We start from the raw sequence: 62,443 nt of genomic DNA, 5'->3' as shown, positions 1-62,443 counted from the left end.
ACCTGCACTACAGGTTTCAATAACCTCTAATCTTGGGGGATAATTACTATAATGAACTGAATCAAGCTGGCTCAGGCCTCCTATGTACACCCAGCATAGTCAAGAGCTTTCCAGGAAAGCTGTGCTGGGAGGTCTACCTATAAACCTGGAGACAAATCCCTGGATAATTTTCACAGGTAGCTCTGGTTCTCCAGCCCTAAGGAGATCAGCAGGACTGGCAGAGGCTCCTGTGGGACCTGCTCCTGTTTTTGCTAAAGATACCATGAAGACAGCAAGCCTTGAGCTTTCTTCTCACTTGCTACAGCCAGCCTGGGGTGTATGCAGCAAAGAATTGATCCAACTGTGCCTGAGAAAAGGATAAGAAAGGGGAGAGGCAAGAGGTGGCAAGAGAAGGAAAAGGGAAAATTGCCAGGGAAGCCAGTATTTGAACAGGAAGATGCTTGTCACATGTGGGAAGTGAGAAGGTGGAGAACACCTGAGAACTGCTGGTGTCCTTAAACAGGCTTGGTGAGGTACCAAAACAATATCACTAAGAGACACTCATCAGCATCTACAAAGCCAAATGCCCTTTTCTTCTCCTAGAATATCAAATAGGGCTCAGGCTAAGAAAATGCACTAAGACAGTGAGCCTGGAAATTATCCAGTCACTGGCAACCAAGGCTGGAGTTGTATTCTGAGGAAGAATCACTGTTGATTTTCCTTGTTCTTACACTCACCCCTGGGCATCTTTGGCCACCAACCAGAGACAGGATGCTGCTCTGGGATGCCAGATGGGCATTTACTCTGAGCAATTATGGCTTTTATGATTTTCCTCTGTAAAGTACGACAAGCTGGCAGCTGCAAAAAGCAGAACATTTTAATTTATTGCTGACAAAAATGTCAATCCAATCTCCATTGTACCAATCCTTGACCTGTCTGATAAACACATTCGTTTTCTAATGAAAACAGCAATGCTAGTTAAATGCAAACATACTCCACACCATGCCTATTTACCTGCTCCTTGATTAGCTAGTTGCTTGTAATTTTTCTAGTTTTCTTCTACTTCTCACTGCATAAGCCTCAAACGATCTCTACCAACCTCTCTGCAAACAAGTCAGTGAGCAGCCTGGAACTGCTGCTCTCCTTGGACTGCACAGGCTGGTCAGGAACACAGCTTGTCTTCCTCTGAGAGCCCTGAGAGTGAGGGTGTCAAAACACAGATATGGTGTTTACTATTGCAATTAGGCACACAACCAGGTAAGGAAATAGCCTCATAGTATTCCTTCTAAACTGTCAAAACTGGTGTTCCTTTAATAAATAGGAGGTCTGCAGATAAATCTTGTGTGGCTTCAAGCAAGCTCATGATTTCTTTACTTTCTATCTAAAGTCATTATGTAGTATTGCTAAGCTCAATTAAAAAGATGTCCAGGGTGCAATTGATCTCTCTGTGCTACTTACTGATGTCATCTGGGTGCTTTTGGATTTAATTAATATTCCTAGAATGTATTTTAACTGTTGAGTTAAAAGCCTTATAGCACCCAAATGGAAGTGTTTTCTATGTTAACCTGACAGCAAAGTGATATGGGAATACTGATTTTAAAGAATAAGAAAGAGTAAATTACCTCAAGGAGCAGGCCAAGCAGGGAAATGATATAATGAAGCACAAAAAGGCAGCAGTGTGGCTTATGAATGATGAACTTGACATTAGTGAGTAGGTCAACAGGATTCTGTTGTCATTAACTAGGAAATAAAGGCCAATTTTTGTACACTAACAGTTTCAGCTGGGGCTGCAATCTATTGAATGTTAACAGTACAGCATTATTTTCCTAGAACAGGCCTGTATCATCAAAAGCTGCCAGCTGCAGATCGTTAGTTCTAGTCCCTATGGCCTCTTTTTCCAAAAGCTTCAGGGATTTTTAAGCTACTTTTTCTTTTTTTTTTAGCGATGTCAAAAAATTGTATCCTCACTTTTCATCTAAAAGAAAATACCTAACTGCAGGTACCTGATGTGGTACAGCTACTCAGCTACTCAAGTCCAGAAAGAATAGCCTGTTTGGAAGAGTGATGTTTCATAGCACACAGCAATGAAAGGTAAGTAGCAGGATGCCACATTAAGGGATAGTGAAGTTTTGCACTCCCGTCTTGAAGTACATTACTTTCATGTACAGGTCAGAAAACGTTATTATAAACTGAGGACTAAGAATTAAGAACAAATGGATATGTGTGAACACAAAGGCTGCTGAAGAGTGCATCACCAAACTCAAGATGATGACTGTGTCAGCAGGGCTGTACTGAGCTCACTGTGAAGACATGGAGGAAAAGTGAGGCTTGGAAGTTACAGGAGTGACTGAGGGTCAAAATCATGGAGCTGGATCCTAGCTCTGTCTCAAGAACCACTACTTCTGTCCTTTCAGCCAGAAGCTCACCTTGAACCACAGCTCCTGCAGTAAATAGTTCTATAGCTGCCTTGGCCTGAGATCAACTGGCAGAGAAACCCACACGTGAGCACAGAGAATAAACTTTTGCAGCTGTGTGCTGGGATTTACCTGCTTTGAGGAATAAATGCCACTTTGTAGCTGTTTATGGATATGGATGCTTTAGGCAGGACTGGTTGTAATTAAGGTGTCCCCTTATTTTTGACATCTTATAGCTTTGACACCCTTCATTGATATGGACTGATTCTTATGTTGGCTGAGTTTGAATTAATGTCGGACATTCCCCTAAACTGGAAAGAGAATAGAGAAAAGGCACATTATTTCGTCCAAATTAACAGGCTTTTCTTTTGATTCTAAGAAGCAGTTGCACATCCCTGTCACAGTGCTGTCATTTCATATGAAGAATGTAGCTGAAATACTTGATTCACTACAGTCAAAGCAAAATCATCATTAACTTCAAAGATAACAGCATGTCATTCTACGAGAAAAATGTACTGTCTTGTGGTACTGAAGTTTAGCTTCCATTAACAAATAGGTGGACACTAAATTACTGAAGATCAGCTCTGCTATTTTCACCTGAACACAGAGACTCCTCAAGCCTCAGTATTACTTAGCAGAGTTCATTGCTTTTTAAGTAAAAATAAAAACCTGAAGCTTTAGTGATTTTGTTGGTGCTTTGTTGTAGTTGTTGCCTTTGTAAAGATACTTTTGATAAAAACTTGTTTTCTGCTCCAAAATCAAAGATAGCAATGACCATTAAAAAATAAAAATCCATTTAGTCATGCTAAAAATGGTATTTTTTGCAAATACATTCAAGGTAATTTTAGATAAATAAGAAAATGTCACAAAACAGTTTAAATCTTGAAGCTGCTCTTTGCTTTAAAACCTGACCATCTTTTGAATTTGTCATATACATAAGAATCCCACACACAAACCTGTATCAATTTCCAGATCTACCTGGGATGATGACTAGAGCTTCCCTGTTGTTAGAAGGGTAAACCAACATAATCTTTTTTACATTGCTACTAACTAACCTAAAGCAATTCTGAAAACGTGTTATCCTAGTGAGGTAGTCCAACTAGGAACAGTTTTGGTTCACTCCAGTTACTGCTAGAGAGATGAAGAAAAAATAATTTTATCTTCTACAAGAGAATCACAAACCACTACATTTATTATTATTGTTACTCTTGGTTTTGGGGACTGAGCCAAATAACGTTTAAAAAGCAGATGGGTTTCAGCTTGGTCCTTCAAATGCAAGTTGGATGTACTATGTTGAGCAAACGCCTAATAACTCTGTGGGTGTTTGCTTAGAAATGGCATTTAGATTAAACAGTGCTTCAGTATCTGTACTTTAAAGGGTCCAGTGCTGTTGCTGGATTTGAAAGTGAACAAAATGTAAATGCTTGCGTTGGCCATTTAGAACAGGCAAAACTTAAATCTCCTTTTAGTGAACAGAAAGCTACAGCAACAAATAAAACTCAGGAGTGTGGCAACAACAGTATATCTTGTGCACTGATGTGCCCAAGGAGACAATGCCCAATCCGCACAGGGCTGCTCACGCTCCTGACCCGTGTTACATGAGATCTGTTAGTTCCTGAGATATTTCCAGGCTGGATGTACCATCAAGGTAAGGAGCGTTCAGTCCACTGTTGAAAAAACAAAACCAAATCAAACACCAGTACCCTCGAACTGTTACACAGTGAAGTTGACTTTGTGACACTAGATCAAACTAGAGATGGTCCCTAGATGGAAAGTTCATATTTAGATTCATCTTCTAGGCACACATGGTCACGAGCCTGAGCTCTGCTTCCATCTCTGACCTAATTTAGCATGACACTGGGCAAAAGCATTGAATTGTTTCAGAGCATTCAAATGCGAGAACCAAAACTCTGGCAATGATGCAGCCCTGCTGAGAGTCAGAAGTGGGTCAATATATGGAAATCTGCAGTAATTAGATCTTTGATTTTCTTACAGTGAACCTCCTTCTCACTGCCTAGGTATTTCTAGCCAAGCATGGATTCCTGGACTGGACATTATACACGCTGAACATGAACAAAAGGTCATTTTCCATCTTGATACTATTATCAGCTGCTAGTAAGTTTCCATACTCTCTTAAAACTGCCCTGCTGTACAATTCAGTTATGTTGCTGTAATTCCTTTTTACTCACGACAATGCTGTAGAAAACATTGTCCTTACCTTCTCAGTGCTGCCTGAGAAGTACAATAACCATGGGATGTTTTGACAGAATCTCCTTTGCAGTCTTTGGAAACAGAGTTTGCTGGGAATACCTTAAATAGCAAATCAGAAATCTGAGTTTATAAAAGAGATTCTTTCTCAGTTTATCTGTTCTATGTGTTTTGTAAATCTTATCTCTACTAATGAAACAGCAAGCAGGAAGGAAAGAGCTGGATTCTGTCCTGTCTCTGGCACCACCAGCAGAACTGTCAGCTCAGCGCTATTTGTAGATTTTCTCCTGCCTGGGTGATGTGAGAGACAGAACATGTTGCTCAGGAAGGGGATGAGTCTGTGGGTCAGATTCTCTGCTGTGATACAGACTCAGTGATTTCAAAGTGAGCATTATGGGACAGTCGTGCTCCAAAAGTCATCACGAGCTTCCATAATCCTTCTACTCAGTGTTTTTCAGGCTTAAAGACAAACATCAGGAATATGATGCCGAATGTTTTGCTAATGTAGCTAGAAGTAGCATCGAATCTATATAAAATTACTGGACATGAATCTCATCTTAAGGGACTTGCTGATTTTTTCCTATCTTATCTTTTCTTCTTAGGCTTCTTGCAGAGTAATTTGTAGCTAGCATTTGAAGCAGTGTTCCTACTTTCTGGAGGAAGGCTACCTGGTGTGGGGCTCTCAGCATCAGTCCCAGCAGCTTTCGGTTGGGGGATCAAACTGCCTGTTTTTTGAAAGTAGTTACTGGTTTTAATAGGTGATCCCGTATATTCCTATTAAGTCTACCTATACGCCTTCAGACTATTTGGACAAGTGGAGTTGGGTTTTACTGCCTTCCCAGTTCCTTTGACACCTCAGCTTTTTTCTACAGACCATCTCTACTAACACATTACATGATACCTCAAAGTCTTTTTTTCTGAAGTTTCATAGAATCACTAAGGTTGGAAAAGACCTCAAAGATCATCCAGTCCAACTGTTCACCTATCATCAGTCTTTCCCACTAACCCATGTCCCTCAGTACAACATCTAAACATTTCTTGAGCACCCCCAGTGTTGGTGACTCCACCACCTCCCTGGGCAGCTTGTTTCAGCACCTAACCACTTTCTTGGAGCGTGGCTCACATATATACATTCTTTCTCTCCTTTTCAGTACATTCATTTTTCTTAATTTCTCCTTTTACTACTTGATGGGCCAATCACTTCAGCTCTGTGCTTTCTGGCTCTTTCTGATTTAGAGCGCAGTAAGATGAGAGCAACTGAGCACAGGACAATTTAAAACTAGTATTGGAGCAGATATTGCAGTGCTTTATACTGTAAGGAAAATTATGGGAGCCATTACCTTTAGCTATTATGCAAACAAACATAATGTAGGAAAACATTACAGAGTCAATGGATCATTTGCAAGGAACAGTCTAAGTAAGAGGAGCTAATAACCAGTTCCCTTCCCATTTCAGCTTATCCTCAGTTACACCTAGAGTAAATGGCAGGTGCAGATGTGCAGTGCCTATGGAGCACTCTCCGCTGAGATAGATCAGATATGGGAGACAGTTGGACAGATCAATTCCTGTCACCTTTGCTGTACGTGGTGAAGAATTTTCTCTTATAATACCAAACATCTGAGAAGTGTCTCTTCCATGCATATTTTTGAATGAGAGAGGAGGGCTGATAAACTGCAGTTCTAAGTAAATGTCAACATACTGAATAGGAAATTTGTAGCATGAGTTTAGTCAAAGCGATCAGAACTAGATCTGGTTTAAATCTGGAAGAGAATTCAGAGTCTGTGTTTGCAGAGAAGCTGAGGCCCAGTCATACCAGCTGGTCTCACGCTACAGCTCTGACTTCAAGATCTAATTCTGATTTTCAAAACACTTTGCACATCATTATTCCGAATGGAATTACCAGCTGCCAAGACAAGGTGTTAAATAAAAATTAGAACCTTTCTCTTCTTTTTTTATGTGCTAGCATGGCATTAGAAGAAAAGGAAACTCATGCAAGTAAGGAAGAAATAATACTTCAATTCTGAATTCACTTTAATTCAGTATTGACCTGGCAGCTATGAAAAAGAGGCACTTCAGAAGCTACAGTTACACTGCTTTCACACCATCACCACCTCTAATGCTTTGTAATGGCTTTAGCACAATGCCTCTCCAGGTATAAAGAAGCTAATGGCAGAGTTCCAGGGAAAAGTGCACACTGATATTTTTCTAGTAGGAGGTATGAGTTAAAAATATTCTGCTTAAACTCATTTTCTTCCTTTCCTCCCCTCTTCTTTCTTCTCTCCTTTCCTACTACATTTGAGATGTATGTATTTTATATACAAAGATGCTATTTTACATAAAGGAGAAGCACAGCCCCTGCTAGACAACAAACTTAAGCCATATTTTAGTCTTCAAGGAAAGCAATAATATGGACAATTACTTAACGTGTGATTCAGTCTGTATTCATCCATCTTGGCATCACCAAGGTCACTGCTACAGCACATGTAGTTAACACACAGAAACACACACTTGGGTGCAACGTGTAGATTTTAGGTAGGCACCATATTGACTACTAAACTCACTTGACCTGAGAAATACACTGTGATCTTCTGATCCTTAGAATCCAAATAAGCAAGAGGTTTAAATGCAAAGGAAAGACTTGAGACCCAGGCATCAGAGTGGCTGGTACACCCCAGCTCAGCATCTGCCTCTGTTTCTGCAGGAATGGTCCTCCACTGCATTGCAATATAGCAATAGGATAGTGCAAAGGGGAAATCTCAGGGCTTACACTACCATCCTGCAAAGCACCAGTGAGTCAAGCAATGTTTTGGGCATCACATAAGGACACCAGGTGAGCTGTCTAGCTCTCAGATAATAGTGAAGAATATCTACCCGTGTTGAAAATGAGAAGGATACAAATAATTTCCAAGGCTGCAAACATTTATTTTCATCTGAAACCCCGCATCACTTTTTTTCTTAATGGCATTACATTAGCACTAGAATAACGTATTTGTTAATGATGGTTTTCTTGATACAATATGATATGGCTTGTGCCCTCACCAACTCTTCCTCCTCTCATTTCCCCTCTTTTCTGTACTTAGTCTTCTCTTCTTTGCCTGACAAAGGGGACTGCACACACCCAGCAAGCAGTGCTGTACCCATTGGGCCTGCTGTTGCTAAGAGACTAAATGAAAAGAAGGAGGGACCCTGCCCACACAACTTTCCCTCCTGCTCCCTGTATTCCTCCCATTGTTGCTGTCAGTTCTTGCAGTTGATGCAATCTTGGTATCACCAGATCCATATGGTTTTTAGGGTATGTTTCTTCCCACTGACCAGCACTAATGAGAAAGCTCTGAAATACAAAAGTCCTACGTAAGTGGCATGTGGTTAATCAGTTACCAATGCCAACAGACACAAACTAGTCTTTTTTTTGAGAAACCACTGGTGCCAGAACAGGTACTATCTTGGCACAGATTATGCTGACCAAAACTAAAATTCATAACATCCTTGGGAAACAAAACCAAAAGTGTGCTATTAGAGGTCCTAACAACTGGAAAAGTGCTGGATTTGGTACATTTCTGTTCTACTGCAGAAAGTCCTTCAAAACCTGACCAATTATGATTTTATTTCAGAGTTTAGATCACATATTCTTTTTCAGAAAGCAGGGGAGTTCACTTTGACAGTACTCATGACTACAGAAAGGATAGCAAGCTCCAAATGATAACAATCCTACTGACATATGACAGTTTTGGGGAGATTTTTGAAATATCATCATGTTGCTTGACAGACTTCTGTAGGATCAAAGCAGTTGGGACTGTGAAGCATGTTTGCTGCCTCCCTCTTTCAGGCACATAGCCTACCATTTGCTAGATATCTTGCTCTCCATTATTATGTGGTCAGTGCTGAATACATGTGGTCAGAGTTCAAGCATTCAGTATGTGAGCAGGTAATGTCATGATACCTTTGTATACACCCAGAAATACCCAGGTTGGGAAGCTTTCCTGCTAGCTTCATGAGCCATCTTGTTATGCCTTGGCAAACAAGACCAAAAAGTCTTCCATGTAGTCAGATCGCATCTCTGCATAAATACACACATAAAGAGATCAAACCTTCTGTTGACCTTCTCTTTGATTAGCTGGATAAATGAAGGCCTGTTTTCTACCCTCAAATCATTTGAAAGCAGTTTCAGGGACTTTTAGGATTAGATCCATCTGTCTTGGGAGGATTAAGGACTAAACCTATGGCAATATTACATGGCATCTTTAATCTGTATCTACTGCAAAGACTGTCACCACACAAGTATTCCCCTCTCACATGATAGAAGAAAATTCAGGATTAAAGTTCTGAGCAGGCTACCTGAGGTCAGAAAACATTTGTAACATGATGCAAATAAATCAGAGATGCATGGGAAGGAGGCAAGCAAAGCAGCAAACGGAGACTGACGGAACTATTGCACAAATGTTTTCTCTGATGAAGAACTGGAGGTAGCTGGAGAACTCGGCAGGTTTGAGGAAACAGCTCCTCAGAAGGGTAAATCATATAGAGAAGAAGCAGACGCTGATAAAAAAAAGTTTTCTGCTCAGTGTTTATAAGGAACAGGGAATGTGGAGAAGATGCCAAGCACAGCCATACATTTTCTAGGGAAGAAAGCAGAAATACTGTCAGAAGTTAAGATCACACCAAAAATAGTTATAAAGTTATTTAGAATGTCACAAGGCTGACAAAACATCAGGACCAGATGGGATCTGTCTCAGAAAAACCAAGCAATTAACTACAAAAATATAGCAGTATGTGAATCGAAGGAGCTGGGTCCATCCTGCTTCACCATGCCAGTTTCACATGGGCAATGGAGTGATATAAGCCCTGCCTGGCCTCAGAAAAAGGCCATGCAGAATGTGATAAAACTTAGGAAGATCCTGATTCTTGTGGGAAAAGCTTCACACTGTTGCAGCCATTTTAATGTTGTGTGTGGGGCAGTGCATACTTTTTGGGAACGTTACAGTTCACTTTCTATCGGTAGTTGAGTATGAGGGATGTTAACACCGCCTCTGGGACAAGAGCATTAAAAGACAGAGATACCACAGAAGAGGCTCTGGTGGGCTAGAGAGGTGTTAGTACATATGGAAGTTTGTGAGGGATCCAAGAGCCAGGAAGACCCGCAGCTTGATTTCCACAGTGAGGGGGAGGATGAGGAACAGAGGCACTAATTAAGGATACACAAGAACCGCTCAGGAAGTTATGACTTCACTAATGATAATGACTAGATGGAGAATCATACTTAACAAATCTGTTGAGCATGGATTTTCCAGTTTAATTGAATGTTAGAAATGCTCTTTTAAAAGCAGTAAAATCTGATATGGAAGTCTGCTCAACTAGAAAGCACACAGGGGCAAAGGTTCTCAAACAACGAGAGTAAGGGTTTCATGTTAGAGAAGAAGAGCTTAGAATGTGTATTTTTCTTACAGATAAAGCACTGAGATGCTTAGGGTGAGATCATGAGATTGAATGTCAATTCCAGTGACGTGCTGGGGCAGTTCTCTACAATTGCACAATAAACATTCCAGCTGGCCCAGCCAACATTCCTATAGAGCCCTGGAGAATTGTATGCTGGAATTAAATTTTTGCCAGCTATTTGTGACACAGATCCCAGTGCATGTTTCCCAGTTTCTTTACAGCAGAAAATCATTTTGGGACGGAAAGAGATACAAACATCTACAATCTTAAAAAATCCGTTTAGAAGAAATCAAACAGTTTTATTCAAGAGTGGGAAATCGAGCTGCTGTCCCTCCTCAAGCCTCCACTATGCTGTATTCTTTCCCAGAGCTCACCACAGTTGTATATCTAGAATCTATGTAGCCTGGGGAATCTATGTAGCCTCCAGTGTAAACACCCTTCCAGGGCTTAGGAAGTGTTTCCTGTCTAGTCAACATTGCACTTGACTCAATGGAGATCAGCAAATGCAATACTGATCATATTCTAGATTAAAAGGAACTTAAGTAGGCGTTTTTCTATTCCAAGAAATAATTTAAAATAATCTTTCAACTCCAGCAAAAAGGATAAGAAAGAAGTGGATAGATCTCAGGAATTAAAGTGTATCTTAGGGAGCTGTGGCTCAGGCTGATAGTACAAAAACTCTTTTTCAGTCCCTGGCATCCCTCCCCACATTCTTTCCTGAGACCTTTTAGAACACAGCATTCACTCCTTCTGCATACTACCAATATCAGCTCTCACTGTCTGAGAAACAGCTTCTGTCATTATTGCTTTCTCGGTTATGCTAATCTTCACTTTTACATTCTCAGTTTGTGCCAGCATTAGTTGGGTGCATCATACTTCAAGTGAAGCTTTGCAATTTCCTCTTTTGCTGAACAAGCTTAAAAATATCGTTTTTCTCCTATTTTAATTCCTAATAGCCATGCAACAGCGCTATGATTTATGGCTCTCTGAAGCATGTCATTGTGGTATTTACAAAAAGGGGCAAGTACAGTCCCAGAAAATTAAGTCCTTTACTTGCTCATAAGAGATATAGACTTGGCAGCATCTAAGAAAGTTAATACTGCAGTAACTACTTGACTGCACATAGATAAAACTCCAGAGCATAACAAAAGGCCTGCTGATGCATATGTAAATATCAAGTCAGTTTCTACTGAGAGGCACAAGAGGGCATACATTTTATATAGTTTTTTTCACACATACAAGAGGCTCCCCTGCAGCTTGCAGGATGCCAGCTCATTGAGTCTTATCTCTACTGGAAAGCTTGAAGTCCACTGGGTTATATCACAGAAAAAATACCCAATACCCCTCATTATGATTACATTTCACAGCCCATCAGTAAGCTCAAGAAAGCAACTTCAAGCAAAAGCCTTCATCCGTTCTCGGCACGTCTGGTTGGAACTGTTAAACTCATAGTGAGAATATCCATACCGTGCTGTTCCACAAAGAGCTGGACAAAAGCTTCCACCACAGACCAGGCATCCATGTGTGAGAGAATATAAAGCTCCTCATACTTCACTTACAAAATTCTCCATCCAGCTGGAAATCCTTGAGCTGACCAGCAGTTTCTTACTGCTTTTGTCTGTTTAGATGTGACCAGTATCACAGTTGCCACAGATTTCAGTTCAGCTGACAATACAAAGCTATGGAAAATTAAAGAATAGAGACAAAGACTGAATATGTCACACTTATTGAACTTAACTCATTTTAAAAACTGGTCCCTCCAGATGACTTGTGGAAGAGTATAAAAAAAGCTTGCATTTCCACTGCTCTTGTGTTGGTAAATAAAAGATTTCATTAAAAATTTAATGTTAAATAGATGGGTGCTTTTCAATAAGATCAAAATTTATACATGCCAGCAAGATCAGCACCATGGTTCAAGTGAATCTCAAGAAAGGGAAGCAGCATATGTTTTTCTACTTCACAGCTTTCCAAAAAGACTGTCTTACAAAACATAACATTTAATCCTGTCTGAACCAGTTTTTAATTGAGAAATAGAAAGTGTCATAAGTGGCGAGAAATTTGATCTGAGGAATAATTTCATTTAAGACAGAGCATGACAGCTCTGCATTAGTTTACTTGGTAGACTCTGATGTTGTTCTCAGGTTGCAGATTGTAATTTCATTCCTTCAGAAATAGTTTGAGAGAAACGGCCTGTGTATTAAAGCTCCCATCTCATCTCACACTCATATTAGAAAACATCCAAGAATAACAACCTTGAAGAGGTTAACTCAACCTTACAAAGAAGAGAATATGTTTCTACACAAGTGTTGCTCAAGTTGTAACTCGGATAACCTACACCCACAAAATCAGGCTGCCTAGGGAGGCTGTGGATATTCCTTCTCTGGAGATATTCAAAACCTGCCTGGACACCTACCTGTACTGCCTGCTGTAATGAGCTGCTTTGCAGGGGGGTTGGACTTGATGATCTCTAGAGGTCCCTTCCAAACTCTACAGTTCTGTGATCCTCACAGTAATCCAGTCCTGCTAACCTTTCAGGACTGTTTAGTATTTTAGCACCCAAACTGAGAGATGCTTGACTAAACAGACAGGATATTTCCTTGTTCTGTAATTTTAGACATTTGTAGCTGCTTATTAGTGCTCCTCTATGGAGACTGGTATCTCTCTCCTACCTGCAGTTCTGCTGTGGTTTATTTTAGGCTTCTGAGTATAAGTAGGGACTGTACACAGCTATGTTAGATTAAATTGATTGCTTTGGATGAAGCGCTGTACATTTTGCCAAGGTAGCACGTTAAGTATTATGGACCAGACTTGGGAGAGTTCTGAACTGCTAAAGACTGACCAGAATATGGCACAAGAGGAAAAAATAATTAGGCCTGTCTGTTCTGTGTCCTTCTGCTGCAAGCAATCACTCTGCAAGGGGACTAGAAGTCTTAAAGCCAAATGGAGAAGGAACAAGTTTTGTTGGTGGTGGACAGCAAGAACTTACAGCATCCATATGACACTAGGTCTGGAAGCTATTAGGCAAGGCAGAAAAGAAAAATGAAGAAGTGGAGATATTGGGACTGGTTGAGCAAAGGGACTGTGACCAGCGGGAATGAGGAAAAAGGTGACTTATGAGGAATAGGATTGGGTCTGGAAAAACAAACAAAAAAACCCTCAACACTGCCCAAACAGAGCAGTAAGCCACGGGCATTTCCAAGCACAGTAACCTACCTACTGAGCTGTGGGATTGAGAAGACTAAGCATTACAGTAAACATCACAGCAGTTAGTTCATAGAAACTTCATCATGCCCTCCATGCTTACCAAATGTGATATCCAGGAGCATCATACAATACCTGTCCCAAATAGTTCATGCTGAAGTGGAGAAGACTGGCTGCATCAAAGAACATGATGGAAGTGCACAGGAATGCTAGGTGAATAATGAAGATGACTGAGCTATATTATAAGGTAAAGTGTTTCACAGAGGAAAGGGGCCATAAAAAGGTGGCAATGAGGTTATGCAAGGGAGAAAAATGATTTTCTTGCAGCAGTTAAGGAGACTCTCCATAAGCAAAAATGGGGATAAATACATTTATAGTTGTTATGGAGAGAACATAAGTGGCCAGTGCCACAAAATGATTGCTCATGGCAGTGATAGCTGCTGGTGCAATAGGATAAAACTATAGCTTTCCTGATGTTTTCCAGAAGTATTTGTTTCAATGGCAGAAATCAGAAAAAAAAGCATTGGTCCTTGCCCTATTCATTTTGCACAATATGCAATTACCTTTCTTCCCTAAAGATCCTGGGGGATGTTTGGAAGTGAATTAAGATCTGCTTCTAAATTTTGTCACTCAAGAACATTCCTAACAACAGGTTTTTTGTTTTTTTTTTTTTCATGACAGAATAAAAGAATAAGAAAAAGAACATTACTTCTGCAGCAGAGAAATACCAATAAGATGCAGTTCAGAGTGAAGGACTCCTATTTGACAAGCAGTTGGTGTTAGTAGGCAAGTAAGGTAAAAGTAGAAGTAACATGGAACAGTAACAGGTAAATTGCAGAGTGAATCTCTGTGAATCTTTGGAAGTTGTGCTAAAGGTGCTGCCAAATCAGTCCTTCAGACAGGTGCAGACTGACAAGCCTAAGACACATTAGTCTGAGGCAGCAACAAGCAGCTGAACTGGCAGCAGACCCCAACGTAAGACTAGGATGCAAGTGTTCACGGAATGGATTCCAGATTTCCATCTGTGTCTCACTTAAGCACTTTATTGGAAAACCTGGAATGTGGTGAGACAGACTAGAGATTTTAGAGTGTAAGCCCTGATCCAGCTGCTCTAAGTCAAGGTCATCTGTTTTCTCAAACTCCACGACAACTGACATTTAACTCAGTGCTGGAAGGCAATTTCTAAAATGGAGCACTAGACAAGGCTGATATGCGTATGAGGGAGAAGCCCTCATGTCTTGACACTGGACTTGAGAAAGTAAAACACATTAGTGAACAAACACACAACTTTGCTGGATATTATTATTATTATTATTATTGCTGGATATTTCTCAGATTCAGTTTTGCTTGGCCTCTCAGACAAAAGGTCTGAATTTTGGATAGCCCTGTGTGAAGCCAGGAGTGGGACTCAATCCTTTTGTGGGTCCCCCTTCCACTGTGAGCCAACATAGCCTGGAAAGGAAGGCAGGAGCCAGAGGAGCAGCTCTTATTGGAGCCCAAAGTGCCTCCCAGTGACCTCACCAGCAGCCTCGTGTGTGCAGAATGTACACGTGTACCACGTAAGCAAGAAGTGAAGGTCTCAGGGCCTTAACAGTCCTGTCACAGCAGAGTCTACATGGGCCACAAATGGTACCAGGTGAACAAGCCACACCTCTGCACAGAGCTGTGTTTCTCTCCGTAGCTCTCCATCTCCAATTTCATCTGATAGAATGTATTTGTTAATTAGATCTGAGATCCAAGAACTCTGTTCTCCTGCACACGAACAGACTTACTGACCTTTTATGTTCAGACAAAAGCAGGCTCCTTGAACTAAACTCACCAATCACAACACTCAGTGAAACATGGGAGTTAATTTGGTGTAATTGGAGCACAGATCTCCTCCTGCCCCCAGGGAACCCTTAGCGAGCAATAGTGCTGGTTAGCTCCTTGTAGTCTTTGTTAATCACGTTTCTCAATTGGTTTGTGTTACTGTATCTCTCAACACGCTGGTGTGATACTTAAGACAGCGGCTTTGGGAAGGATCCAAACTCAGCAGCAGGGCCTATTTCAGAGACAGACCTGTGCTTACTGTGGGGATGCCAGTGGTATTCATTTTGCAGATTTCCTCCTTTCACAAAGGAAAGGAAAGAAGAAAAAAAATATTATTTGAAATACATCCTGGTTATTCATCACTGAAACCCAGTAAAATAAAAGCCTTCTACTACAAAAATCTCACAATATAGCTCCTCGAAAGTCAGCTAACATCTAACATGAATGACTAACTCCTGAACTCAGCCAGGAGGCTATCCCCTCTGATTGGGGATTTGGTGCCCATGAGCCACACGTTGGATTCTTCCAAGTCTGAGGCACACAGTACCTGGGGATGCTGACTGAAGCTCCAGCACATGCTTCTCACAGCAGCTTCCCCCTGCAGCATAACTAACCACACTGCTCACTGACCTTACAGGAAATAAACAAATTAACTCCTTTTTGTTGATATTCCAAGGAAATACCCCATAAAAGCACAATCTCATCTTAAGTACTTCTGACAAAATATTGTTTCAATTTTTCTTTGCTGTCTGCTCCTCCCTATTTGGGAGATTTCCACAATGGTCTTTTGCCTGCTTTTAGTGGGATCACCCACACAGTTTCTAGAACCAACACTTGCTCATCATCTGCTTGAGTCTGTAGTGAATTACCTCACTGTAAGTTACTGATTATGTTCCAGCTGTGCATGTTGCTTTGCACAGGTTCTAATTAGCCAATATTCTTGGCATGAGGATTTGTCACCTGACTGTGGCTTGGCCAACCCAAAGAGAAACACAGAGTTCATGTTGCTTCCGTCAAACCCTTCTCTAGGAAGTGACTTTATGCATAGGGGATATAAAAGAATGTCAAGAACTATCTGCATAATTATAAATGATGTCACTTTAAAAACTAAATAACCTCTGGCCAAGCCAGGTTGGCAGCATGCTGCAGAAACATGTCTGAGCTGTGTGTTTAATCAGAAAGAGATCAGAAGAATATTTGGATAAAAGCCACGCAGCAAACAAGCAAACAAATCCCACCATTGAAATACAAGGGCTGCTCTGAAAGTAATGCCTCCTATTTTATGATGCTGGCCCACAACATCAGAGGTGGATGTTGGTGGTATGGTAGCAGAGGCTGAACCTCCTCAGTCATATCCCATTATATTGTGATGCCGTGGGACTGATAGCAGCACAGGGACAGCCTGACACAGTGGTGTCTGATATGGAAATGTACATGGAGCAAAAGGGCGTCACTGAATTTCTCCATGAAGGAAAAAAGGCCCCCACTGACATTTACTGAACACTTATGGATACAAATTTACCGATGTGAGCACAGTAATGCAGTGGGTGGTGCAGCAGCAACATGAAAGACAAGCCATGTTTTGGGCAGCCATGCACAGCTGTCACACCACAGATGAAGAGCAACTCAACCAGCTCATCCACACAATTCAGCTAATGGTGGTAACTACACTGAAAAATAGTGTTTCGTAGCTGAGAACGTGCTCTATTGTAATAGTGTTATTGTGATCTCTGTATCTGTTGTAGTTTCCTTGGAAAAAGGCATTACTTTCTGAGTGAATGACACATCTTAGATGGGATGCGTATGTTTTTACTATTGAGAATCCAGCTATCAGAAAACTAACACACATAACCTAGGAAGTGCATTCTGCACCAGTGCCAACTATTTTACTTAACATGTTTAGTGTACTAATTTCACTGAAGTCAAACTGTTCATAGAACCACAGGATCATTTGAGCTGGAAGGAACCCTCAGAGGCCACCAGGTCCAACTCTCCTGTGCTGAACAGGAACACCTACATCTCCATCAGGTTGCTCAGAGCCCCATCCAGCCTGACTTTGGATGTCTCCAAGGATGGACACAAGAACTGCCCCATCTGGGCAATTTCATCCACTCAGCAGCACACAGCCTGATGACCACCTGCAGTACAGGACATTTCACTTTGTGAAAGCCCCATTTCCACATCGTGCCGAGCCACAAGTAACTCCAGTGCATTTTGCTTTACTAATTCTTGTGGCTCTCCATTCACTCCCCACAACAGCGGCACTTTCCCAACAAGAAACGAGCAGGATTTAACTCGCTCCTTTCCCCACACTCGAAAGCCGCAATGCTAAGAAGGCGAGGGGCGTTATCTCCCACCGCTCCGAAGCTCCCGACCCCCGGCTGTGCCCTCCCCGTTCCCGAGGGCAGAACCGCGCTCCGGCCGGGCGGCGCGCACCCTCGGGTTTGAGCTGGCGGCGGCGGGAGCGCGCACGGGGGACGGGCGCTCCAGCCCCCGGGCGGGGCCAGGCGGCAACGGGAGCGAGCTCGGCGGCAGCCGGGAGCCCGTCAGGGCACCTCTAGCGCTGCTCCGGCCATGGATCCCCTGCCCAAAGACGGCGAGAGCGCGGCGGGCGGGGAGCCCAGCCGGGGCGCTGCCCCCTCCAGCGGGGTGGTGGTGCAGGTCCGGGAGAAGAAGGGCCCCCTGCGCGCAGCCATCCCCTACATGCCGTTCCCCGTGGCTGTCATCTGCCTCTTCCTCAACACCTTCGTGCCAGGGTTGGGTAAGGAGCTCCGCCGCCGCCGAGGGAGGGAGCGAGCCCCTGAGGAAAGTTTCGCGACGGGAGCGGCGCTTCGCGCACCGCCCGACGGCCGCGCCCGGGGGCTGAGGAGGGGGAAGGTGGGAGGTGGGGTCCGCAGATCGCGGTGTGGCTCCCAGGGCCGCGAAGGCAGGAGCTCGGAGCTGGAGTGCCGAGGAACCACGCGGATTCTGTTTTCTTGCTGGCAAGTCCCGAGTGAGAGATGCAGATAACGCATCCTTAAGTTGCGGTTGTAATTCCTTTTCTGTTTGACCCCTTCTAATTAAGAAATCTTTGCATTTACCTCACCTTGGGGCCAGCCGGAGCCTTGTAAGAGTGAGCCTTAGAAACACACCTGAAACAGCAGGCAGGGTGATGAGCCGTCTGGCAGCGAATAAAGTGCTCCTTTTTGGGAAAATCAAAGATCCCATCCTACCTTGACCCTCCTGTAGCTCCCGTACACTGATACAGGAGCTCACCCTGCAGTAAAAAAGCTCCTACCCCCCTGGCACCTGCTTTATTTGTTCCAGGTGGCTTCATTCCTTAATGAATCTGAAAGTCCTTCTGATTAAAGTGTGACCCCCAACCTATGCAGCACGTGTAAGCTGTTGCTACTCCTGTGTGTATGCTGTTCACCTACAGGAGTGTTCCAGAGGAAAATGTTAGCTTACTAAAGTCCCTTTGAATTTTCCTATAGAAAGGAAGGCATGGGGATATAAGCTGTAATAGTATCAAAGCTGCAGTGCTGCACTCTGAGGTGTGCTGTTGTCACAGCCTTTAGTGCAAGCACCTGCAGAACACAGAGCAATAAATCAAACTCTCCAGTCCAGTACTTTCATGATTTTTTGAGCTATTGTTATTTAGCAAATAATTCCTCACTGTCTTCAGAGGGAAGTTTTCAAAATCAGAGCTAAGTGAATGTAGCTTCCCACTGCATTGAAGGTGCTATGTCTCCATTGTAGGCATAGAAGAAAAAAGACCCCACAAAACTGTAGAGGAGATTTCCTGTATGCTTTTCCTACCACTTCTGGCTAATCCTACACTTCATAGTGCTGCTTTTGACTTAGAAAATCCTGACCTTCCCTCTTCCTAGGAGGGCAAACCCCCACACCAGGATTACTTTGAGGTGTAGACATCTGCCCCAGCAATTCTCTTGCTGCTGCAGGACTGCTGGAGGCGGCGGGTGCTGTGCCTTCCCTCCCATGGAAAGGGTCCGTAAAGGATGGCGGAATGTAGCTGCCTTCTAAAGGCTAGGAGATAGGCTCCCAGCCCATGCTTGGGATGAATCTGGGTTTTGTAGCCGTGCTGGATGCACTATCAGCAGGTGGCTGGACTCACTCTGAATGGTTTTATTTTGTTAGGTAGATAGTTTGGATTTTTAACAGTCTTAGATTTTCCATTTGGTGCACTGATGTCAGCAGTACTTTCTGGCTGTCCATACCACCATTCATCCCAATCACCACTGTGAAAAACAGTGGTAGCGAAACAAATGAACTACAAAACAAATCCTTTTCTATGGTATTCTCTCTGACTGGCTAAGAACCTTGCTTTGGAGATGCATCCCCTACTCTGCACTGCAAAGCACAGCACATAGTCCAACATAAATGAACTGTTCTCTTAATGAAGCTGCTAATATCCTGTGCATTCTCATAGAAATTTTACTCAGCAATAATACACCCAAGTAGAATAGCTTTTTACTGTCTGTACCAAATCCTGTCATGTATCATACAGCCCACACATGAAGGGAAACAGGAGGAACACAAATCTGCTTGTAGGAATAGGATGAAAAGAGATCTTGTGATCTCTTCAGCCTTCTCTGTGAACTGAGCAACACTTGTAAAACAAATGATATTTAATATTTATGGTGATGTGAAGTATTCACATCTAGCATCTGAACTTGTTCCTAGCAAAGTAAATGGCAAAATTCCCATTGATTCCCGCAATACAGAGATGTAACACGTTAAAATAATGCTTTGCAGGTTTGCTATATATTTTTCCTACTTACTGTGCCTGTGTATTTGTGATAAGGGAAGTTCTCTGTTTTCCAACCCCTGAGTTCAGTTCCCCTTCTGTTTTGCATGTAGTTGTCACTGATTTGTAGTCTCTGAAACACAAGTGCAGTAAAGAGTCAGAAGCCACTGGAATGGGCAAGAAAGTGGGCAATAGTGGATAAACCAAGTGTTCCACTGCTTGGAGACCAGTGCATGTTCACTGCTGCCCAGTGCCTTAAATCGGTAATACCCCAACAGAACTTGTGTGCTGATGCAAGCTACCAGATACACAGGTGGTCAGAAAGACCTTATGCTGTTTATGCTTTGCTTCAGTACTGTTTGGACAGGAGAAGTAACACTTTCTATTTGTTCACAGTCATTTTTTTCTTTTTTTTTTTCCTTTCTTTTATTTTTCACTTTTTTTTTTCTTAACAGAAAAGCTGGGATGTTTTCAGGGTTTTATGTAGTAACCCAGAACTGCAAGTTCTGCATTGTGAACTGGGTTTTCATTACTCTCTGTATAAATGTTACAGAAGATTCAGGTGAAATTTTTCATACCCAGGGGATACGTTAAACTTGTACTGCCAAAAATTCAATTTCAGACCAAGTACAGCCTAGAGAAGCCTGATTAACCCACCTGCTTGTGGTCTGCTTTGTGGAACAAACTATCAGTTGCACACTGCTTCCACCCACTATGATAGACACAATTACTTGGTGATGTCCTGGAGCAGAATTTTCTGTAATCCAGTGTAGTCTTCCTCATGTGAGTCTGGTAGAGCATGTCCCTGCTTCAGGTTCATAAAAAGAGCAGCTGGTATGAAAGGGAGACAACGGAGCTGGTGTCCTCAGTAAGTGCTGTAGCAAAGACCCTGGTGCCATCGACTGCCAGTGTTCACTGCATCACATAGGTCACAGTGGCACAGGGGCCCTGGGGGTGTCTCTGAGGCCCTGGGGCTAAGTCACGTCCCAACAAGCTCTGGAGGAAGTCAGACAAAGACGCCGGCAGAAGTAAATGGCAGGGTATGGTCTGTTTTTCAATTCCTGCAGGATTGAGCAGCGTGCACCTGCAGCCAGTACGTGCTGCAGATGGCAGATGAACGAAGGGGCTGGCCGTGCCCTATAGCTGGCAGACTGTGTTCTCCTGGAGCTGCCGCGTGCCAGTCAGTGTGGGAGAAGATCTGGCTCTCTGTCATTCCCTGAGATGATACACAGGAATCTTGCCCTCCTTCCTACCCGTTTTTCCTTCTCTCGACATCACGTGTGTGGGAGGGGGGGAAGCGAAGAGGGGAACTTGAGGGGAATGTGAGAAGTGAGTGAAATTAAGTATGAGGTATTCTCCAAGATGAATCCCTCGTGTCAGGAAGGGGGTGGACTTTTGGATCACAGCCTGAATTACACATGTATACTATTTTTATGCAGAGAGTAACTGAAATACATAGCATTAGATTATGTTAGCGCAAGCTAGAAGAGCAGCCACCTGTGAGGCATGAAATAGCCTGTGATGGAGATCATGTGAGACAGCCTCTCACAGGCAACTAGAGAAAGAAGGGATGATTCCCAGCCTGCACGACCTTTTTCTTGGTGGTGTACATCTCTCCTGCTCCTGAGAGCATCACCTCCACATCATGAGCCTTGTGCTATCTGTTCATCCTGCTTCAGTCATGAATTCAAGGGCTACTCTTTCAGCTGTGTAGAATCATAGAATCACTCAGGTTGGAAAAGACCTTAAAGATCATTGAGTCCAACCATGACCTAACCATACTACCCTAACTAACAACCCTCCACTAAATCATGTCCCTGAGTCTTGGTTTATACAAGCCGAGCAGAAGGTTCTCATTAAAAGCTAGTGCTCTCTTCAGCAGAATGAGCTCTCTAAAGAGCGGAAGGGAAGGACAGGAAGCACCACTCAGGAAAGCTGCAGGAATGAGATCTGCTTAAAGTTATCAATATCCATTTTATTTTTTGTTGTTGAAATTGTAACTAGATGCCTCAAGCAAATACCCATTGTCTTCATGAATGAAACAAATAATTTTAAGGAATAAACACATTTTCTTATCTAAGGTTAACACTGCCAAAAAGAAGTTGAGACTTTCAGTCATCTGTGTATTAAAATTCAAGCTTGCTATGGCATTTGTAATCCTAATAATTCTTTTTCTTTTCTGTGGATATGCAAATAAATGAATTGATTGATAAGACCCTATGTGGAAAACAGAGATTTTTCAGGTTTTTATATAAATTTGTGTTTATGAACTTTACCCCTGGGATTCTGTAACCAAAAGCATCTTTCAGTCTTTGTTGCATAGGCCAGTGGTAGACTGCAGGAAGAAGCTATATTTTCATGAATGTGTAATTAAACAAAGCAAACCTTTTGCTAGTAGACTTCACTTATCAAGTTTGTGTATCCACTGAAAATGGTCCATATGCTGAAAAGATCAAGAAGTTCTTTGTGGTAGTTTCTTCACCTGCATGTGCAAGGCAGGAGAGGAGACCTGTGATAGAATTTGTTCTTTCACAACTTACTGCTCCATGGTACAGCAGCAGTGGTACCAGCTGTATTCTAATTATTCTTCGTGAAGATATAACACTGGGCATAATATATAACACTGGGCATAAGAACAACCGAATCTACAGATTTCTACTGTTGCAGGTTCTGTTCTGGCCAGCAGGGAGAAAGCTATTGATTTCCTCCTTTTTAACAGAGATATAAGTAAGAATTAGAAGTGTGTTATATAACTTACTTGGCTGATTGTACCAAACAGCTACTCAAAGATCTTGCCAGCACTCAGTAGTCTGGAATATTTTTGTTCCATGAAGTGTCTGGACCATCAAGAATGACAAACAAGTTTTTAAACTCAAAACTAATTCATAGGTAATTTGTGATCAGAATAAATGACAAATTACGTCAAGTTCGTAGCTCCTCATCATCACAGAATCATCATAGAATGGCCTGAGTTGAAAAGGAACACAATGATCACGGATTTTCAACCCCCCTGCTATATGCAGGGTCACCAACCAGCAGACCAGGCTGCCCAGAGCCACATCCAGCCTGGCCTTGAATGCCTCCAGGGATGGGGCATCCACAGCCTCCTTGGGCAACCTGTTCCAGTGTGCCACCACCTTCTGTGTGAAAAGCTTCCTCCTCTTTTGAGACAACTCCAACCTATGCGTTAGATCAGCTAAAAACCAATAAGAGTTGTACCTTTAATGCCTCTGGCATGGCTCCTCAGTTTTAATCAGTGTCCAGTGGTGTACCCTGCAGTATTTTATGAAAAAAGCTGCTTTCTGCTTTGCAGTTGAATTTTATTAGCCCAGACTTACTTGAATACTTTAAATATTCTTTTCTTCCTCTTTTTCCATTGTTTTAGATTGGACCCCTTCCTTGTGTTATTCTGCTGAGCGTATGTGATCACTAGTACATCTTCTCATCATCCTCCCATGCCCTTGCTTTACAAATGCAGCTATGAACATACACAGCACAAGCACAGCAACACTTTGTTCTTGACTACTGGCTCTGCCACAGTCCAAATATTTACTATTGTTTATGTTGTTTGGTCAGTTTTTACTCTTCATTCATTATGGTTGGTAAAAGTCTGCAGTTGAGCTCTACTTGTGTTTATTGTGTCTACTTTTTGGTTCATTTCACTGTCAAGCTGCATACTTACCCAGTGCTGCTGCTTTCTGAACTGTGGTCATTTCCAGACCAGCTTTTATGCTAATAAATTCCCACCCCCCACCTTTTGCTTTCATCAAAATAGAAGACAAAAGAAGTGGCCAATGACAATTTTGTTCACTGCTGTAGTTTCAGCAGCTCTGTAGATATATTAATTACTTAATGAATATGAGAGGAGATAGGGTTTGCTCAGCATCTTGTAATTTAATGCAGTTTGGACAGATGTACTTGAAGATTAAGAGTGAAGGTGGGGGCAGACAGCAAAGAAGAAATATTAAATGGCCAAGTGAACAAACTGAATTTTAAGGACTCTGGAAAGCTGTTCCAGACAAAGGGTGTGACATCGGAGAAAAATAGAGAATCAAGTCCAGAAGGAGAAAAGGACAGCCTGGGAGAGTGCATTAGCAGAGATTTGGTGGGAAGAAACTGAACTTCCTGCAGCAAGAGAGAAAACAAATGAAAGGATTTGAACAGAATTACAAAATATTCCAAGTTGGAAGGGACCTGTAAGAATCACTGAGTCCAACTCCCCCTCCTCCTTTATGGAGGTCTCTTCTTCCAAGAGCTCCATACCCACTATAACACAGAGTAACAACCTCAAATTCTCCAGCCAGGATCACAAATGCAGGGCTCTGATGCAAGTCACAGACCTGAAGACCTCATGATCTCACTGAAGATGCAAAATGGGTGAGGAGATTTCTTTAACAAGTGAATTTAGGGTAGTCTGCATTACAGGATAGAGGTAATTTTTTTCTAGTGCTATGAATTTGTGAGCACCAGAAAGATTTGCAAACTTTGCTGAAGAACTATTGCCCTTTCCTTTTTTTCCGCCATTAAAAAACCACTGAGAGGTTGTATATAGGATAAAGGGAGAAAAGGAAACTGGAACTGAGGTTTCTCAGTCTCTTTCTTACCCATCAAATCACATACAGCACCTTAAACAAAAACTCCAATAGGTGGCAGCAGCTGGCATAAAGCAGAAGAATGAATTTTAGAATCCATCTGCAATTTTACACTTTGTAGAGACTTGAGATTGGATGGTAAAAGGATTCTAAAATAGTCCCTAAATTTGTAAAAGAGATTGGAGTTTGCAACACTTATGAAAGCTTTCAGAGATAACCTGGAAAGAAGAAATTGAAATGAAATTTCTTAATTTTCTACAAATTATAAAATCAGTCTGACCTAAAACAGTCTTTCTACATCTTCCTCACAAGGGGAGTGGAGGCACAGGCGCTGATCCCTCCGGTGACAGTGACAGAACCCAAGGGAATGGCAAGAGCTGTGGCAGAAGTGGTTAGCCTGGGTGTTAGGAAAAGGCTTTTCACCAGTGTAGTGCTGTGTGGAACCAGGGATTGGGCTCAGTGATCACTATGGTCCCTTCCAACTTGGGATATTCTATGATTCTTTTGTCTCGTCTTCAGTTCAGTGCAGTGTCTTATTTCAAACTCCTTAGAGCCCACCTGCTCTTCAAATGTTGGTCTATGAATTGGGCAGTTATGTAGTGATGCACATAGAGCAAAGCTGGCGTGGCAGTACTATTTCTCAGCAGATAGCTGGACCCAGCACCACACAGCATCACACAGAAATCTTAGCCATCCCGAACAGAAGTCAGACCCAGGGCATCACATGGACTCAGACTCTCATGAAAACGAAAAATCTGTATTGGCTAACCTTCTCTAGAGACTCCAGCCACATCAAACCCACGTTTCCCTGGTTTTGCAGAAGTTTGGGAACTTTTTCATTAAGTGAAGGATTCGATCCCACTTCCTTCTTTTTTTCCCCTCCTATCTCCAGGGTTTTTGAGTATTTGTGTTAACTAGGGACCACAACTGTGAGAACTTGAAAATCCCTGGAGAAAATTTGACCTTACTATTGGTTTCTGTTATAAAGTTATAAGCTTCCTAGGTTTCATAGTGTACAGAATCAAGGAAATTAAGTAGGTTGAAATTGAAATTTTGACTTGAAGTACTAATTTTCACATTCTCAATCTTTTTGCTCAGAGGTTTTCACAGTACTTCTTCCAGCAACATAATCATCTTTATTTAAGTGCAAAGCTCAGTTTTTCCATCCTAAAAGAATTAGAAACCAAACTCTTAGTTTCTCTCAAACTACTTGACAGTCCCCCAAAAGGCCTAACAGTGTAATCATGACTATCACAATATTTGGTGTTTCCTTGGAACCCTGTCCCCTAAGGCTCTTGGTTAGATGAGAAATTAGTCTTTAAAGAAGAGAAAAAATGTAACTAGCTTTCATGGTTTTGGAGCATGATTCAGGGATATGATGCTTTCTCAAGAAAAAGAGAAAGGGCAGAAAAAAGAATAAGTTACATGTTTTTCAATCTCAGTATTGAAAAATCTGATTCACGACTTTAAACACTGGAGGACAGCAATGTTATACTGAGATTTTAAATTAAAGAAGTGGATAGATTGCCAACTAATTCATGACTCAAGTAGATTAGACAAAACCACAGACATTTATGCATTCAAGTCTGTGATCAAGAAATATCCAAAGTAATAAATATGAGATGCTTGAGGAAAGCTAATTGGTAGTCTGCTACCTTAAATTAAAAATTCCTGTTATAAGCATACCTAAAGAATATGCCCAGAATTGATAATGGTCTAATCTTGCTAGAGGGCAGAGTGAACATGGTCAATAAGGACTCTGGGAACACAATTAGTGAACAGGGTTATGTTCACTGCAGAGATGTAACCTGTACTGCACTTCTAACTTCACTAATGTTTATACAATGCACTGTTTAGGGGACTAAGTCTGCCATCTTTGGGAAGATGAATTTGAACATACTGCAGTATATCAGCAGCTTGTCATTTATTTAGGCTGTTTTTTCAGCACGATACAAGCATTGATGAATATCCACACAACGCTTACAAATTCTGTCAGCTTGAGTCTGTGGATAATTGCTTTGTAAAAGTCACAACAGGCTAGTTTCTACAGAATGAAAAGCCTAAATTGTGAAATTCATCTTGAGAACTGGAAAAAAAAATCAGTCAAATGAGTGACTTTAAAAAGTAAGTAGGTAAGTGTTATAAGCCACTGAAGAACTGAGTTTTTTTAATGGAAATTAATAAATCATGCTATAATGTGCCATGGTTACAAGCTTAGTTGAAAAATTGACTCATTTTTACAAAGTATGAATCATAAAATATGAAAATTATCTACTTGAGATGTAATAAGCCTGATGATCACGTTAGTATAACACTGTCCAGATGAAAGTGACCTTTGCTCTTTTAGTTTAAAATATGTATTTATAGGTATGCATATATCAATTATGTATACCAACATCATGAAGTGAAATCTTTGTTTTAAATGATTTTGTCCTCATGTAGGTAGAAAAGCATTTATTGCATGTTTTTTTTTTAAAGTGCATTCATAAAATAATGGATCTTAGATTTCATAAATGTGTTTTGTTAATTCTCTATTTTTAAAACACTTGCAAGACCTCTTCTGTTGCCATGACAATTTAATTTCCATAAACATGATTTTTTATGTGTGAATATTCAGCATTGTATGTGATATGCTGTGCTGGGGAAAGGAGATGACAACTTGGCACCACAGAAATTGCTGTGTTAAATGGCCTGTAAAGTTGTAGAAACATAGAATGGTCTGGATTGGAAGAGGCCTTTAAGATCATCTAGATCATTACCCAACTGCTGTGGGCAGGGACACCCCCTAGCAGATGAGGGTGCTGCTTCTAAACCTGGTTACACCGGTCTGCTTAGCAAGTAAACCCTTGAAACAACAGGCAGGTTGGTTTTGATACAATTAAACAATTTATTTCTTGCAGAGTTTCTGAACTGGACTGTTAAATTATATCTGTCCTTTGCATGTGACTCCATGAAGCGACCAAACTTTCATCTTATTTACACTGTTCTACTGCACACATTAATCTGTTTTTTTGCCTTGAGTGCTAATCCCTTACATTATATTTGTGGTAGAAGGCTAGTGTTCTTTTACATCCCCTCTGCAAAGACCTAGATAGCAGCTCAAGTGTAAGGCAGAGCTTGAGGCAAGCCGTGAGTGTGCATAGAAAGAAGAGGGGGAACTCTGTGTGTACACATCAACCATTGTGTCAACAACACGTCTGAATACAAATAACTCTTAAAATCGAAATTGTGCCAAGAGGCAAATCCACATCTCCATCAAAATTGAAGATTGATTGGAGTAACCTAGTTTGAAAGGTAGATTCAAGGCAACACAGTTAGAGGTGGGACATATCTCCTTGTGATGTATGCAGCTGATAGAAGAATGTGGTGGAGCTAGAAATGGAATTTAGATCAAATATCAGTTCCCAGGAACCACTGTTGCTTGGCAGCTACAGAGTGAGTCCTACTGATGCCACAATGAATAAATGCACTACTATTATTGACATTAGGAAGAAAAGATTTTTCTTCTTTGTGGTGGTAGATAGATTCTGATAGCTCTAACTTGACTGAAAATCTGGCCTGTGAGCACGTGTTCCACTCTCATATCACTATACATTCTTTCACTGCTTATTTAATCAGTGTGTGCCAAAACAGAGCTCAGAGAAATTACAAAGAGGACAGCTCTGAGGGCTCCAGGTCACGCTGTTCAGTGCAACAATCACCTAAGCAAAACAAGTACAAAATGTTCCCATTTCAAAACAAATTTACTTGTCAAAACCCTGATTCCACATTGTGCAGAGCAATACAGAACTGAGGCTCAAGAAACACTTTACCTTACATCTGTTCACCATTTTTACTTTTCTGTAACATTTCTGTAACAATCTGTAACAAGTCCCAGGTGTCATGGTACCTTAAAAGTACCAAGAGAACTAGGCTCAAAGGTAAGAACTAACATGAGTTCACCTATTGAGGTTGCTGCTGTGAATAAGTATTATTTTGAAGAGAATTTGTGGGACTGAGCTCTCGTGTTCTTAAAAACAGATAATATTCGTCCTACTTTGCAGTAATAAGTGAAAAAGCCATTGAGAATTGTATGTCCCAAAATAGCCAATAAACAAAGCTAAAAATCTGAGGCTGTTGCATCACAGGACATATTCTGATTTCTCCCTTACTAGTGTGGTTTTAAATATTCCTCACACTTTATGCTAGTAAATGTTCTTTAGTATACTTTGTAAAAGGAGTAATACCTGACATGAGACCTTATTCCAGTGCGATTTTGAGAAGGCCGCTATGAATGGGAATGAGAAGTATCAAGTCAGCAGCTGAGCAAGCTTTCAGTGCATTATTGCTTCAGTAATGCTGTAAAGTGCAGACTACACTCAAGGCCTCTTATGTCACAGAAATATGAAGGAAGACATGTCATACTTAGTCTGTTTGTGGTCTGAATGGAGAAAATAACTTCCTGAATGAAGATGATGTTAGAACAGGCAAGAAATCTACATGACTTCTTGCAGTTCTGTGCCTCAGACGACACAGCCATACTTAGTTTTCCTTAATCTCTTCCCAGAAAACTGTTTTACGTAAGCTACCTCTAATCACTTTTGGACTTCCTCAAGAAACGAGATGTTTGTGCCACACATCAGTGAAAATGCAATTAATAGGAAGGACAGACAAGGCAGTCTGTAGTTCTTAGGTGCTGGTCACTCCCTCACATGGTCCTGTGATCTGCTTTATGCTTTTGAAATGCACATCTTGTACATGAAAAGAACATCAGCATGTTTTAGTTACTACGTGGCAAAACAACAACAACAACCCACCACAAAACAAAAACCAACAGCTCAGGTAAGTTAGTTCACCTTGTAGCACTGATGCGCTCTAGAGCTGCCATTTCAAAGAATGCTAATTTGTACTGTGCATTGTAGTATAGTGCTAACAGATATTTGCAGTAGCTCAGCTCCATTGTATCTCCTCTTGTTTACATCCCAGTGTAGAATGAGCTCTTACTGCAGCCTTAAAATGTACAGTTGTAAAATAGGTTTGTTACCTATACAGTTGTGTAGGTCACTGTGGCACTGCACAGACAATGGGAAAAGAACAGGTCTTATCCTACTGGATTGTAACAGAGATGTAACCCCAAGAGTCAGATGACAGAAGTCTTGATAGAAACATACAATACAGTGTAATGAAAAGAAAAATACTTCCTTGAGTTGTATGCTTAAAGGCAAAGCCTTAAATACACAGTTGGCACTTGTTTCTTAGCAACAGTGCTCATCTGAGCCATGCAAACATTGTCAGGTTGTAAAAAGATACCCTCTAAGAGAAAGGTAATATGAAAGGAGCTAACATCAAATTTAAGGGATGCCTTCCTGTCATTGCAAAAAAGACAACCACATGTTATCAGCATTGCAAAGCCTTCAGACAATGATTAAGATCATTTTGAAAAACTGTAATGATCAGAACAAAGAACTTGTCCTTTTTTTCTCCACATGGAAGAATCACAAAAATAACACTTGAATATATTTTCATTAGTATTACAGGAGTACCATAAAAATATAGTTAAGTCTTCTCTTCCTTCTGTGTCCATAACAGCATGCCTGTACTCTACACTGAATGCAGAGGAGTCCTGCCAAACTCACTCCTTGCCCTGCTCTATCCAGTGCTAGATTTTCAGAGAGTGAGCTATAATGAACAAAGTTGAGTGCAGTAACTTGCCTGTAGCAGCAGCTCCTCCTAAGGGAGTTGATTAGCTAGCTAATATACCAAATCAAGAGATAATGTATATTAGTATTATTTATTCAAAATAACTTACTGGTGTTCTTTTCATTGGACATGTTAGATGGGATTTGTCTACCTGTACTCTGAGTTGGTTGCTGATACGATCTGTGAGAAGGAATTAGGCATTATCAGCATGTGACTCATTACTGCTCTGAAGCAGGTTAAGTGAATCACACTTTCTGGGGTCCTCTGTCATTTTTTTTATTTTTGACTAAAAGGGAGCCTAAAATTACTGACTGAGAGAGACACATCTCTTGCAGATAACTGAAGTTAAATGAAAGCTACCCATTAGGTGGTTTGCAAAGCAAGACATTTGCTTTAATCATTTCAAAACACATCATACATTTCCCACATATCTTCCTAGATCTCTTCTTGTCATTAAAGAGATCAAATAATTCTGATCTCTGAGCTGCTTCTTAATGCACGAACAGCTATTGTGTCTCAATACATTAGTATATTTCTGAAACTTAGACCTTCTCTCTTTCTCATGATTCTTCTTATTCCAATTTCTGCCCTTTCCTGTAACTCTTCTAGCTCTTTCTGAATATGCTTAGTGGGTGTTGCTGGCAAGGTTTCAGTAGTGAGGAGCCTCTGTGAGAGGTCAGAGAGACCTGCACAAAGAGCCAGAGCTGGAGCAGGTAATCCCTGCAGGGACTGCAGCCTTGTGGACTGCAGCCCCATGGAATAACTAACACTGGCCAGGGGAAAAGTACATGGAGGAAAAAGTGACAGAGAAACTGCTGTGAACTAACTACACTCTCCTCCCATTCCTCATTCAGCCACTTCTCCAAACTGCTTGCTGCAGTCAGGAAGGAGAAAGATCAGGGAATGGAGAAGTGAAATTGTACTTGGGGTGAAAAAGGGGGGAAGGATGTTTTGATGTCTTTGTTTCTCTTTATCCAGACCTGCTTTAATTGGCAATAAATTAATTTTCCTGGAGTCTAGTCTGTTTTGCGTATGACAGTAATTGGTAAGTGATCTCCTTGTCCTTATCTTGACCCACAAGCTTTTTTCTTATTTTCTCCTCCTGTCCTGTGGAGGAAGATGAATGAAAGCCAACAAACCACAGTATGTCCCTGATTTCTGTAATGCTATTATAGCCTCTTCCATAGCATCTTTTCTTTAGTACAGCCTACTGCCATATTAACTTTGTTGACTATAGAACACCTGGAGCAAGTGTTCTCAATGCACTCACTGCTCATGGTGATACTTACATCCCTTCCTTGAAGCGTGTGCTGAACATTCGGAGTTCTTTCCTCCATGCACTGGTGTATGGGAACTGCTGAGTCACGGCCTGAACCTCTGATTAATCACCTGAGGCGAGCCATGAGTCAGCCAGAGGAGCACAGGTGAAGGCAATTCACCTGTGCTGCCGGAAGGGGTGGAGCCAGGCTCCACCCCTCCTAGACCTATTTAAGAGCTGGCTACCAGAGGGGAAGGATCTCTTCTGGAGATCCCTTCTCTTGGTGTCTTCTGGTGAGCTCAGCCGAAGGGTAAGCTCTTCCGCTTATTCTCTTTGTGATCATTGTCTACCTTGCTTGATTCTCTCGATTATATTGTGATTACAACATCTTGATATCTGTTGATTAAACAACTATATTGCAATTATAGCATCTTGATTATACAACTGATCATGGTACAGAAGGTAGGAGAGAGAGGTCTGCATGTTCTTTATGCATAGCATTGAGAACTATTGTATTTAATAGTAGGACTGTCAAATGAGTATCTGTAACTGCTGACTGCTTCTCCTCCTCTTGCCTCAGCTCACTTCACTCCAGCCAACCAAGACAATGCCTGACAGTGATCTCTGGCTACAGTGACTGATGGAGGTTTCCCATCTCACTTTTCTTCTGACTTCTGGAGTGTTGAACCACTCCATCAGAAGCTTGATTGAAGCAGTGAGATTACACTACCTCACAATAGAGACAGCAGAAGAAAACATCTCCTAGAAAGAAAACTATAGTTAAACTAAGCTACATTTTACCTTACATAAGCTTTTGTAAGACTTTGCACTTGATTTGCTGTGGCACAGGTGCATTTCCCTCTGCTGACTCTGATACAAGCTTACAACCCATACTAAAAAGAAAGTGTCTGGCAGCTGGTTTACGTTAGGCCATTTTTTTCTTTCTTGTGTAGTTGCACCATATAAGCATTTGATAATACACCATTAGACCTGTTCTGTTCTCCTCAGTAAAAAAACAAACAACAAACCAGCCACCCAACAAAACAAAACAGTGCTGCTTAAAAAGAAACACTAATTATGACAACATGGGAAAGACATTTTCCAGACAAACATGACTACCTTAAACACTCTGCAATACTGCCATTTTCTGGTACAACTTTCTTTTCAGAAATTAACAGATTCATAATCCTAGTCTGTGTTTTACTTTCACTGTTGCAAAGAGCCTTGGAGGGCAGTGAGACTGAACTAAGAGATTCAGAATTTGATCAAGTACTTGATAATCCTTTCACTATGGCTTTAGACATGACCCAGCCATGGTTTGGGCTGGAATTCCTTGAGTTCAGTGGGAATTAGCTGCCTAAATTCTTCAAAAGTCCACACTTTAGCTTCTCTGCCTCCTTTCTTTCATTCCTCAGAAGGAGGAATATGATAGCATACATAATTACACTGCCTCATGCTAGGCTATCATTGATAGTGACAAAATGCTATGATAAAAAAGATCTAGAGGAAGTGCTGCTGTTGCTTAGTATGTATCTTAGGAGAGAAGTGACAGTATGTTCAAAACAGAATAGGTAGAAAAAAATACATGTGGTTATTTGCATATGCTAAAAAATATTGAAGGATAAGTTCTTTAGCGTTGGAAATCTGAGCAGGATAAGAACTATATTCATATTCTCTTCTTGCCGAGCAGTTTGGCTAAGCTGTTAATCTTCACTAACTGAAAAATAAAAAGCACTTTTCTAGTAGACTTGTGTTGCCTTAATCCTAGATCTGGAAATATATGGTTCATGTGCACGGTACCAGCTCTGCTGCTCTTGTATCATTTGCCATTCAGCCTACAATGAGCAGATTGACCTTCCCAAAAACACTAGGCAGATTCTGTTCTGTACAGGTAGCCAATGTTTCAGCACATGTTCTTCTGACATACCATCTTCCTTATGTTAGAACTTGTGGGTACAGTACAGATCCCTGTACTGTAGAAGTCTTCGTTGACCTTACTTCCATGTGTACTTTGATCAGTATTCATTCAATTAGTAGTGATGGGAGTTGGTCACATTATCTAACTGTTAAATCCTCTTTCCATTCTCAACCTACCCCAAACCTAGTCTCACTTTCTTTCAGATGGGTAAAAAGGGCTAGTTCCACATAACCTATTGCTCTTAGTGTATGTATGCATTAGCTTGAAACATCCTGCTGCCAGCCATACCATCTCTTGGATAAGGAATGGGAGGTCAAGTGGACTTTGCACATAGAACCATGCCACAGACCCTACGTTATGTCATTTCCCAAATACTCCATCAGCAAATAAAACACAATTCTGATGGCAGTTCACATTTGCCTGGTTTCTTCTAATTGCAAAGTTACTGAGGAGCTCAAGCAACGGTATTTATTGCACTTCTGCCGAAAGAGACAGGTTTTGGTGCTCTTCCTGGAAAGAGCAGAGTGACCTGAGCATCTTTTGCAATAGCTGACACAGCAAGTTGCAAAGGCAAATACAAAGATTTCTAAAGAGTCCTGGGCCTCCAGTTTCTTGTAGGGAAACACAGTAGGAACAGCATGGGAGCTCATGGTGTATTTAGTGATCCTTTATGAATCATGCATATCAGCTAGTGTGCTCTGCCTACTTCCCAGGCCCACCCATAGTTCTGATTTTGCTCATCTCCCAGCCTCAAGCACACAATGCTTTTATTGTACGCAGAAATTCATTTTCAATATGACAAGTAGATTTTGGGTGAGAACTCAGGTGATCTGCATTACTTCAGGAACCTCTTATTAATGTAAGAAATTTGATCCACATTTCCTGTCCCTAAGCTTTCTTTCTCCTCCACTGTCATTGGTACAACATGCTGCTGCCTTCCCCTGTAAGGAGCTGCCATAGGATAGCATTCCATTTGTAGAGCACAGTGTAATAATTACGGACTTGAGATCCCGTAATAGGGCCTTCTGCTTAGATTATCACACTCTCATAATCACCCCAGAGTTTGAGAGAGTTGGGCAGTTCACTGTGGGTAGCTGTGATGGCTTCAAGCATTGCTGGTCCTGTTCAAAGACCAAAGATGTTTCCTCTCCGAGGAAAGTTTAGTAAGATGCTGTTGCTTTGTGATATGGTCCCAGTGCATTGAAATCTCTAGATTTCATGTGAAACAGACATTTTTGTCTAGAAAATACTCATTGTAAGATCTTAGGTGATTTTTTTCATAACGACATCTAGTTGAACAAATGTTCCTTTGAATGACAACAGCAGGTTTCTGCTATCAAATTGTCCTGCGTAGCATAGTTAGCTAAAAATACTTGCTTATTTTTCCATTGCAGGCACAATAGAAGATGGCAGAATAGCTCTAATGTCAGACTGTTGCTTTTGTACAATACTGTACTAGAAGTCTTTTTTTGTAAAAAACAAAATTAAATGCTATGTTTTTATCTCAAAACTGAAGAAAAGTTATTTACTTTAGCTAGAAACACAGAGTTATTTAATGCTTAAGTGCAGGAAGTTATAATGAGAGTAGAAATACACTTAAGGAACCCATGGGGATTAGCATAAAAGAGTAAAGAATTTTAGGTAGGAAAAGAATAGTGAGATATAACAATATCAGCGGTTCACTCTTTCAGAAAGCACATAGTACCTCATGCTTTAAGGTGGAGGAAAGATTTGGGGGGTGTTTGGGAACTGTTGCCTTTCCTGTATTATTATTAAATACTCCTGTATTGCCTTTCTACTGTGCTAATCTTTCTGACTGTAACAGGGGGGAAAGGAAGAAGCGTGGACTCCCTTCTGTGTTCACCAGCAGTGGCTTTTCAGCTACCATTCACTGATTTTGGGCAGGAGAATGTACATCCTTCTGAGGGTTTGGTGGTTAGAAATGCAGTTATCTACATGCAGAAGAAAAGAAATCTGGCCTACCTGTCAGTCTTAAACAAATTACACAACAATGAATAGATTTAGCTTTTGTAAATTCCTAAGACAGATGGGGACGTATTAACCGCAGAAATAAATCTTTACAAAAGATTACCTCATGTCAAACAGAAAGCAAAACAGATCCCTGGTTCAGGGGTAGGGGTTCTATGTTGCAGGAAATATACATGATAATAGCAACATTTGTTCATCAACTCTGAAATGAAGTGTTGGAATGCATTTGATATGGTATGTGAAAGAACTGTGACTGGAGACTAGGCCACAGTGACTGAAGCAAACATGAGAAAAAAATTGAACTTGTTGATGTGTGAGATAAAAGAGTAGCATTTGGGGTGACCTAAATGCAGAGGAAAAGGAGAGGGAGGAGTTAAGTACAAAATTCTCTTCCTTTCCTCTTCTCTTGCAAGCCTGACTGATGGAAAGTTTGTTGGTGGTGTCACTGGTGAAACACATTCACCATGCAGAGAAAAGGAGTTGGACTTTGTCATCTTTCAGCTCAGACAAGAGAATGCACAAATAGAGATAGCAGAAAGAAAGGGAAAGAAGTATCCTACAAAGGTATAGGAGTTTAAGTCACTGTCATAGAGACAGAGATAGCACTTAAAAGGCTTGTGTGTGGATGAAGCTTAGAGAATGCTTGGCTTGGAGGGAGAAGAAAACAAGGGGAAAAGAATGGCAGAAGCTCAATCTGTGTCTCTGCGAGGCAGGAAAAGAAAGATAATGACTTGATAGGAGAGAGATAAAGACAGATGACAAGATGTTGAAGAGCAAAGAGCTCTTAATGGAGCTCCAGAGCAGCCAAGAGCCAGCAACTGTGGAACTGGGGTCCTGACAATCATTGAGATTCACTGCAGATCTTGATGGCCATGGCTTCAGCAAAAGGGACAGAAGCCTCCAATCATTATCAGCTCCTAGAAGCCTCAGGGTTACTGGAGCTGGAAAACTGCTCTCACAGCTGTACAACCTCTGGGTTGCCCTGCAGAGATGTTCCAGAACATCACAAAGTCAAAAGATTTGGAAAGGAGATGGATTTGGTGTTTTGTACATGTATGGTGTTGCATGAGTACGTGACCGAATTCCTAATTTTGCTCGAATTGCATGGATTCATGTTTGTGGTAGTCCTTTTCAAGTCCACATATGGATTTGATTCATTGGCTTCACAGAGAACAGCAGACAATGGCTTCCACAGCCTGTTACCATTAACTAAAGGAACAACATTTCTGGTGTTTGCACTTCTGAGTTGCTGCCAAGGTCAGGTTAGACTCAATGAGCCAAATTAATCCCCAGTGTAACTCTGTGGCAAAGGGTTTAGATCAGAGATTAATCTGGGCTCAAAGTAGTTTTGCAGTAGGAGTACAACAACAGAGGAATGAATGCAGGCTAGATGGATGGTCCCTCAGCAGAACCTGCCCCTTCAAGAATTTTTCCCTTTCTACTCAGAGATTCTTTCTTTTCTTTAGAACAAGTAGAATATTTTGAGGTTCACACATTGCCTACCACAATAAGGTACTGGTCCTGGCTAACATAGAAGCAGCAAATAGGAATTCCCTTTCTCTGCAGGCCTTAAAGTGACCCAGTGGAATGGCATAGAGCTGTGTCAGGGAAGGGTTAGGAAAAGATTCTTCAACAGAAGGCAGTGGGCATGGCCCCAGTGCTGGAGTTCAAGGAGCATCTGGACAACATGCTCAGATGTAGGGTTTCAGTTTTGGGCGTGATGCTGTGCAGAGCAGCAAGCTGGACTCCATGGACTCCACAAGCTTTGTGGGTCCCTTGTAACCAAGGATTTTTTTTATGAATCCACAATTCTTGTAAAAGCAGCCTCTATTTTAGAATCCACTGTAGAAAAAATGGGTAAGAACTGTAGCTATTCACAATTTGTCAAACTGGAGAATGTAAGAGCAGAAAAGCGTCATCTTTGTTTAGTTTGTGAAGTCTGATCGGTCCCAGTCTGATGGTTTTTCAATAAGATAAGAAAGGACATTTTAAAGTCTGAATTTCATCTCAGGTTCATCCTTTACCTTTACTTAAGTGCTTCTAACAGTCTTACACAGGAGAGCTGAATCATTTTACTGCTGTGTCTAGTCTTATTATAAGCTATTCAACATGAGAATTAGGAAAAGAGAATAAAAGTCAGATAAAGCTATGACAGTTTCCAGTTTCTCTTCATATAACACCTCAGTATATCCCATTCCATGCAAGACTTCTCTAATCTCTGAACAATGATATCTTTGATTTATTGTATGAGCCAGTACTTTTCCTATTTCACTCAGGATAATTACTTGCTACATTGAGGTACTTGAAACTCAAACCTTTGCTGTATTTTGAAAAAGTGTATGTATTTTTATATAACAAATACCTGTAGCCAGATGGTTAACATCAGAAGTTACTTTTTAAGGGGGAAATAAGTCTGTCCTATAACTTGAATCAGAGTAAATCAGTTGCCAATTCCTGAAGTTGGGAATATAAGAATTCCTAGAGAAGATGTTACCCAGGAGGTATATTCAGGTGAATTGTTTTGTTTGAGGGACATCCTTAGAAAAGTCACCATGCAAAATCCTGCAAGTTGCATACTCACGCCATGCTAGAGGCGTCTTGGCTGGCAGAGAGACATGGGCTGTTTGCAGAGAATTCAGCTCATGAACAGGACCTGATGCTTATCTGCTTTTCTGGCCTGCTCAGCTAAGCAATGTTCTTCCCATTAGCTTTGCTTTCAGATGGAAGAGTAGCAAGATACCGAAGGAATTATTTTATCCAAATCAATATTCCTTTTAAATATTTCTATTAAAGCAATAGCACACTTTGATATAAGGTGCTATTCAACTTAGCACAAAGGAACCTCCATTCAGAAGCTGTTAGATATGAGCACACATGCACCCAGAGGGCAACATTGAAGAGCTGGAGTTGTGTTCTTAACATCCACCTGTTTTGGCATAATTAGTAACTTATGCTTTCTACTTGGGAGTACCAATTGCTATGGGAATAATTGCATCTGATGTTTAAGAATGAGAATAGAGCCTCAAGAGTAAATTGAAAGTCATTACGTATCTTACGTTCAAGAGCTGTTAGTTTTGTGGTGGCAAGAGGATATGACTCTGGAGAAAGAAATGGTTCCCCTACAGAAGTCAAGATAGTTTGAGATGGCTGCTAAGAAAATAGAGTTTTGCTCTGGTTCCTAAGTATGAGAACTGAAATGAGGAGGAGAGAGAAAACAGAAATTAAGCAGAGACTCCTTTATCACATATCATCTTCCTTATTAAAAGTAAAGAAGCCTCAAAAAGTTCAAGACTTCTTCTTCTTAAGAAACAATTGAAAGTAGTAAAATTAACATCTAATCATGCTACTAATTAATAAATAGGGATTTAAAAGGAATAAAACCACAGGTTCAGAACTAGTTGGCAAGTGGTAGTAAATTTGAGCAGGACTGAGTAAAAAAGCTAGGATTGAATTCTGGTCTCACAAATAATATCTCAGACTCCAGGGAGCAAGGCCACACATTTAGGCTGTAGAGTGCAACTCTACCATGTTGTCTTTAAGTCCCCACTTGAGATACTTCAGCTCACAAAATGTATGCACTGAGTTTTCTGTATAAAAGTGTCTGTCTCCTGTCATCACTGCAGGCATCCAAACACCTGTGTCATGTTTGTGTTCTACATTCTTCTGCTGCTTAAAAGATGGCTTCTACTTTGCTGTGATTTTGGAGGCTAGTGCAATTTATTACACCTCCATTTCAGCTATCTTGTTCTGTAGCAAAACCTCTAATTGTTCTGTTTCCCCATCTAACATTCCAACAAGATTAATTCTGTCTCATGTCTTAGTAGTCCCTAATTAACATGATTTGTCTTCACAGTTAAGGACTCCAGGGTATTGCAGCAAGGCAAGACTCACTGCTCAGTACATCTTGGCAGTAGTTAATGTGTTCTTCCACAAGCAGAGCAATTGCTGTTAGGTAGCTTCAAGGAGCTCAATTAGGTTGAAGGCAGTTATCAGAAAAGCAGAGGGGGAGGCAACAAGAGTGCAGACTGGCTTTGAACTGTGATGCTTGATTCAGCACAGACAGACAGGACAGATAGACCTTTACACTGCTCTTAGCAGGAGAACAGCAACAATCTAAATTGGAGCACCCTGAGATGGGCATTACTGGCACTTACTTAAACTGTGTGAAGGCAGAGGTAGTAAAACAAGTGTCTGGTCTGTCTTTGTGCAGTAAAAGAATGCCAGTTTGAACCCTTATGCTAGGAGTTGAGATTTCAGTGTCACAGACGCCTGACTCCTGCTCTGTGTCTGACAAGACAGAGCTTTCCCTGTTATAGACAACTAGGAATGAGCTTCAGCTCATTGGTGAGAGCCGTTCTCAGAGTTCTTGTGAAATCACTGCATTTTCCTTGTTACTGTTCACTGTTAGACAGCTTTCATTTTTATTTTCAGGATTCTTTGGGAACTGAAGGTAGGAGAAAAGCAAAAAAGCTCTCCTTACTCTCAGAAAAGCAAAAAGCTTTCATGGCCGCTCTGAAATGAGGAGGGCCATCTGCAGAGTGTGGGCTTTTGAAGGTCCAGGCTGGTAACTTCTGGATGAAAAGACATATCCAAGGTATTTTGATCTCAATAGCAATAAACTGAATGGCTCAAGGTTTGTTTGGTTTTTGGCTGTACATCAAGAAAACTGAAAACTGATTTCAGGAGGTGCTTGAGAATTGTGAATTAAGATCATAATCTTTAAAATTAGAGGTTTCAGTGAAAGGTTGTTTCCATCTCCTTGGTTCTTCTGACACTTGGACCCTGAGCTCCTGCAGTGGTGGTTGCAGAGCAACCTGGAATGGGGGAGACACGACCAAGCACAAACTGATGTTCCTGCATGGCTGGAGGGGGGGGGAAAAAGGGAGTGCAAAGTAGAATAAACAACCAGCTTAACAGTGAATGGCATGAATACAAGAAATTCTACATGGCAGCAGAAAAAAAAACAAAAAAACAAACAAAAAAAACCCTGAGAATAGCTGTTTCCACAGAATAGAGCTGCTCACTGAAGTTATTGAACAGCATGACTGCATCCACTTAAGGCAGAAGAGCTTACAGCAAAGAGCCCTGTGCCATAAAAGTTGGTGATGCCTTTTGTTCTCTTGTATGTTTATTGTTGTAATTGGAAGCCAACTGCATTATTCCTTTCAATACTGGTATACTTAATAAGGATGCAAATTGAAGAAAATCCTCTCCTAATTCCATTAGCAAAATTAAAAAAGCAAGCATCATGCAGAAGCAAGGCTGCTCTGTCTCTGTCCTTTTCATATAAGCGCCCTTCACTGGTAGAGGAATAACTGACACGACCTCACCGTCTGTAACGTGCAGACAGCCTGTTGCCTCCAAATGCATACCTCAAAATGCAGAGCACTACTGGAGATCTGCATTAGCTTTCACCAAAGCTGCCTACCTGTGAATAAGAAACAGGCTAAGGTCTTATATATGAGGATCAACCTGCCATTGCTAGATTGCTGGCTGTACCTACATTACAAATTGCTTATATCCAGCAGAGCATCTCTTCGCACCACCACAACCAGCAGCACAGGTGTACACAACAGCTGTGGTGCTACTTGGGCAGCCAGGGGTTCTCAAGTGTCCCATAGAGGAGCCAGCACATGGTAGGAAATGAAGAGAACTGTTTGCAATGCTAACACCTTGCTTCAGGAAGAAGATAGGAATGAGTGACAGATTTATGTTTCTGGATTTGATCTGAGCATCAGTTAAGAGTGATGAAGAATTTCTCTTTGCAGTTCATTGTCTTAGAAGTATGGCAAAGGATTGCTCTTCTGATGGGAAGATGGTGGAGGAGAGCTTAAGTAATTTTTTTTTTTTTTTTTTTTTTGTGAATGTGGCTGGTAGGTATTGCTTATATGTTTCTAATTTTGCACATGTATATTTCTGCACAGTATTCTGGGGTTTGACCTGCTAGAGAGGAGCTCTGCAGAGGAAGCCTGGGTGTCCTGGTGAACAGCAGGGCAGCCATGAGCCAGCAGCGTGCACCAGCGGCCAAGAAGGCCAGTGGGATGCACACCAAGAGTGTGGCCAGCAGGATGAGGGAAGTGATCCTCTCTTTTTACTCTGACCTGGTGAGGCCACATCTGGAGTGCTGTGTCCAGATCTGGGCTCCTCAGTTCAAGAAAGACAGGATATTCTAGAGAGTCCAGCAGAGAGCCATAGAGATGATAAAGGTCCAGAGCATCTCCAGAATGAGGAAAGGCTGAGAGGGGATCTCATCAATGCTTATGAACATCTAATAGGAAGAAGTCAAATAGCTGGAGCCAGGCTCTTTCCAGTGGCGTGCAGCAACAGAACAAGGGGCAATGGGCTCAAACTGCAACACAGGAAGTTCCATATGAACACCACTGTGAGAGTGGTGTTCACTCACACAGTGTGAGAGTGACAGAGCACTGGAACAGGTCGCCCAGAGAGATGGGGGAGTCTCCTTCTTTGGAGACATTCAATACCCACCTCAACACTTTCCTGTTCAGCCTGCTCTAGGAAGCCTGTTGTAGCAGGGAGGTAGGCTAGGTGATCTCCAGAAGTCCCTTCCAATCACTATGATTCTGTGATTACAATTCCTCACCTCGCCTTTCCTTTTGGGAATCAAATTCTCTCCAGTCTTTTTAACCATTATGGCGTGCTATTCAAAACAGCAGTGGCAGTTCCAAGACCACTTTATTGTATCAAAGTGAGGAAGTCAGTTTGAGATCTGGGCTGGTACAGGTTGCACACACAGCTCAACAGCAGAGTTCTGGCAGGAGCCTGAGGCGTGCTGTGCTGCTGAGAGTTACGCAGCAGAGCAGCTCAGTAGAAATTTCAGTTTCAAGTACCCCAAGCACAGGCTTAATTTAAAGCATTAAGCTAACGGAACTAAACAATATGAGAATACAGGAGTTTGAAAAGTCTTACTGATTAAGACAGCTGTTTTTAAGTGTTGAGAATGTAGCAGAGCTGCAGAATTAAAGAAAACAAACGGGAAAGCCGCTCATGAAAGTTGTTTGCAGCCTGTTTTTGAAAGTTTCTGTTAGCTCTATTGGAAAGGCAGAGTTTTATTTTTTTGCAAAAGATTAAAAATGAGAAAAAACTCATTTTTGATACAAAAGCAGAGCTATCTTGCACGTGGGCTGTCTGCTGTAGATGCTACATAAATACTGTCAAGTCTGCTCAGACCACATGACACAAACCTTCTAATAAAACGGGCACAAAGCACAAGCTGGTATTGCAACATGATGAAGCAGTTGTAATCAGTCATGAACATACAACTTTTTGGGGGTGTGCCTGGCATTTTTTCATATAGTTAGGGATACCAGAAAGCAAACTCCACCAAGATCACCTTGTGCAGACGGAGCCATAACAAACCCTGTGGAGACAAGAACTACAAACACCAGTTTTCACTTGTCAAGTTACTGTATACTTCTGTCTGCAGTGAGTCCAGAAGGACTGTGCAGAGTCAAAATTCACTTCAAGTGTCCTTCCTAAGAGGAAGGAGAAAAAAAAAAACCACCATGCTGACAGAAGCTCAGCAATACATTTTTAATAGCAGGCCACAGAGGAAAATTCATGAGCTGCTCTCCATGGCAACATCTAGGCTCTGTCACGTTTGCCTGCCTCCACTCTTTCCTCTTCTCCCTCTCCTACTCCACCACTCCTGGTTTCCTTGCCTGGGCTCTGCATGCAGTGCTGCCCATGTAGGCTGGTATTTGCAATGAGCCACTTTGCCACCAGGTGTCTTCAGGCCATTCATTTCCCCCGTGACAGCTCATGGCCACAGCGTTACTTATTCATAGTTCATTATACTTGGCCTGTGAATTTTGGATTGGGATTTTCAGTTCTAAAAGCTGATGACTAGGACTAAACCTGTTACTATTTTAAGCAGTCCATGGGTTCCACTCTTCTCCCCTCTTGAACTGGGAAAGCCACCCATCTGTTCTAGCCCCTTTTCACTGCATGTAGGCATGCTTTCAAAGTACTGGCTAAAATACCTTTACTTATAGAAGAAAAGGGGATAATTGCATTGAGCACTGCATTAATTCCAAGGCTGAAATGAATTGCAAGGGGAAGAACTTACTCAATCCCACAGACAAACACTCAGTTTACATGTCATATTGCAGGCAACTCCTACATTTCATTCACGCTGCAGCCTCACATCTAGGTTTGCCACCTCTGATCTCTGTGCCCTGGGCTGAGCACTAACCACAGACCATGGTGGCTACAGAAATGCTTCAGTGCTCCCAGGTCACTTAGTGCTGAGAAGGCCACGGGTACATTAGTTTGAGCAGTCTTTTCTATACAGACAGCTGCAGATTTTAATAGCTTCCTTTCCCTCATCACGATCCAGAGGGTTACACATGAGGATTTTAATTGGTGCCACCAATGATGAGAGGCCTCCCCAACTGAAATGATTCCTTACAAACTGGAGTTTAAAATGAGTTCAGACCACTCAGTACCCCCAGATATCTCAAACAGTAGATAATACAGTCACTGTAACACCAAGCAAACTGCAAAACTTATTATTCATTTTGTGCTATTTTTCTGGCATAGCCAAGAAAGAAGCAGCATATCTCTTTCAGCAAATCCCCAGCATCTGCCTCATACACCTGCCAATATTGTTTAATGACAGCTAATAATCATTTTACTTAAAAAATTCAAAGGCACATTAGACATGTCCCCACACAGAGCACTCCCCTGGCACAATACAGATATCTCTCCTCCCCCACAAAAGACACACTCATTAATTACATCTCCCACCATCGATCCTGCAGCCTTCATTGTTCCCACAGATACCTCAGATGCCATTCCTCTCCCTATTCTCCCTCCCTGTACTTGTGCTTACTAGCAGCTGCACGCATCCTGAAGCCTTGCTCCAGATCCTCAGTCAAAACATGGGTTGTTTGTTCCCTTTGGGAAGCCAGAAAAAGAGCTACTTACCACCCTGTTTCCTCACAGTAATACAACAGATGATCTTATATGGCTCCCAAACTCAAGGGAAAAGGAAAATGTATTTCTTCAACCCCTCCCTAGCTCCAACCTTCATACTTCTGTGGGGTAGGGAGCTTGACTAGCAGCAGCTGTGTGTGCTACCCTCATTTATCTTTCTCTTCTTGGTAGTATCTATAGCTGCTTCAGAACGGAAGCCCACTTCCCTCTGATATCTCTGCAGCAGCCCAGCTGTGTGCACTTACAGACTGCTAGTTCCAGGCAAGCTGTTTGGGTCGTCCAAGTGCTTGCAATGAGCTTTGATGCCCTTTAGCTAAGTTTACAGACTTGCTATGTGGCACGTGATGTCCTTTCTCCATGACCTCCCCCTCTGTCCCCGCAGGGGTTGTATTAATGCATGATTCACTTACTACTCAGCATAAGACCCAGAAAACCAGCTATTCATGGGTCCTCTGTCTTCCCCTGCTGGTGCAGATATTCACAGGGTGTGTTGTCCTCATTGTGAATTTTCTCCTGATACAGAAAAATAAATAAATAAATAAATAAAAATCTCTAAATGTGCTAGGTGTCTCTGTTCAGCCCTGGCCCTAACTCCAGCCTACCCACAACCTCAGTTTCTGAGTTATTCTGTTGTTTCCCACCCATGGAACTAAGCAAACCACGTCTGCTAGTGCAGTCAGCTCCTACTCAGAGCTAAATAGAGAAAGCACATGGTTTAGAGTAATGCCAGATTGCACTGGGTTTGGGCTATTTTCTGTTGGGTAGATATGAGAAATGCTTCATATCACTTACTTATCTCATGTAGAGACTTTTAGTTTTCATTTACTTGCAGCCTTAGCAGTTTGTGTTCACTTGTTACATTCACAGCCTGAGATCTTTTTTGGATAATTTGTTTAACTGGCCAACATAATCCAGTTACAGATTTCTTACTAAGTTTTTAGGTTACTGGCTGTGGGTATCCCTCAGCTGGGATAGGAAGGTGAAGGCAGGGTGCCCTAACTAGTGTGGTTACACAAGCATCAGCAGATGCAGCTTCTCTTCCTCCTCTTCAAGAATGTGCTTCCAGTTGGAAACTCTACCATATTTGGAAGTGTGGAGCCAAGAGAGTTTCTGGAAGGGAAATATGTTTAAGACTTTCTTCTGCCTCATGTTTTGAAGTGAAGCTGAGGCTAGGGAAGGTGCATTTTCTCCAGCTTTGGTGCAACATAGATAAAATGCTTTTCCTCAGAATGAAACTATGTTGACTAGAAGAAGGCTGCTTCCTTTTTATATCTGCTGGCTTGTCTCAATTCTTGATTTAAAAATGCCAACCACCTCCCAAATGTTAGTTAATCATAACTAGTAAAGAAAATGCATTGGCTCCCATGAGCAGGAAAGTGGTCTGATTGGGAACCTGGAGGGCAAGGTTCCTGAGAAAATCCCAGTTTCTGTATCAGTTCTCCCTCCAGACATGGACATCTATCTGTCTTTTTTGCTTTCTTCCCTTTGGAATGGGATTGGATATTATTAGCTTAGTCACTGCTGTATGTAAGGGACTCATCAGCTAATTCAGCATCTCACTCTAATGAAGTAAAAATATTAAAAGCTTCACTGGAAGGAATTGAAGCTGTTTCTTAAGAGTTATTGCTCATTTACAACCTTTTTTTGTAACACATCTTAGAAGAGCAAAGTTAAGGTGAGAGGGATTTTCATTTTCATTTTAAGAACAGAAATGCATTGCCATTTGGCAAGATTTAGTATCCTGATGGGAAAACATGAACGTCCAGTTCCTGACTCTGCCTCAATCCTGCCCTATTTAATCCCAGATTGTGCTACATTGTAGCTCTGCAGAGAACTGTTTCGGATGTGCTGGGGAATATTCCTGTCCTTCTAGTTTAAAGAAGCTATGAGAGAAAATACGGTGGCTAAAGCAGGACAGAGATCTGGGATAATCATGATCATATAATCATTAAGGTTGGAAAGAGCACTAAATTAACTTAGTCCACCATGTCCACTAAGCCACGTCACTCAGATCCCACATGGAAGTTGCCAAAGCCAGCGAGCAAACAACAGACCTCTCTGTCAGCAAGTAGCAGGGAGGCTGATGTAACATCCTTTGGGATTAAAGCCATTCCCCCTTTTGTTCTTCCCAGCTCAGCAGCGCTGGGTTGCAGGGCTGCCTCCTACTGCACCTTGCTGCAGTGCCGGCTGCAGCACTGAGCGGCTGGGAGGATGAGAGACCGGTGGCAAGAAGGCACGTGGGTTTGGGGAGCTGGTGGGGTGTTAGGAGTTTGCTGGAGCTGAAGGCTGCAGAAGATGGTGAGATTAAAAATAGGCTGTGGGCAGCCTTCCTACCATGCTAACTGCCTGTTCTCCTTGTGACCCACTGAGATGACAGCAGCAGCAGAGAGCATCTATCCTACCATCCTGGCAGGGCAGGACAGCATTGTTTTGCTCCTAAGCAGAACCTCCTGCTCTGTCTGGCTGCTGCAGTCTGCAGGAGTGATGCAGCTGAGCGTTTCCTCCCATATGCATCCAAGCCAAGTGATCCCATCCTTCAAAAAGTTCAGTAAGGCATCGGTGTACATCAAAGATGAGCTTACTCATTTGCATCTCAAAGATCATTCACATGCTCCTGCTCTTGCAAACAGAAAAGGGCAAGTTCTTAAAAACCACTGGACGTTGTTCTGCAAGGTATGTAATTCCAAATATTCACCGAAGAAACGTTCAGAGATCTGGGTGATCCAGCACAAACCACACACCTTTGTACCTACCTTGGCAATGATGTATTTAGACGTGAAAAAATAGAAAGACAATGTATAATGATAAGAAGTGTTGAAGTGCATACTTAGATCAGATAATGCAATCTCCTGACTAGCAGCTCATACCCAACAGGTGTCAGTAGCAGTTTCTTCTGTTCTTTGCAGATGCTGTGCATTGCTGCAGGTTGGCTGTGGGTACTATGAGTCCTCCCCCAAACTGTACTCTTAGCTATCCATGGAAACAGAACATCAGCTGCAAATAAATGCTCAGGCTCATCCAATGGGCTAAATGCAGGGAAAATCTTTGTAATTTCTGATGTGTTCTCCTCTCACCCAGCTTTTACTTTCATACATGCATTATTATTCATTTGAATTGTTTTAGGAAACCTTGAGGGTGTGTGGAAGTTTTGGAAGTTTGGCTCAGGTGGGTCTGCAGCACTCAGTGCTGAACATCAGTTTAGCTTTTTCTACTCTGTTAAAAGACTTCCAGGTATCAGTTTGTGACCCAGGGGAGCGTTATGCTGAGCTGCAGTGCCTCAGCAGCACCATTCCTTGGGTATGCTCCTTCTGGAGAAGTATTCAGGAGAACACCTCAGACTGAATTTTCATGGTAATGTCAGAGACGTACTGCTTTGTACAGCCAGTAGTGCTGTAAGTCTGGGTAGAAATTTCCCTTTTAAAGCTTCTGTAGAGAAAATATGTGCCTCCGTTTGTCCTCTTGTACAGCGTTTGCAGATCCACTACAGCAATAGGAGCAAGACACTCTAAAAAGTGAGATTTAGAGGAAGAAATCTGGCATGAATCTGTGGCTTCACTATGTTTTTTTTCTACTTTCTCCATAGGAACATTTGTATCAGCTTTCACTGTGCTGTGTGGAGCCCGGACTGACCTCCCTGACAGGCACATATGCTGTGTTTTCTGGCTGAACATTGCTGCTGCATTGATCCAGATCCTGACAGCAATTGTGATGGTCGGATGGATTATGAGTATATTCTGGGGAATGGACATGGTCATTCTTGCAAGTAAGTACAGTGCAATATCCATTCCATCTTCCTTATGTTGCTAGGACACAACTAATGTCCCTGCAGTTTCCACACAGCTCTGTAGGGTGCAGGAGCCACAGAAAGGGCTCTGCAAGCTGGTGAGAAACTTGTGGGAGTTGTTAGGGACATTCATACCCAGGCTGCCCTGTTTCTTGTCCAGATGAGATGCTTGCATCTCACCATGAAGTTTAGAACCTTCTGTTCTTGTCTAAAACATTAAAAGTACAAGAAGGGGTGAGGACCTCAGCACTGCAAGCTCTGTTGACTGGAGCCCTTCCTCCCTGGTTGCATTGGTGTATGGTTTTGAACAGGAAAGACCTTTTTCCTTCATGGCCCCAGCTGCACCTCTCCCACAGTGTCAGTCTGTCAGAAAAGCCCTGGAGATGCTCTAGGACATTCCATCTCCCCTAGATTCATTTATCCAATGATAATTTTTTTTTTATGTTTCATTAAGTTCTTAAGCTGAACTGGACTGCTGAGCTATTCCTGGAAGGAACTCTCCTTTGCCCTTTGATGATATGACAAATTATTCTGGGGGGAGAAGAGTCTTTCATTGAAGTTAGGTCATGCAGCTGGTTAGCCACATATTACCATTCTAGAACCCAAACTCTGTCACTTTACCTGCTAAAGACTTTGACTGGTGTGAAATGGAGCATCATTTCCAATCACACAGCGGAGAATAGGAGTAGCTGCTTCTGAAGGAGAATATCTTAGCATCAGCTTCTGTCATTTTGTTTGAAAGGGCTTCACGTGGTCATCTCTGCTGACCTCTGCTGGAGCAGGAAGGGGGATCTCAGGAAACTTCCAGGATCTGCAGAACAATGAAATGAGTGAAACTGAAAGGACGACAGGAGACTAGGCACATCTTCAGCTGCCAAACCCATGGCTTAAAGCCACTTACCAAACCATCTGGTGATTTCTGAGCCAGCCTCAGTTTGCAGGCTGAGTTCAGAGTGATCCTCACACAGAGCAAAAGTTGGTCGTTAAAAACTTGAATGCCAGTGAAACAAAAGGCTTTCCTCAGGGCACAGGCAGCACTACACTTTACTTTCCCAAGCAAACCTGCTGCCAGGTTTCATCTCAGACGCACCCGTGTGCCAGGGGTAGCCTGAGCTACTGCTGAGGATAAAATGTGAACGGGTCCTTTTCAGTGGAATGGCTCTAGGAACCCACCCAATTTGTTTGTAATCAGGTCATTAAGTGTTTGTACCTACACACACCATACCAGTGCTACTGCTCTGCTGCACATCTTCAGCATGTTGGGCACTGCCGGCAGAACCAGTTTTGCAGTGGCAAGCACCTGTTCAAAGAGCTGCAGCTAAAACTGTGGTTTACCTTTCTCCACAGTCCTGCTTGTGTATAGCACAGACACAGGTAAGGTGAGCAAAGAGCTGACTGTGAGGAGGCTCCACCTGATTTTCCAGGTTGATTGTCAGGGAAAAAATTACAGCTTTATCTGAGTCCCTCTGCTAGAAGGGAAGAGCAAGTGGAACCTACGTGCTTTATGACAACCAGCTCTATATAACCCAACAAGTTGCAGCCCTCAGCAGTTTCTCGCTGCCTCAGTTAGGTTTTAAGCTTCTTTACAACACAGAGGAAATCATGGATAAGTAAAGGATTCTTGGTTAATGGAGGATAAAGGAAAATGTAGTTTTTTCAGTCAAAGCAGAAAACGGAAGTGATCGGTTGTGCTCACTTGTATCAAACAGCATAGTGAAGTGAAATGGTTTGGGTTTGGTTTTTGTTTGTTTTTTGTCTTTGTTTTCATGTTGAAACAAAACAAAGCAAAACCAAACCCCACCAAAACAGAGTCATTAAAAAATGAAATAAGATTTCAAGTGCAAGAAATAAGATATTTCATCTAAAAATACTGCTATGCTGAATAGTTTGCTTTGGATGGGTTTGGTTTGCTTAAAAGGAGAAAAAGTTGTTTGTGATTTGTTCTGCGCTGGGATAAAGCGGAAGCTGTTGAAACTTGAGTCTGCATTTGGCTGGGAAGGAGTTAAAAGATACTGAAGCAATGCCCACCTCTGCTTTTCCTCACCATTAAGTGACTGAGTCTGTGCATCCCCGTGATGGGATTTTTGGTGGGCTAAAGGACAATCTAATCATGTGATATCCCAGACAAATGTGCTGGAGGGCTTTTACTCTGGATTTCCATGCAGTGGGGGATCAGTTCCTTTTTGACAAGCTCCAGGCAGAGCCTGTGCTGCAAAGCATGCTTGTGTTGTTGGTTGGCAGAGTGCTGGGCAGCAGCCAAGGAGGCTGGTTGCAGTTCTCCCCTCCTAAGGCTCCCTCATTCTCAGCCACTGAGAGAAGAGTCCTGCTGGAGCCTTGTCCAAGAGGAAAGCCTTGAGGATAATGTCATGCTGTCTGTCTTTAATGAGGGGGAAAATGAGAGGAATTATAAGTCAGTCAGGTGCACTTCAGTTCCTGGAACAAGTAATCAAATGGATGACTTGCATGCATTTAGGAAATAAAAAGAAATAAAGTGAGAGTCAGCCTGGTTTTGTCAAGAACAAGCTGTGTCAAACTGGCCTCATTCCCTTCTGTGGCAGAGGAATTCATTTTGTGAATTGAGATCAGACATACATCTTGACTTTCAGGCATGGACGTTGTGTCACACAGCACTTTTCCAAGCAGGCCAAGAGACGTGGTCTGTGAGAAAGATTTGAGAGCAGTTCTCTGAATACGTTTTTCTTTAATTCATTCTGAAATTGAAGGTACAATGAGAGATGCTTTGTAAGGCCCCTCCTGAAACTGGTTCTGCTCACTATTTTCATTCAGGACTGGATGATGGTGTGGGCAAGCAGCAGGGTCAGGATTCAGGTGGGACCCTGACAAACTGAAGAAATGGTGTGAAAAACATTACCAGACACATGGCTTTGGGGAGAGCTCTTTGTTTTACCTGCTATCTGAAAGTAAAGGGAGATGGAAAAGAAGCCCCTAATTCTTTTGCAAAAAAAATTAATAAGGTGGACTCACCTCCCTGCAGTAACTCACAGATATCTCATGGGCAACTGCAGCACTGTGCTCTCCCAGAGTCCTTTCTGGCTCAGGAGACAGAAGTCAGGGAGTATTTGTCCAGGCATTGTTGCACCTCTGATGAACACATGCCAGAAGGAAGGCACAGCCTTTGAAGGAAGCCCTCACTCCACTTCTGCCCTCTCAGTTAGGTGTGTGTGGCTGTGCCCATGGCTGAGTGAAGGCACTAGCACCTGCGGACTCAGGTGATGGAGACTCCTGCTGCAGCAACCCTTGGCCTCTCAAAGACTCACTGACATCCAGTAGCAAGAAATTACCTGTGCTCATACTGCCCACTCGTCACTCCTTTGCTAATTGTGTTGTTTAGATCTTGCCATAAGGACCAGATGATTGCATGGTCACTGCACTGTATGTTTGGCACCCAGTGACTTTGGCTGTCACCAAGGCTCATCTTCTTCATATAGGGACCATCCCAGGTGGGCAGGGTGGGTTCTGCAGTTGCTCCAGTAAAGAAAGAATGGAAAGTGTTTGAGAGACTCAGAAGAGCAGAGCATCCTCAGATGGTTGGTGACCCCCTATGAAATGGAGCAAATTCTGAGGGCAAATTGCTTACTTAGATCCATTTTATTATTTTTTTTTTAATCTAAATAGAGCTGTACCTCAGACTGTGCCCAAGGTAGGTAGTTGAAATAATATTTGTTGTGCTCTTCTACCAGATGCTGCAATGGTAGGGTATATTCTTGCTGTAGTTGACGAATAAATACTAGGTCCAGCCCTAGCCAGCAGCACCCAGCAGTACCCAGCCAAGCCAAGATAGACAGCACTCAGATTTGTTGCCTGTGGGTCTGAGCAAACTTAGCAGCCAGCCTGGAGATATCCATCAGGTGTAGTTTTCCTGGCTGTGAGACTATAAACAGTGCATGGCACATGCCATCTTTTAGACTGTTCCTTTTCTATCCAGCCCATGCAATGGCAGTGCCACTGAGGAGAAGCAATGTCACCTCTTGGCCTTGGAGGAGTTCAGCTTAGGGACAGGAACCTCAAAAACAGAGGAGGATTCCCTTATGCTCTCTTAACAAGAACCCAAAACAAAAACAATCAGTTCAAACTCGAAGATCTCAGATAAATAGTGCCTTGAAGAGGTTTTGCCCTGGTCTGAATGTTCAGTTGTAGAGCAGACATTCTCTGTTCACTCCACAGCCCTGATTTATCCATTCTTTTCTGGTTCTTCATGTGTTTTGGATATATTGTCTACAGTTACATTTCTCCCTCTCTCTTTCTTCCATGTTCCTTTGCCTCCTTTTGTTCACCATCAAAGTTTCACAAGGTAAGTTTGTTTCTGTTCCTCCTCTTCAGCCTTGAACCCCAGGGCAGCAGCGGCACCTGTCTTGGAGAAGGAGTTCAGGCCTGGCTGGGGCAGGTGCTGCCCACTCCCAGCTGACATCCAGCTGTGTCTGTGTGTCTGTCTGCCTGTCTGCCTGTCTCCGTCAGTCCTGTGGCTGTGCCAGTGGGTGTGGGAGCACAGGAAGGACACTGCCTCTGGCTTGCAGCTGGCAACTCCATCCTGAGAGCCAGGTGTCCACAAATCCAGGTGCTCCCACAGCAGAGGATGCCTGAGCTCTCATGGAGAACCAGCCAACCAAGGTGTTGGATGGAAGGTGTCAGTGTATTGCTACGGCTGTAAGACAAACCCGGGTCAAAATGTTTTTTGGTGCCCTGAGGACATCCCTGGAGCACACTGCTCTGGTTTCAGAGAACCCTGAGCAGGGACACAGTCTGAGGGAGGTCGCTGGGACTGTGGCTAAGACAGTCTGTATGCGGGTTGGTTGCCTCTTGCCTCTAAACACAAGTTGGTAATGATTTACAGAAGTGCAATTTCAAGTAAATGAGGTCAAGTTGTTGATTTGGGGCCCAGATGCTGATCTTGGAGCTGTCTGCTTTACCAAATTCAGCCTCAACTGTATTGCTGCACAGGCACACTCACACATCACTACTTTGCACAAAATACCAATTGTTACATCACAAGTGTGGTAGCTGCTTCCCCATATAAACTATTTCATAAGACAGATAAGTCTTTTAACAACTAAATTTAGCATAGAAGAGCTCATTTGGCTTACTCTGGTCATGTAAAGAGAGATAAAAGCTCTGCCATTGCAGTTGGCTTCCATCCAGTTGCAAACCAAGAGGCAAGCCTGAAGGGAGTTCTATCATATCTTATTAAAGGCAAGGCTGCACAAACAGCAAGCAGTGGGGCCCTGGCCCCAAGGAGCCATGGTGAATGGGACAGGACACTCAAGCCATTACAGATGTGATTTGTGCACACCTTGGTGCTGACGTGCACTGGATTTGCTACTGAAAAGCTCAATTTTCCCCGCTGCTGATGTGCCCTGACCAAAGCACCTCATTCTGCTGGCCCGAAGCAAAGCAAATGAGTAATGGGGCAGCAAGAGCCTGTGAAGGACTGAGGTTACTTACTCTGTAGCCACAGGTACCCACAGCACTCTGGAACCCCTCACAGAAGCAAAGCCAGGCACTGTGCCTGCTGCCAGCATCTGCAGGGCTGTATGCTCAGGCGGCTGTGCCCACGGTGGAAAGGGGCAGTATGCCCACGGCGGAAAGGGGCAGCAGGCTGTCCCCCTGCCTGGCAGCAGGGAGGTGGCAGCCCCTGGTCTCATCACAGGAGTACCCCAGGCTCCTGGTACAGCTGGCTGCGGGCCCACACTGAGGGTCCTCCTTAGGAACTGGCACTAACCATGTTCCCTTCCCCCCCTCCTCACAGGCTCCAAGGAGCAGGGAATCCCACAGCAGCTGTAGTGGCTGGGACAAGTATGTTCAGAGAAACACGGCGAGCGATTTCCTTGGGCAGCTGTGGGCCACGGACCTTCTCATTACCCTTTGTCTCTCTTCTTCCTTTTGTTTTGTGCCTGCCCCCGGTCCACCTGCCTGTCCAGCGGAGCGGAGGTACCGAGCACCCGAGGGAGACTTGCACTGACTGAGCAGCAGAGATGGGGCGAGCGCATCGCACCTTGGGACTGGCCCCAGCAAGCCAGCGATGGGTGGCCAAGGAGGAGGAAGAGGAGGGTGCCAAGAGGAGGGGAGCCCCTGGGCAAGGTGGCACCCAGTCAGGCAGTGGCACCAAAGAGGTGGGAGATGCTGCACTCTCTGCTGTCCCAGCAGGAAGTGGCCAGAGCTATTCTGCCTCCTGTTTCGCTTGCTGTTAAAGAAAACCAGCTGTGAACATCAAATGCCAAGGAGCTATTAATAGGTACATGTACAGTCTGTAAAAGCAAACAAGTTGTACAATCTTTCCCCTCCAAGAAGCCATTCTTGACTGCTTCGTGGCAACAAATGGCTCAGCCCAGCCTCCTCTGCTGTGTATTTATGACGCTTGGCAAAGCTATATCATTGCAAACGTCTTGAGAAATGTGTACTCTGTAAATTGTGTTGTACTGCTGAACTGAATTGGGCTGTTCCCTCCTTCAGTCCATTGGCACCATGCAAGCACCTGCCCCCATCAGCCCCAGGAGGCTCCTGCTAGAAGCAGGCAGGGCACCCCAAGCTACCAAAAGCTCCTCCTGTAAAGGCTTTTCCTCCCCTGCCTCTGGAAGGGATGTGCTGGCAGTGTCTCTGTGCTTTGAAAATGGATCCCTGCAGTGTAACCCACGGTACCGACTGACACTGCGGCTCTGCTCTGCTACCCAGGGTAAGTGCCTGGGGCGTGGGGAACACACATCCTGTGGTGCTTGTGGCTCTTCAGGCATGTGACCAGCAAGAGGATAAGGTACAAACAAGGACAAAATGGATTTATGAAAGAGTCCTCAGGTGAAATGTAAACTGATATTCCACAGGTTCAGCTATTCACAGTAAGCCTCTCCACCTGCAGGCGGCAGTGAAGTGGCTCTTGGGAAGACAGGTGTCAACTGCTGCTGCTTGTTAATCTGGGGCTGGGTGTGCTTGGGAGGAAAGGCAGCACAGCTGTCCCACCTCGATGCTGCGCACAGCAGCAGTGCTTGGGAAATCCATGCCAAATGAATGAGCTGCGAGTTGTGCTAGGAAAGAAGCGACCTGAGAGCAGCCTGCTCTACAGCCAAGAGATAAGTTCCTCAGGATTACCCTGGTATTATAAAGCAGCCAGATAAACCCTTAGGGTTCAAAAGCCCTTCCCAAGGTTTGAGACAGGGGCAGCAAGAAAGCAGCCAAGTATCATCGAGGAACAATGTGTTTCAGTGCCCACAAGGATGAATTCATTTGCAGAAGGATATGAATATTCAGTGCCCACTCCTCTGCTGCAGTAAAAACTGCTCTTTTTGGGACCGCTGCAGGAGTCCAGGAGCAGTTGTGTGGTATGGGAGGAACAAGCTAAGGGCTGGAGTCAGGATAGCTTGAGCTCTGCCACTGATATGCTGTGTGTCCCAAGGCTCCTGTCCTTCCTTCACTCCACTCACTGCAGCCCAGCTGGAACAGCAATAGGGCTCAGACAGTGCTGAAGCCTGAGTTCACATCTCCCTGGGGCATGGCCCCTGGACTGCAGTTCCCTTCCACACAGAGATGAGCAGGTCTTATCAAAGGAGAGAAGGCATTTATGGGATAGAGCTGTAAAATCCCCACCTGCAAAGGGGTGAGAACCACAGCTCACACACTGGAGAGAAAAGCAATACAACAAAAGCACAGGTATAAATGCTGCTCTGAAGCTCTCTCTCCTAAGCAGTGCTTTTCATTATTATTTTTTTAGGTCCAGAGGAATCACCCAGCACCTTCACTCCCCCCCTGCTGCAGGAGCACACAGCATCCTGGAGGTCTCACTCGTGCCTGCAGGAGCAAAGCCCTGACCCCCTCCTCAATGGACACATCAGCTGATGCTTCCACCAGAATATTCCCCTCTGCCTCCCTTCACAGTTATAGTGCAGCAAACACCAGAAGGCTGTGGCCATGCTTCTTGCTGATCCCTGCACACAATCCAGCTGCCAACTTGGACTTAGGCATGTGGCACTGAGCTGGCTCCATATCATCCTTTGCTTTGTGAGAATAAATGTTTTAGGTGCAAGCTAAAGAACAATAGTAACTGACGAAGACTGCAACTGCTTCGCCACCATCAGCCATCAACAAACTATTTTCTGCTGCTCTTTCCTCATTGTGAAAACCAGGCTTTTTTTCAGAAAGGGCTGCAATGAAACAGTTTCAGCCAGGCTGAAATGCTGCTTCACTGCTTGTCGGGAAGCACTGTCAGGTAGAGACCAAACCAAACACTTTTCTGGATTTGTAGTGAGTCATCGTATAGCTTCACAGCTGAAGCACTGCAATGGGGAGAGCGTGGAAATGTTGATGAATTTGTTGGTGTTGTCAGTTCTGTACTTATCACAGAAAAAGGGCTGTGGAAAATGCTCGCTGTCCTGCCCAAATCCCAAGAAAGCTGCATGTTCCTCCCCATGTGCATCAGCTGCCACACATTTCACTACAGACCTTTTGCTGGACGCTGCTCCTTGGCACAGCCCCTGTGCTGCGGGATGTTTTACTCAGAGCTCCGCCTCCAGGAAGACCACACATGAAGACTCACAGGGCCGATACTCTTAAGGGGCAGCTTTGTTCCATCCTGGTGTTGCATTCTCTCCTTTTTGGGATGATCCACGCGCATGCTCAGCCAGCAGAGTCTCCTCTCGCCATACCACTGCACAGCACCGTGGGGGCACTGCACAGGGCTTTGTCTCACAAACACAGTTCTTTTTTGAGCTATTCCTTCTGAACGACACCTTCTACATGTCAACACTGGCATTCGGAATGGCCCAAGAAGAGCCATAAATGCAGACAGACCTAATGTTCCTTCCAGCCCAAAGTGGAGGCTTCTCCCGGGTGCTCAGTGGCAATGCACCCCTGTGGTTCCCAGCTGAGGTTTCTCTGTGTTTGTGCACACAGTTCACTTTCAGACAGTTTGGGGATTCATTGTCTTATCTGGAACTCAGCATTTCCAGCCTACCTGCATACTATTCCAAGTGACCATGGCACCAGGTGAGCTGGAATCAGTGCAACAAGCCCAGCAGGAGCCCATGCCACCTACCACCAATCCTTCGTCCCCATCATCTGTAATTGTGACCTCTCCCTGCACTCACCCAAAGGGCAGCAGCACTCCCTTGGTATGCTTCTGCCCTAGTGAGGAGGGAACTGATGCCTGTGTGCATCATCTGCTCCCTATATGGAGTTGGTGCTGGTGCCCTGACATTCAGCCTGCATTCTGTTTCTGTGCTGGTGCCTGACCTGATCCCTGCAGTCATGGAGGAGGGCTTGTGTGCCCACTGATGTTGCCAACTGGTTGTGATGTGCTGTGTTTTGATACTGTGGATTTTTTCTCTCTCACTCTCTTTCTCTCTCTCTCTCTCTCTTTTTTTTTTTTTTTTTTTTTTTTTTTTTTTTTTTAAGTTAAATATATTCTATTGCTGTACAGCTGGAATGAAACACATTCTCTTTACGTAGCCCAGAGAAACTCTACCAGGCCTGAATTTAGATGAGATTTCTTCCCATGGGGCAGCAGAAGCCTGACTGGAGTCCTCACTTCAGTGTGGCCATCCCTGCGCTGCTGAGACAGTGAGAGCAAAGCCCGCCCTGTAGCTGGCGGGGTGCTGTGTCACCTCGGTCTTTTCTGCAACCTTTACACTTTGAAACGACTCTGGTCACATTCCCATATGTGAGCCAGTGCCACTGGGCAGGTGGGCTCTGGGGAGGGTATGAAGTTATCATGGTGAGGTTGCATGGGGTCCCTGCCGGGTATGTCAGCTACCTGCAGGCTCAACTGGGGAGTTCTGCTTGGATACGAGGTCCCACAGGGCTGACAGCCCACCAAAATGCAACTGGGTATTTTGACTGAGCAGTCCCTTTCTGGATGCCACTATCCAAGAGCAGCAGTGACCGTTCCCTTTACTCCACAGCTGCTCCACACCAGGCACATTGCACACACTGGTCAGGACATGGAAACCAGCCCCCTCCCAAACACAGGAACCTTCTCGGGCTGCTGGACCCCACCAGCACCAATCCAGACATGTTCACGGTGACAGTCATCACCTGGAATTGATCTCCACAGCTGGAGCTCACCTGGGGGCAAAATAGGATTAGCGCAGGTTGTGTACGTGCTAATCTCATAAACCTTACAGTCAAGCTGTTCAAATATACATATGAACCCTAATAAAGCCATGAGAGGAGAAAAAAAAAACGATCCCAGAAATGATATTGCAGTCACAGCACGCTTTGGAGAGAGTTTGCGAGGGAGAATCAGAGCCCTGTGGAGGAGGCCGGAGGCTGCCAGCCCAGCGGGAGCTCCGCGTGACGCAGCGGGAGCAGCGGCGGTGCTGTGGCGCCACCTCGCGGGCTGCAGCCGTGCAGCGCCGCGCGCCCCGCAACCACGGCGGGAAGAGGAGAGCTGTGCCGTGTGTCCTGGAGATACAGCAGCCTTGATAGTATGCAAAGCCGCAGGATGTGAAGCCCGGGTGACCCCATCTGCTGCCCTACAGCCCCGTCACACAGGTCTCCCATTGAAGTCCTTCACACGCTGACCCTCACGTGTACATGCAGTTTCCAGACCATCTAAAATAAATACGACTTAAAAAATGAAACTAGTGAAGAGGTTCTGGGGAAAACGAGCCAGGAAGCTCCTGCTTAACATCTGTTCTGAGACATGAGAGCTGGAGCACCTCCCCTACCGGGACAGGTTAACAGACTTGAGGCTCTTCAGCCTGGAGAAGAGAAGGCTCTGGGGGGACCTGAGAGCAGCCTTTCAGTGCCTGAAAGGGCCTACAGGAAAGTGGGGAGGGACTTTCATAAGGTCACATAGCTACGGGGTGAGGGGAAACGGCTATAAACTGGAAGAGGGCGGATTTAGACTAGATATTAGGAGGACTTTTTTTATTGTGAGGGTGGTGAGATGCTGGCACAGGCTGCTCAGAGGCTGTGGATGCTCCTCCCTGCAGGCGTTCAAAGGCCAGGCTGGATGGGGCTGTGAGCAGGTCTAGAGGGAGGTGTCCCTGCCTTTAGCAGGGTTGGAATGAGGTGGTCTTAACGGTCCCTTCCAACACAAACCATTCTGTGATTCTGTGCTGAGAGGAAAGCAGCATATTGCATCACTTTTCCTTTCATCCACACGTTCTCTACTGACTTTCCATTTTCATTGGCTTATACTGCTTCCACAGCAGGGAAGGAAGCTCATGGAGACAAGGCCAAAGGTCAAAAGGTCCCAGGATCACAGTAAAATGACAAAAGGTCACTGACTTAAAAGTAATGGGATGGAATTCAGAGGTCACCACATCAAGGATCAAATGCCAAAATGCGAAAAGGTCATGGTGTCATGGTGCCAAGGTTAAAAAACCTGAGTCAGTGTCAGAAGCTTAAAAAGTAAATCAGGCAAAGGTCTAAGATCAAAAGATGGCGGATCAAGGTCAGAGATCTAAATGTCAGAGTCAAGGACAAAAGGTCAAATGTCAAACAGCACATGCCAGGCTGTAGCAAAAAAAGACTGAGGTAGGAAAAAGGACTGGAATTATACCTTTCACAGTACGAGGGAGAGCTTCCCTACCTTGCATAGGATTCCCTGGGGAGATACTATCTTGTGCAAGCATTTGCAGAAAACTTAGCTGGTGAGCATTAGATCTCTCCGGAGACTGAATACATGCCAGCCCAGATACTGTGCTGCAGCAGCACCACCTAGCTGCATTCTCGGAAAGAAAACAAGGGAAGGAAAACCTGGGCTGGGAGTAAGCTCCACTTGCCGCAGGAAGGCTGCAGACAGGCACTGGATACCTCTGGGTTTTCCTGAGCTTTACTCCTGAGGAACAGGGGCTGATTTTTCCTCAGAATAGCCTATTTGTGATAAGGAATTACCCCATCCCAAAAGCAAGGGCTCACCAGAACCTTCCAGAGGGGAGCAATCTCCAAATAGAGGTGTTCTTTTCTCAGCTGCTAGCATTTAAGTGAGGTTAGGGAGGGATGGATCCAGTCTCACAGGTGGATTAATTGCTTGCGCCTGTGCTCCCAGGCCCAGCCACGCCTCCACAACAGATGTTCAATCACTGCCATGACCTAACAGTTCCCATACAGAGTTCAATGAGCAAACACAGTAAGGTCCACCACAAAAAGACTGAACACGTACAAGGAGGCAGAAGCCCATGTTAATGATCCAGGGGGAGGTATTGAACATGCACACACTGCTCAGGAAAACCTTTGCGTAAGAAAGATCTTTTGTATCAGGGATGTGCAATTAGGTGGAAGGATCCCCCTGTGCATCTGGTGCCAAGAATAAAGAATGCCTGCTTCCAAACAGTCCAACTTGAGACTTAGAATCATAGAATCATAGAATCACCAAGGTTGGAAAAGACCTAAAAGATCATCCAGTCCAACCGTTCACCTATTCCCAATAGCTCCCACTAAACCATGTCCCTCAACACAACATCCAACCTTTCCTTGAACACCCCCAGGCTTGGTGACTCCACCACCTCCCTGGGCAGTCCATTCCAGTGCCTGACCACCCTTTCTGAAAAGTAATACTTCCTCATGTCCAGCCTGAATCTCCCCTGCCGTAGCTTGAAGCCATTCCCTCTGGTCCTATCACTAATGACACGAGAGAAGAGGCCGACCCCCAGCTCACTACAACCTCCCTTCAGGAAGTTATAGAGAGCAATGAGGTCTCCCCTGAGCCTCCTCTTCTCCAGGCTGAACATTCCCAGCTCCTTCAGCCTCTCCTCATATGGCCTGTGTTCCAGACCCCTCACCAGCTTTGTTGCCCTCCTTTGAACACGTTCCAGGGCCTCAATATCTTTCTTGCAGTGAGGGGCCCAAAACTGGACACAGTAAGAGTCTTAACACACTTGAGAGCGTTTCATGATCAAGCAGCTTACAGTATCAAGCCAATCTGTGCCAACTGTGCTATTCTAATCGTGCCAGGCTGACCATCCCAACATGCCCTGTGCTGGGTCAAGCTGCCCTGATCTGAGCCAACCCATCCCAGGCCAACCATTTCCAGCCAAAGCCGTACCAGGGCAGGGCAGGCTGGCACAGTGACGTGGATCCTACCAGCTGCCTTCCACCCTCCTATCATTATTCTGCCTCTGCAGCAGCTATCTTCTTTGAAAGTTCCTATTTCACTCCTGATCAAAATTCTGTTTCACTTCTGATTCTCCATCCACTTCCACTTCTGGTTATACTCTCGGTTATACCCCCGCTTCCAGTTCCAAATCCTCTTCTACTTTCACTTCTACTTTTGATCCCACTTTAGCATTCACTTCTGGGTCTACTTCCATTGCTAGTTTCTCATATACTTCCAGTTCCACTTCTGGTTTCAGTCATGCTTTTACTTCAAAGAAGAGCGCTTATACCAAGGCTAAGTAAAAATGGAACCAGAAGTAAAAGTGGAAAAGGGAAGAAACTGGAATTGTAAGCAAAACCGTATCCACACGTGGAACCAAAAGTTGAACAAAATGAGATCAGAAGTTAAATAGACAAAATCAAAGAAGAGGGTTGCTTCTGAGGCAAAAGAGAACTGCTAAGGAAAAATGTGACCAGAAGTGGAAAAGGAAGGTGAACCAGAACTCAAATCAGAAGTGTAATTGTAACTAGAAGTAAAATTGTAACTGGAAGTAGAAATGCAACGGGGGAGGTGGGGGTGGTACCATATCTGGAAATCAAAATAAAAGCGTAGCCAGAAATTGAACAAAAGTGTGATAAGAAGTAGGAACTTCCAAAGACAGCTGCTCCTGAAGCATAAGACTACAATGCAGGCAGAAAGTCACTAAAAGTGGAAAGAAGGGGGCTGCTACATAAGCAGAAGCAGAAAAAAAATGAAACGTGACCAGCAGTTAAAGGGAAACTATAACCAAAAGTTCGAATGGAAGTGTAACCAGAAATACAGTGAAAATTAATCAGAAGCAAAATATGAACTCTCTAGTGGCTTTCCATTTTAACTGGCTTGTGCTGGATCCATAGCAGGGAAGAATGATCACGGGGGTCAATGCCAAACATCAAAAGGTCCCAGCTCAAGCAACTGTGGACATAGGAGATGCACCCTGTTTCAATCAGTAGATATCATTTGTAATGAGAAACACAACTCCATGCCCACTTTGTTTGGATAGACTGTTCAGTGCACAGCTGGCCATTCTGAGACTCAAAACTCTTCTCTGCTGAGTACAGTTAACATTTGCTTGCATAAAAAACAAACAGGAAAAAAAAATAAAAGGGACAGGGGAGAGAAGTAACTCTTCAGGAGCCTGCCATATTACCCCAGAAAATGAAACCGTGTTTGCTATCACTCCTATTTAGACTTTTGAAGATTCTGTTTGATCACATTGTTTGTTCTGCTGCAGGCTCAAATATGTCATAAATCCTAATAAGGAAAGCTACTTTATTGACTTAGGTTGAGGTACAAAGACACATTCTTACAATTGCTTTTTCTTCTCGGATCTAGTCAGTGTATTATACGAAGATGCCAAAAACGCTGGTGAGAAGTGCATATTTCTGACTTC

The 62,443-nt window shown here is 43.3% G+C and overlaps 1 protein-coding gene across 1 annotated transcript; it reads left to right on the top strand.

Moving 5' to 3' along the window:
• Window positions 1–17,618: 17,618 nt before the first annotated feature.
• Window positions 17,619–53,765, top strand: STUM (stum, mechanosensory transduction mediator homolog; the record flags this gene model as incomplete). Its single annotated transcript, XM_079549983.1, has 3 exons — window positions 17,619–17,805; window positions 47,766–47,954; window positions 53,731–53,765. 3 exons carry the CDS (start codon window positions 17,619–17,621, stop codon window positions 53,763–53,765), a joined length of 411 nt encoding a protein of 136 aa, XP_079406109.1.
• Between the last annotated feature and the right edge of the window lie 8,678 nt (window positions 53,766–62,443).

Source organism: Tetrao urogallus (genome assembly GCF_951394365.1).
Source record: "Tetrao urogallus genome assembly, chromosome: 2".
In the NCBI taxonomy this organism is placed as follows: domain Eukaryota; kingdom Metazoa; phylum Chordata; class Aves; order Galliformes; family Phasianidae; genus Tetrao; species Tetrao urogallus.
The sequence above is the reverse complement of the archived record's forward strand: the minus strand, read 5'-3'. Positions and strand labels throughout refer to the sequence as shown.